Source organism: Nicotiana tomentosiformis, chromosome 1 (genome assembly GCF_000390325.3).
Source record: "Nicotiana tomentosiformis chromosome 1, ASM39032v3, whole genome shotgun sequence".
In the NCBI taxonomy this organism is placed as follows: Eukaryota; Viridiplantae; Streptophyta; class Magnoliopsida; order Solanales; family Solanaceae; genus Nicotiana; species Nicotiana tomentosiformis.
In genome coordinates this window covers 25,888,982-25,961,070 of record NC_090812.1, presented here as the reverse complement: position 1 = coordinate 25,961,070, position 72,089 = coordinate 25,888,982, and the positions used below count along the sequence as shown (strand labels likewise).

General features: G+C 36.4%; 4 protein-coding genes and 1 long non-coding RNA gene across 6 annotated transcripts in view; 1 reads left to right on the top strand and 4 right to left on the bottom strand.

The window, feature by feature from the left end:
• Positions 1-27,497: 27,497 nt before the first annotated feature.
• On the bottom strand, positions 27,498-32,774 carry LOC138904717 (uncharacterized). The gene is made up of 4 exons (XM_070193224.1): positions 32,573-32,774; positions 32,111-32,290; positions 31,662-31,948; positions 27,498-27,563 (listed from the first exon to the last, which is right to left on the bottom strand). The coding sequence occupies exons 1-4, from the start codon at positions 32,772-32,774 to the stop codon at positions 27,498-27,500; spliced, it is 735 nt and encodes a 244-aa protein (XP_070049325.1).
• Positions 32,775-32,846: 72 nt separating this feature from the next.
• Positions 32,847-33,347, bottom strand: LOC138904711 (uncharacterized). The gene has a single exon (XM_070193220.1). The coding sequence runs from the start codon at positions 33,345-33,347 to the stop codon at positions 32,847-32,849; it is 501 nt and encodes a 166-aa protein (XP_070049321.1).
• A 4,562-nt stretch (positions 33,348-37,909) lies between these two features.
• On the top strand, positions 37,910-40,282 carry LOC104113418 (viridiflorene synthase). The gene is made up of 7 exons (XM_070179659.1): positions 37,910-38,041; positions 38,108-38,384; positions 38,467-38,845; positions 38,927-39,145; positions 39,236-39,374; positions 39,484-39,729; positions 39,817-40,282. The coding sequence occupies exons 1-7, from the start codon at positions 37,931-37,933 to the stop codon at positions 40,111-40,113; spliced, it is 1,668 nt and encodes a 555-aa protein (XP_070035760.1). The 5' UTR covers positions 37,910-37,930; the 3' UTR covers positions 40,114-40,282.
• Positions 38,259-42,483, bottom strand: LOC138894930 (uncharacterized). The gene is made up of 2 exons (XR_011409123.1): positions 42,293-42,483; positions 38,259-38,693 (listed from the first exon to the last, which is right to left on the bottom strand). It is a non-coding gene; the product is annotated as an uncharacterized lncRNA (long non-coding RNA).
• A 24,212-nt stretch (positions 42,484-66,695) lies between these two features.
• LOC104095672 (uncharacterized) overlaps positions 66,696-72,089 on the bottom strand; it is a 6,795-nt gene continuing 1,401 nt past the window's right edge. Inside the window, exons 3-4 of one of the 2 annotated variants that reach the window (XM_009601846.3) lie at positions 70,108-72,088; positions 66,696-66,959 (exon numbers count right to left, since the gene is read on the bottom strand). In XM_009601846.3, the coding sequence (XP_009600141.1) occupies positions 70,117-72,088 (1,972 nt within the window). In that variant the 3' untranslated portion in view covers positions 66,696-66,959; positions 70,108-70,116. Of the gene's footprint in view, positions 69,436-70,107; position 72,089 lie in introns of both variants that reach the window. The other variant, XM_009601847.4, reaches the window with a different exon arrangement.

Genomic DNA, 72,089 nt, shown 5'->3' with positions numbered 1-72,089 from the left:
TGTCATGCATAGCGTATCAGTGGTGACAAGTCTATGAAGAAGGTAGACCAGCCGATGCAACACCACCAACTTGGGCTCAATTTTTGGAAATGTTTTTGAAAGAGTTTGATTTCCCCAGACTCTCCAAGATGTGTGGCGCACAGAGTTAGAACGGTTGGGTCAGGGCACTATGACAGTGTTAGAATATGCTATCAAGTTTAGTGAGTTAGCTCGTCATGCACCGATCTTGGTTCCTACAATCAGAGAGGGGGTCCGCATATTCATTGAGGGGCTCGATTATGATATTAAAATATGCATGGCTCGAGAATTACAAACTGATACTCCATTTCAACAAGTAGTGGAGATTCCAAGGAAGATTGAGGGTGTTTTAGGCGAGGAAAGGGAGTCTAAGGAGGCCAAAAGGTCTCGAAGATGTGGAGGGTTCAGTGGATTTTACTCTTCAGCTAGGACCCATTATAGCGGAGGCTCGAGCAGTCGGTCAGCTCAGTCTGCATATCAGATTACTCGGGGTACTCCAGTTTATAGTGCACCACCGACTCTAGATTATTACAGTAGTTATTCCGGTTATTCCGATTATCCGGCACAGACTCAGTACGAGCAGTCGCGACCTCAGAGGGGTTGTTATGAGTGCGGTGATACTAGGCATATCATGAGAGATTGTCCCAGACTTGGGAGGGGTGGATTTCATCAGAACACTCAAGCTACAAGCTTTAATCCAGTTAACACTCCAGGTGCACATTCAGCTAGAGGTTGAGGACAGGAGGGTAGTGGGCGCTTAAGAGGTGGAGTCCCGACCCGTTGATATAATCGCTATGATTTGGCTGAGGCCGATACACTAGATGGTGTCGTTACAAGTACGATCCCGATTTGTTATAAAAATAATATTTCCCCGTAGTTGGGTTCGGATCTGATTATTAAGGTGAGTCCTCCTATTATGCTCTGCTTATGGGCGAGCTTCGTAAGTTTGTGAACCACTTATATGTTTATCCCCGTTGGGAGATTTAAAGATGTGAGTCAGTATCTGTCATTTTATTTCGTACACCATTGAGGACTATAAGTCCAAAAGTAATGTTTATTATTCACTACAGTGGGTTTAATGCGTTTCGGAATAATTGATTCCAATGTTTATGAATTATATGCCCTACCGGTATGAGGGTTCAGTATGTGTTATGAAAAATGTTTACGAAATTTATTGAAAAGAAGAAAGAAAGGAAATTGAAATTTCAGTTGGCACAATGTGCAACATACTTGTGATTCGGAGTTGAGGACGAGATCCTCGCTTTTTTATATGATGTAAAATATTTAAATCGGGCTGCAAGCCGCGTTGGAGGTTATGAAAGGACGAGGTCCTTATGGTAAAATATTTATGAGTTTAAATTCTCCCTTTGTGAAATTTAATTTGTACAATAATATTAATAGGGAGTCATGCCTGTTAGGCTTATTTGATAATTCTTGTATATTTTCTGTGCATATTCAGCCATTTTCGTGCTGTAAACATTGAGTTTTAGCCTATGAGATGAGTGCCCAGGTGGCGTTAAATGTGACTCATTAATCTGAGTAAGTAATCATGAGGTCTGTATGCCTCACATTCTATTGTCAGTGTTGTGCAAATTCGAAATAAGAAGGTGGTTAATATGAGATTAATTGATGATGTTGGAATTAATTATGAACAACTTTTAAGACTAAAGTTGTGGTGATGAGCATACATATGATGTACTTCATGTTCTGATATCATTGTGATAATGCTGGGCTTGTAATGCTGAGATTTGTGTTATTGATATATACATTGTGGATGTATTGTTAGGAGTTATTTTGGTGTTACTCTGACAGGTGGATAGGTCCAATTACATGGGAAACTCTGCCGAAATTTCTGAAAAATTTGGGAGTTAGAAATATTTGGGAGATTACAACGTGCAAAAGAAGAGATGTGTTATGTTATGTGGTTGAGGGCGAATGATCATAAGCGGGGAAGAATGTAACACCCCAGAAAAATTTTGAAGTACTTCGACATTATCAAGAAAGTTGATATGTGCATAGGCATGATTTTCTATAGCCGGTTGAGACTAACATCGTGTCTTGATGTAGGGAATTTGAAATTTAATTGGAGTATAAGGAATTGGCTTAAAGGCTTATAAGTGTGAATAAAATAAATAATCTCAAATGTGATGGTGTTGTCGGGCTTATCTCAATTGCGGTAGCATGGAATCAACCGTGAGTATATGTGTAAAAGTAAAATCATCAATTTGGTAACCTCAGAACAATTCTTAGAACATTCGAGGACGAACGTTTGTTTAAGAGGTGGAGAATGTAACGACCCGACTTGTCGTTTTAAGAATTAACGCCCCGTTCAGTGGTTTCAGTTCTCGAACAGCTTCATAATATGTCTAATGACCCGCGGGTGTGGTCGAGTTTGATTTAATGAAGATTCGGAATTTAGTTAAAAGAACAATTCTTATTTAGAAGCTTAAATGGAAAGAGTTGACTGGAGAGATTACTTTTGAGCAAACGACCCCGAAATAGAATTTCAAGGATGGCAATAGCTTTGTATGATGAATTCGTACTTAGGAGTGTGTTCGGATTTGAATTTGGAAGTCCGTAGGGAAATTCGACACATTTTGGCGAAAGTTGGAAAATATAAGATTTTGGAAAAATCCAAAAGAAGGGTGAAATTTTTATAACGAGGTCAGATTTCGATTCTGGAAATGGGAATAGATCCATTAAGTCATTTATGACTTGTGTGCAAAATTTAAAGTCATTCCGGATTGATTTGATACGTTTCGATGCAAAACATAGAAGTTGAGAGATTTGTAAAGTTAAGGAAATTGGGAGTTTGGTCACGGTCAATATCGGGTTAAGACGACCTTTTTTCACTGTTTTGAGTGCGCAAGCAGGTCCGTAGCGTATTTTATGATTGAAATTCATATATGGTTTGTGTCTGAAAGGTTCCGGATGAGTTTTGAGCGAGTCAGGGTATTTCAGCACTCTAATACTGTTCTGGCACTTTCAAGGATGCTATCAGCCGCAGAATTTTGCGGCCGCACTCAAATTTTTGCGTACCGCGCAATTCTGTCCGCGGCCGCGCTCCAGGAAGTTCTACAGTCCGTTGGTCCGACTTCGGAAGCCTATATCTTTTGACCCACAAGGAAGTTTGTGATGATTCAGAAATGAACATTGTATCTCTTCGTGTCTAGTTTCCAAAAAGGTAAAGATATCATCATTTGGACATCTGTAGAGAATGTTATGGCCAAAATACTAAAGTCTGGCAGTGCAGCCCCAAGAATTTCGCGGACCGCACCAAAATTTCGCGACCGCGGGACCTAGGGTGCGGCTGTGATGATCCAAAATGTCATCTTTAAATTTAATAATTAATTTTGTGTTCTAAGAACTCCAAAATAACTATTTATCATTCCTCGACTTGTGTGCGCACTTAGTAAAATTTTCCGAAAAGTTTTCAGATGAAAAATGGATTAAAATGTGAATTAGAGCTATAAAACTCAACTAACTTGACTTTGATCAACATTTTGAGCAAAAAGATTTAGATCAGTGTTTTGACAGCTCCAGTAGGTCCGTATCGTGATTTGGGACTTAGGTGTGTGCCCGGAATCAAATTCTGAGGTCCCTAGCCCTAGATATGGAATTTTGATGAAAAATTAAAAGTTTAAGTTCAAATAGTGGTCGGATGTCAAATTATGTGCAAACGACCCCGGAATAGAATTATGATGATTTCAACAGCTCTGTATGGTGATTTTGGACTTAAGAACGTGATCGGAATTTTATTTGGATGTTCGTGGTGGAATTAGGCTTGAAATGCCAAAAGTTAAATTTTTGGAAAGCTTGACCGAGGGTTGACTTTTTGATATCGAGGTCGGAATCCGATTCTGGAAATTGGAATAGGTCTGTTATGCCATTTATTACTTGTGTGCAAAATTTGAAGTCACTACGAATTGATTTGATGTGTTTCGGCACAAGATATAAAATTTGAAAGTTCAAAGTTCATAGATTTTGATTTGAGGTGCGATTCGTCGTTTTGATGTTGTTTGATGTGGTTTGAAGCCACGACTAAGTTCGTATTGTATTTTGGGACATGTTGGAATAATTGGTTAAGGTCCCGAGGGTCTCGGGTGGATTTCGGAAGGTAAACGGAATGGATTTCGGACAAAGAGGGTTGCTGGAAATTTCTGGTGCGTGGAGCCAACTTTGGAAGCTTATATCTCGCAATTCATGAGGAATCAGAAAATTTTCAAAACATGAAAGTTGTATTCGTTTGATTCTAGTTTCCAGAAGGTTAAACCATTCATTATTCTGACATTTATACCGAAAGTTATGATGGATTGAATGAAAGCTGGTAGAGCCGTTTCGCCAGAAATGTCTGATGCATGAAGCCTACTTTGGAAGCTTATATCTCGTAATTCATAAGGAATTGGAAAATTTTTAAAACATGAAAGTTGTAGTCGTTTGATTCTAGTTTCCAGAAAGTTAAACCATTCATCATTTGGATATTTGTACATAACGTTATGATTGATTGAAGGAAGGCTGGTACAAGCAAGTTCTGGTGGACTTTTAGTGACGGAAAATAGACTTTTAGTGACGGATGAGTAGAAACTTAAGGACCAAAAATGATCATTTCCTTCATTTCGTTTTGGATTTTTGGAGCACGGTTCTTGAGCGATTTTTATGGGAAAACATTGGGGGTAAGTGTTCCTTATCCTATATTGATTATATTTCATGATTCCATACTCATTTACATCATGAATCCGTGAATTTATTGAAGAAAAATCAAGATTTTTGCAAAATCCTCCAAATACGAAAATTTAGGAGTTGGAGGTCGAGTTGTTATCGGAATTTGGTAAAATTGGTATGGGTGGACTCGTAATTGAATGGGTTGTCGGATTTTGTAAGGTTCGCCGGATTCCGAGATGTGGGACCCACGTGCAAATTTTGAGCTAATTTCGGATTTTATTGAAAAATATAATTATTTTTTATGAAATTGATTACTATAATTTTTGTTGACTATATCGAATTAATTATGACTAGATACGAGTCGATCGAAGTCGAAAAATCGAGGATAAAGCATAATACTTGGTTAAATTAGAGAAAGTCGAGATAAGTGACTTATCTAACCTTGTGTGGGGGAAATCCCCCATAGTATTGATAATTGTAATGTGTGGAAAGTCGTGTACACGAGGTGACGAGTGTGTACACAGGGTAAATGTGAAAGATTATGTTTTTAATTGTGTAGATCATTGTTTGCATTAATTTAATTATTTCATTTTGTTATATTCTTCATTATTGATTTAATGTTTATATTTTAAATTTTCTTGACCTTTTCCTACTAATTGTTTTATCTATTTAGTTGGAACTTGGATTCTTTTATTCTGTGCATTATTTGAAGGTTGATTTTCTTTAAATTAAATATTATTAATATGAAGTATTTGACATTTTTAAACTTGATATTGAAGCAACGTATTAAAGATTTGGAAATATTATTTTCCTGAATTATTTACTCCTGAATATTTTTGTAAGATTTTTGTACTCATTGTGATAGAGCAGTGAGCTCTTTATTGTGAAAAAATATTATTGTTAAATTATTTTGACATGAGCCGTGAGCTCTTTATTGTGAAAAAATATTATTGTTGAATTATTTTGACATGAGCCGTGAGCTCTTTATTGTGGAAAAATATTATTGTTGAATTATTTTGTCATGAGCCGTGACCTCTTTATTGTAGAAAATTATTGTTGTTGAATTATTTTGGCAAGTTCAATTATTTGAGCACCTGAGGTGCAAATTGCGATATATTGTGATATTGATACGCATGCGGTGGTATAAGGTCTGGGTATTGAAACGCATGCGGTGAGATAAGGGTGGCTTGATATGCGTGGCTAGTAGGGGAACTACTAGAAGTCATGCGGTGTGATAAGGATGGCTAAAACGCGGGATGCTATTTCGGAAAACATATTTTCTTTAAAATAAATTGTGAAGACTCCCGCAGTGAGATAAGGAAATGAGATATTGTGAATTTGTTTATGATTTGAGACTACGAGGAGGTATTTCGGGAGTGCCCTTGTTGATATTGATTTATGGCCGCAGTTGCCTTTGATTATTGTTATGATTTTCTTAAAGTTGAAAAGAATTTTGTTTTGTTTCCACAAGGTATTTATTTGCCATTATTTGATGTAATTAAATGTGACATACTACTTGATTCATTTTCATTGTCATTTTATCTTATAATATTGTTTAAACATTTTACCATGCCATTATTTATTCTCCAGTAGGGCCTAACCTGATCTCGTCACTACTCTACTGAGGTTAGGCTTGGCACTTACTGGGTACCGCTGTGGTGTACTCATACTACGCTTCTGCACATCTTTTTGTATAGATCCAGGTACATCTTATCAGGCCACGCATCAGTAAACTGGTTGTACAAGGAGATTTCGAGGTATATCTGACAGCGTCCGCAGACCCCGGAGTCCCCTTCTATCTTATTATGTTGTCTTCCTTATTTGCTTTAGACTATGATGTATAGAGACATAGAGAATAATTCTTAGAAGCTTGGAACTTATTTCTACCGGGTTTTTGGAGTTGAAATTATTTGAATTGTAGTTTATTTATTTCAAATATTTATTATTATTCCGCATTGATAGGCTTACCTAGTCTTAGAGACTAAGTGCCATCACGACATCCTACAGAGAGAATTTGGGGTCGTGACAAGTTGGTATCAGAGCACTGGGTTCATAGGTGTCATGAGTCACAAGCAGGTTTAGTAGAGTCTTACGGATCGGTATGAAGACATTTGTACTTATCTTCGAGAGGCTATGGAACTGTTAGGAAATATTCACTTCTTTGATTCCTTATCGTGCGTCATTGATTTAGCTTGAAACATATATCTTATATTCTTTTGTTTCCACGCGTGTATGACATTGTGCACTAGGTATCAGTTGTGCGTCAACGGTTCGTGATGCCGCAGATGGACTACGAGGGAGCCAGAGATGCTCAAACATTGCCTTAACGTGTGGTTCTGACTGAAGATGCAGACGTATTGACAGATCACCTAGTGAATCATGTGGGTAACGGACGTTGGCATCTGGTTGATTTATACGAGTTGTGAAGGGTATTATTGTGGATCATTGGACGTTGTGACCTATGACTTCGTGCCGAGTGGGGGGAGTCCACTATCAATGGGTGGATTGCGGGGTCATGTGTTATATAAGTTTTGGCCTGAAATGTATATATGTGGTACTGTAAGGTTCCCTAAAATTTACACATGTTTAAGGCCTGAGATTTTGTTGAGGATAAGGTTGGGACTTGCGGTATAGAAACAACTCTAAATTACAGAAGGTCTACTCAGCGTGGACGTTATGATTGCGGATTTTGGGGTACTTCGGATGAAGTACAGTTGTTGACGAGATTCTGGACTATGTGGTTCGTGCCAAGATTTGTCAGTATGGAGCTCTACATTTGTGATTGTTGTGTATAAATAGGGGTAAGGGTTACCCCAAAGAAGAATCTAAAAGTATGTTAATAAATGGGTCAGCTCAACAGTGTTGAGTCAGCATAACAAATGAAGAAATTGGCCTTAGGAGAGATAATTCTCCACTGGTGTTCATGGTAAGCCTATTAAGAGGGCAGACCAGCCAATGCAACACCGCCCACTTGGCTCAGTTCTCAGAAACGCTTTTGAAAGAGTTTGTTTCCCGGACTCTCCGTAATGCGTGGCACATAGGGTGTGAACGGTTGCGTCAGGTCACCATGACTATGTCATAATATGCCATCGGGTTCAATAAGTTAGTCCGTCATATTCCTACTTTGCTTCCTACAACCAGAGAGCGAGTCCACAGACTCATTAAAGGACCCAATTATAATCGTAAAATTTTATATGACTTGGGAGATATAGGTTGATACTTCATTTCCGCTAGTAGTAGAAATTGCCAAGATATTAAAACGTGTTCGGGGTGAGGAAAAAGGAAACAAAGGAGACCAAGACATCTCGAGGTTCTGGGGATTCAATGGATTCTACTCTGCAAGTATAAATCATTATGGCGGGGGCTCCGGCAGTCGGCTAGCCCAGTTCGCACATCGGATTACTCGTTGTGCTCCAGTAAGTTTGTTTAATGCACCACTGACATGAGTTTCCTACAATGGTTATTCCAGTTATCTAGCACAGACTCAATATAAGAAGCCAAACCCGCAAAGGGGTTGTTATGAATACGGTGATATTAGTCACATCATGAGAAAATTGTCCCAAACTTGGGAGAGACATATTTCATCAAAGCACTCAGGCTACGTGCCCCATTGCAGTTACTACACCACCCACACGACTAGTTAGGGGTGGAGGACATGCGGGTAGAAGGCGTCCTAGAGGTGGAGACCCAGTCGTTGATATATTTGATTTACGGTATGTCGGAGGTCGCTTCATCAGATGGTGTTGTTACAGGTACGAACTCGATTTAATATAAAGGAATAATTTCCTTAATTTGATTTGGTTCTCAGTATCGAAACGAGTCCTCCTATGGTGCTCCACTTATGAGTGAGCTTCGTAATTCTATAATCTACTTATGTGGTTACTCCTGTTGGGAGATTCCATGGAGATAACTACGCCTATCATTCCATATTGGTCACTAATAAGACATGTGAGGCTAAATGTGGCTTTCTGTTACTCATTTCGGTAAGTTTTGATGTAATTTATGGATAATTAATTACAAATTGTGAATTATATGCCCTACCGGTGTGGTGTTCATTATGTGTTGTGATTTTGTTTAACGGAAATTATTTAGAAGGAGCAAATGAAAAGTTTCGATTTGCACGATGTGCATAATACTTGTGATTCAGAACCGAGGACGAGATCCTCGCATTTTAATATAAACTGATATGTTTAAACCGGGCTACGAGCTGCGGTGGAAGTTATATAAAGACGCGATCCTTGTGAGGAAAATTCTTGTGTTTAAGTTCTCCCTTGTAAATTTTAATTTGTACTATAGTACTAATAGCGAGTCATGCCTGTTAGGCTTATTTGAAAATTCTATATGAAATTCTCTGTGCATACTTGCCAATTTTATGTTGTAATTATTGAGTTTTAACCTACGAGGTAGGTTCCCGACCAGGTGACGTTAAATGTGACTCATTAATTAGGGTAAATAATTATGAGGTCTTCATGCCTCGTATCTCGTTATCAGTATTGTGAAGGTTTGAAACGAGATTTTTGTTAACATGAAGTTAATTGACGATTTTGTAATTGATTATGACGAACTATTAAGACCAGATTGACCCAGAAGGGTGCTCTGTTCATATGTACCGAGGAATGTGAGGAGAGCTTCCAAAAGCTCAAGACATCTTTGACTACAGCCCCAATGTTGGTATTACCTACAGGTTCAGGGTCTCTTATAGCATCGCGTATTGACCTCGGCGTAGTGTTGATGCAAGATGGTAGGGTGATTGCCTACGCGTCCAGACAGTTAAAGGTGCATGAGAAGAATTATCTTGTACACAACCTTGAGTTAGCAGCTATTGTTCATGCCTTAAAGATTTGGCGGCATTATTTGTACTGTGTCCATTGCGAGGTCTACACCGATCACCGAAGTCTACAACATCAGTTTAAACAGAAGGATCTTAATTTGCGGTAGCGTATATGGTTGGAGTTGCTTAAGGATTACGATATCACTATTCTCTATCATCCTGGGAAGGCCAATGTAGTGGTTGATGCCTTGAGTCGTAAGGCGGAGGGTTTGGGCAGCTTAGCATATTTACCAGTAGCAGAGAGGCCTTTAGCCTTAGATGTGCAGGCCTTGGCCAACCAGTTTGTTAGACAGGACGTTTCCAAGCCGAGCCGAGTTTTGGCTTGTGTGATTTCTCAGTTTTCTCTTTATGACCGTATCAGGGAATGTCAGTATGATGACCCTCATTTGCTTGTCCTTAAGGACAGAGTTCAGCACGGCGATGCCAAGGAAGTCACTATTGGAGATGAAGATGTATTACGGATGCAGGGCAGGCTATGTGTGCCAAATGTAGATGGTTTGCGCCACTTGATTTTCCAGGAGGCTCACAATTCGCTATACTCCATTCATCCGAGTGCTGCAAAGATGTATCAAGACTTGAGACAGCACTATTGGTGGAGGCGAATGAAGAAATACATAGTGGAATATGTAGCTCGGTGCCTAAATTGTCAGCAGGTGAAATAAGAGCATCAACGACCGAGTGGATTGCTTCAGAAGTTGGAAATTCAAGAATGGAAATGGGAGCGGATCACTATGGATTTCGTTGTTGGGCTCCCACGGACTCGGAGGAAGTTCGATGTAGTTTGGGTAATTGCGGATAGATTGACCAAGTCAGCTCATTTCATTCCTATGATTACTACTTACTCTTCAGAGCAGCTGGCTCAGGTATATATTCACGAGATTGTCAGACTTCACGGTGTACCGGTATCTATCATCTCAGATCGGGGTACACAGTTTACCTCACGGTTTTAGAGGGTTGTACATCGAGAGTTGGGTACTCATGTGGAGTTGAGTACAACATTTCACCCTCAGACGGACGGGGCAGTCTGAACGCACTATTCAGATACTAGAGGATATGCTTCGTGCGTGTGTGATAGATTTTGGGGGTGCTTGGGATCAGTTCTTACCACTTGCGGAGTTTGCTTACAACAACAGTTGCTAGTCAAACATTCAGATGGCTCCGTATGAGGCCTTGTATGGTAGGCGGTGCCCGTCCCCAGTGGGTTAGTTCGAACCGGGTGAGGCTAGGCTATTGGGTACAGACTTGGTTCAGGATGCCTTGGAAAAGGTTAAGTTGATTCAGGATTGACTTCATACAACTCAATCTAGATAGAAGAGTTATGCAAATCGGAAGGTTCGTGATGTTGCATTTAAGGTTGGTGAGCGGGTATTGCTACGGGTTTCTCCTACGAAGGGTGTGATGAGGTTCGGGAAGAAGGGCAACTTGAGCCCTAGGTATATTGGGCCTTTTGAGATTCTTGAGAGAGTTGGAGAGGTGGCTTACAAACTTGTACTACCACCTAGTCTCTCTGCGGTTCATCCGGTATTCCATATTTCCATGCTTCAAAAATATCATGGCGATCCGTCTCATGTGTTAGACTTCAGTTCGGTTCAGTTGGACAAGGATTTATCTTATGTTGAGGAACCAGTGGCTATTTTGGATAGGCAGGTTCGAAAGCTGAGGTCAAAGAACATTGCTTCCGTTAAGGTTCAGTGGAGGGGTCATCCAGTCGAAGAGGCGACTTGGGAGACCGAGCATGATATGCACAACTGTTATCCACACTTATTCACCAAGCTCAGGTACTTTTTCTAACTCCGTTCGAGGACGAACATTTGTTTTAGAGGTGGAGAATGTGATGACCCAAAATGTCATCTTTAAATTTAACAATTAGTTTTTTGTTCTAAGACCTCAAAAAGCACTATTTATCATTCCTTGACTTGCGTGCGCACTTCATAAAATTTTCCGGAAAGTTTTAGGTGAAAAATGGATTAAAATGTGAATTAGAGCTTTAAAACTCAACTGAGTTGACTTTGGTCAACATTTTGAGCAAACAGACTCAGATCAGTGTTTTGACAGTTCCGGTAGGTCCGTATCGTGATTTGGGACTTAGGCGTATGCCCGGAATCAAATTCCAGGTCCCTAGCCCGAGATATAGAATTTTGATGAAACATTAAAAGTTTAAGTTCAAATAGTGGCCGGATATCAAATTATGTGCAAACGACCCCGGAATAGAATTTTGATGATTCCAACAGCTCTGTATGGTGACTTTGGACTTAGGAGCATGATCGGAATTTTATTTGGATGTTCGTAGTGGAATTAGGCTTAAAATGCAAAAAGTTGAATTTTTGGGAAGTTTGAACGGAGGGTTAATTTTTTGATATCGAGGTCAGAATCTGATTCTGGAAATTGAAATAGGTCTGTTATGTCATTTATGACTTGTGTGCAAAATTTGAAGTCATCCCGAATTGATTTGATGTGTTTCGGCACAAGATATAGAATTTGAAAGTTCAAAGTTCATAGATTTTGATTTGAGGTGCGATTCGTCGTTTTGATGTTGTTTGATGTGGTTTGAAGCCACGACTAAGTTCCTATTGTATTTTGGGACATGTTGGAATAATTGGTTAAGGTCCCGAGGGTCTCGGGTGGATTTCGGAAGGTAAGCGGAATGGATTTCGGACAAAGAGGAGAAATTTCTGGTGCATGGAGCTAACTTTGGAAGCTTATATCTCGCAATTCATAAGGAATCGGAAAATTTTCCAAACATGAAAGTTGTAGTCATTTGATTCTAGTTTCCAGAAGGTTAAAATATTCACTATTTGGACATTTGTACAGAAAGTTATGATAGATTGAATGAAGGCTGGTAGAGCGGTTTCGCCAGAAATTTCTGACGTGTGGAGTCGACTTTGGAAGCTTATATCTCGTAATTCCTAAGGAATTGGAAAATGTTCAAAACATGAAATTTGTAGTCGTTTGATTCAAGTTTCCAGAAAATTAATCCATTCATCATTTGGACATTTGTACATAACGTTATGATCGATTGAAAGAAGGTTGGTACAAGCAAGTTCTGGTGGACTTTTAGTGACGGAAAATGGAGTTTTAGTAATGGATGGGCAGAAACTTAAGGACCAAAAATGGTCATTTCCTTCACTTCGTTTTGGATTTTTGGAGCACGGTTCTTGGGTGATATTTGGGCGATTTTCACGGGAAAACATTGGGGTAAATGCTCCTTATCCTATATAGATTATATTTCATGATTTCATACTCATTTACATCATGAATCCGTGAATTTATGGAAGAAAAATCAAGATTTTTGCAAAATCTTCCAAAAACGAAAATTTAAGATTTGGAGGTCGAGTTGCTATCGGAATTTGGTAAATTTGGTATGGGTGGACTTGTAATTGAATGAGTTGTCAGATTTTGTAAGTTTTGCCGAATTCCGATATGTGGGCCCCGCAGGTAAATTTTGAGCTAATTTCGGATTTTATTGAAAAATGTAATATTTTGTTTTTATGAAATTGATTACTATAATTTTTGTTGACTGTATAGAAATAATTATGACTAGATACGAGTCGATCGTAGTCGGAAAATCGAGGAAAAAGCATATTATTTGGTTAAATTGGAGCAAGTCGAGGTAAGTGACTTGTCTAACCTTGTGTGGGGGAAATTCCCCCTAAGATTGATAATTGTAATGTGTGGAAAGTCATGTACACGAGGTGACTACACAATTCCACGAAAATAATTATGTCACAATTTCTATGGTGGACGCCCACACGCCCGTCATCTAGCATGTGCGTCACCTCCCAACAATTCACACAATACATATATTCATGGTTCATATTGTCACGACCCAATTTTCCCTTTGTTTGGTATCGTGATGGTAGTCTTATGGACTAGGTAAGCCTAACATTATTTGAAATAACAACATTATTTATATAACATCTAACATTCTTTGAAATGGAAACCTCCAAAATAATATTTTTTTAATTCCCAAAACCTGTAGTACAAGTCATAAGCTCTACAGAGTTTGCTACAAATTTCTAAATACAACTGTTTGGAAGCAGGTAAAACAGTGTGAATACAAAATACGAAAGTGACTCCAAAGCATGTGAATGCTGCAGCAGGTTTACCTTGAGTCTCCACAGCAACAGTCCACACAGCTAGCTAACGAACAAGTACCCGGATCTGCACAAAAATGTGCAGAAGTGTAGAATGAGCACGCCATAGCGGTGCCCAGTAAGTATCAAGACTAACCTCGGTGGAGTAGTGATGAGGAACAGTCAAGACACCCACTGGTCTAATAAACTGAACAAGTATAAGTTTAGGAAACAGCATAAATATGATATCTACATGAAGACTACGCAATATGGCTAACAATACAGTAATTTGAATATGAAAGGAAACAAGTATCAGCGGAATACTATAAAAATGACACAGAAAAGTGAATGGAACACAACCTAAATCTGGAATCACAAATACAGCAAGGATAAGTAATAACTCAGCAACTACAACCGCTTTTACATCAGGTGTTAGTCAACAAACTCCATGAGGTACCGAACCTCGGACAAATCACAACTCACGGGTCTCAATACCTGAGCCCTAACACTTGGCATCATGTGCCCTTATAACACCTCATAACTGCATTGACGACTCAACTCACGTTCCAAAAGAGCCATTCTCACATAGAAGGCAAGTAAGCAAGGGTGAGCATATACGCTCAACAATATCAAGAACACCTCTTATCCGATAAGAGTGCTTAACTACGTGTATGCTTGTGCAAGTGTCCTAACATAGTCCATACCAGCAAATAAGCATAAGGAAAAAGAACGGACATCACGTAGAATATTTTTCTCACAACTTTCACAAGATAAAGCTCACACGGGTAAGTATACCACTACACAAATATCAACAAACAAGAATTCCCCCAAGCCATCACAAATCAATCCCTGACACAGCCCACCTTATCTCGCCACGTGTGCAATAATAAAGTAAGTGCCCTCCTTGTCTCGCCACATGTGCATAACAATGTTCCCACCTTGTCTCGCCACATGCTCAACCCACATATATGTATCTCGCCTTGTCACGCCGTATGTGCAAATATCAATAGTAACAATAGCACGACAGAAACCTCGTGCAACCCCATAACCACAACCGCACGGCAGAAACCTCGTGCATCACAATAACCACAACCGCATGGCAGAAACCTCATGCATCACCACAACAAGTACACCAGCAATAATGGAAATAATACAAAGTACGACAAGTAAATGAACTCAAGAACTTTAAATCACAAGAAACGGTAGAACCAATTCACAAGGAATAACCACAGTAAAGAATGCTAGGCGTAAATAGATCAGCTCAACAAGGGAAAACTAATATGTAGCAGCGATCCCACAATATACATTTCAACAACAGGGAAGCTAACACGAGTCAAATAATTTCAAATAAAACAAGTCGATTAAGATATAGGATATCTAAACTTCTTTTAAGGTTGAGAAATTATGAAGGATATTCAACAATTCAATTAAGGATAAGCAGCGTAAAGATAATCATAACCTCAATTAAGACTGAACAATTATAGGATGAGATAATAATGATTCCAAATAAAGATAAGCAGATATGAAATGATAGCATGACAATAGAAGAGGTAAAATCCTCAGTTAAGTCAAATAAGATTGAATCCTGAAGCAATTAATTCTAATTAAAGTAGGTGAAACTAGTAAATAGGAACTTAATCATATCAAGAACATCTTCATACTCGATGAATATAAGGACCTGAGAATCCTAAAATGCCAACTTTCCACAAATAAGTCTGAGCACGCACTCGTCACCTCGCGTACATGGACTACAATCAACATAGAAGACTCAAATCCTAAGGGAAAAATCCCCCACACAAGGTTAGGCAAGATACTTACCTCGAACCAAGCTCAATCAATCGGTCACAATGTCTTTCCCACGAATATCCGACTCCGAATGGCCAAAATCTAGCCAAAATAATTACATATCATAAATACAACTATAATAGGCTAATCTAATTAATGAAATCAAGATTTTAATAAAAATTCTAAAATCCATCCTAAAACATAGACACGGGCCCACATCTCAGAATCGGGTAAAAATCACAAAATACGAACACCCATTTACTCACGAGTTCACTCGTACCAAAATTATCCAAATCCGATGTCTAAATCCCAATCAAAACTCAGAAATTCGGTTAGGGAACCTTTCCCCCATTTTCCCAACTTTTAAATTCCAAATCTGAAATTAAATGGAGGAAACAACAATATATTAATGGAATACAACCAAAAACGAGTTAGGAATCGTTAACCCAATCTCTCTCTGAAAATCCTTTGAAAAATCGCCAATTCCCGAGCTCCCAAGTCCAAAAATAAAGAAATGAATCAACCTCTCGATTTGGAAAAACTTATATTCTGCCCAGGCTTGAAAGCATCGCGATCGCGGAAGAGGAGTTGCGATCGCGAAGAGGAAATGGCTACTGCCCAGAATGCATTACGCGATCGCGTAACGAACAGTGCGATCGCGAAGAGGGAAAAAATAATGGCCAGGGAACTTGTCTACGCAAATGCGTGAAATGGCACGCGAACGCGAAGGAGGAGGAAGGCAGGCTTCCGCGATCGCGGAAGGAGTTGTGCGAACGTGAAGAGTAACGACCTCCAGTTCTTAGGGCCTGGTTTCTACTATGTGAACGTGAAGGTTGAGTTGCGAACACGAAGAAGAGAAGGGCAGACTTACGCTAATCGCGGATAGAAGCTCACGAACGTGAAGAAGAAATATTCCTCCTCCAAAATTACTCTACGCGAACGCGAAGGAAGGGATGCGAACGCGTTTAAGGAAACCACATGACAGAAAACATCTGTTCAAAAATAGAAGGAAATGGCCCGTAGCCCATCCGAAACACACCTGAGGCCCTCGGGACCCCGTCCAAACATACTAACAAGTTCCATAACCTAACACGGACTCGCTCAAGGTCTCAAATCACATCAAATAACGCCAAAAATACAAATCACACCACGAATCGAACTTATAAGCTTCCAAAACATCGAACTTCTAAAGCTCAAGCCAAAACCTATCAAACCAACCCGGAATGACGTCAAATTTTGCAGGCAAGTCCCAAATAACATAACTGAGTTGTTCCAACTCTCAGAATCGCACTCCGACCTCGATATCAAAAAGTCCACTTTCGGTCAAAATCTCCAAAAAATTGACTTTCGCCATTTCAAGCCTAAATCAGCTACAGACTTCAGATTTGCAGTCCGGACATGCTCCTAAGCCCAAAATCACCCAACGGAGCTAATGGAACCGACGGAACACCATTCTGGAGTCCTCTTCACACAGTTCCAACTACAGTCAAAATCGTACGACTTAAACTTCTATTTTAGGGACTAAGTGTCTGAAATCACACTGAATTACCCGGTAATTGAATTCAACCACGCACGCAAGTCAATACATATAATACAAAGTTGCTCAGGGACTTATGCCATTGAACAGGACTTAAATTCTCAAAACGACCGGACGGGTCGTTACACATATCCTCAGCTCCAAGATTAGAAGATTTACTTACCTTGAACAAGACGAATCCAATGTCGAGCAAGCTAAACAATGCTCCAGAAATTCCATTATGCGCGTATCAACTTCCGAACAGCTCGAATCTAGCCACAATTAATTTGATTCAGTCCACAAAATTATAGAAATTAATTCCATATCAAAATACTAATATTTTCCACAAAATCCGAAATTATACCCCAAAAATCACCCGTGGGGACCATGTCTTGGAACCCGACAAAAGGTACAAAATTCGATAACCCATTCAACCATGAGTCTAGCCATACCAATTTTACCAAAATCCGACCTCAACTCGACCCTCAAATTTTCAAGTTCCGAAAATACTACAATGTTACAATTGATTAAAATGTCCAAATATCACCCACAATTCAATACCTACCATTAGATATCCCAACTACATCAAAATAAATATGAAAAGATTCATAAATATCCATTTAGTCTTCATAATTCGGCAACAAGCCTTCAACCATCCCAAATTATCCAATAAGCTCATCTTTTAGCCTATTCAATTACATTATTATCATTTAATACTCAATTGGAGTCATTAATAATACTATGTTAATTATCCAACATCATTAAGTCACTATTCATTGTCTTCTCCAACAAAACCCTATGTTCAAGAACACTCATTTCAAGAACTAGTGTTGTATCTTGTCAAAATTGTGATTCCCTGTTCAATTGGTTCATCAATTAAGTTATCAAGTCTATTGGAATCATTAGAGACTCAAAACAATTCCTTTTATATCAATTCATTACTATTCATCTTCTTCTTTGCCCAAAATATCATTTTCAAGACCCTCCCTTGGGGTTCATACAATATCTCATTACAACTTTAAATAAAACTCATAAACATGCTACCCATACTCCAATATGACATATATATGAAGCTCAAGTGAAGGGATTACCTCTTGGTGGAAGAATCTAACTTTTTTCTTTTTGGTGTTCTTGAAGATTCAACTCATTTCCTATGGATTTGATCCATAATAATGTTAGTATTATCACTAAATGATGTTATATAATCATCCTTGTACCAAAATAACTTACCTTGAAGTGTATCCATAGTGGAATAGCTCCTCCTCTCTAGAAATCCATTCCAAGATGAAGAACTAACTCATTCTCTCTCTAAACCCACATTTTTCAGCTCTTAAAATGACCCTTGAAGCTACTGGATTTGCCTACGCAATGGTGCGTAGGCTGCGCTGCTATGTTGCGTAGGCTACGCAAGACTCGCGTAGCTGTTCTGCCACCCTTTAGTACAAAGGTCATCACTTCTTGTAGGAATCTCCAAATGACAAACGGTTTGAAGCATTAGAAATTAGACACATATACCTTTATTTTGATAGGTTATACACCATATAAATCTTCATATCTTGATAGTTATGCTCGTTTGAAGTTAGGTCCTATGCGAACTCACATGAAACTTTAACCCATCATATAATTTTCAACTTGACTTAGCCTTAGGGCTCTTTTTAGACCATAAACCGTTCTTAATGCACCTCATACATATATTATCAGTATCAATTGATATCATTCAAATTATTAGTCTTGTTCATACCCGAATTAATATAATTAGCACCCGCCAAACTCCTTAATGGTCTTAAAACTCTTCGAAATTTTCCGGGGTGTTACATTCTCCCCCACTTAAGAACATTCTCCAAAATTTGGCTAACTCTCTAAATTCTTAAAATTTTCGGCAGAGTATCCCTTGCAATTGAAATTATCCCAAAACTTCAACCTGTCCAGAACAAGCCCCCACATGGGCACTAATTTCAACATAATTCAACAACCAAATATCTTTACATAATATGATCTCTAGGCCCCACACGAACGTACATATATGCTCAATGTACAACAACAAACTATTTAGGACCCGCACGGCCACACATACGTCATCAACGTATAACAACAAAATTTATAAGTCTCACATGGATGCGCACATACCAAAATTGCATCAAATAATTCTTTATTATTTTAAACAGTTGCACATCTATACCTCGCTCATTCCAACACCGGTTACTCTATATTGCAACACATATTACTATCATGCATATATGTATTCTCTTTCTATTATGTATACACCAAGTCGCACGTGAAAGAGCATTTCTTGCATACATTAAAATTTTATTTCTTCCATTCGAACACTTTCTCATTAATATAAAATTACTTCTAAGCATAGTTTGTCCTCATGGGACCCTTGATTCTCTAGTTTCCAACTCCTTCCATAATACTTCCTTTTATCAACAATTATCTGAATACCAACAAGATATTTTTCTTGCTTAGGTCCATCCATCACGTGGGTGATTTATGCCTCCACATACATTTGTAACTTTTGAGTTTCCTTTAGATCTCTAATTGTTTGATATGGTTGCTAACAATTCCGCTATATGAGAAATGTTCAATCCACTTCCTTCCCTTTCATGGCACAAGTTTCCATTCATTCTCGAGCATCACTGTATATATTTTTATTTTCTTAACATTAACCAACTCATAGATACCACCATTTCCTTTATGATATTTCTCTTCCATAGATTCATATTGTATTTTTTATTATGCCTACCATAGGATTATTACCATGGATTATAGGCTTCCAACTCCCAAGTGACAATGCTATTAGGATAATACTTGTACCATTTAGTCCCTTTTTCTTTTCTGACCCTGTGCTTCTTACTGGAGCACATTATTTTGGTTTGCAAAAGTATTTAGTATTTGTACGCATAATATAATCTTTTCTTGCCTCATTTCATGCCAATTGTTCATATACTTTATCCTCATTTATAACCTTCATTTGTTCTACTAAGTCAAACATATGACCAAAGTACTTCCTTATTTTCGCCCTTGCTTGAATTTAATTCAAATGACAGATGCTCCAAAGTTATAAGAATCTACTCAAATAGACCATTAAATATTTGACTATTAGATAACACATTTTAATAAACCCAATATTGAACACTGTAACTATTACTCGTGATAAGCATGTGATCCCTCTACCAGCATTGTATGACAATTGTACTCATTTCATCAGGAATCTTATCGAAGATGTGTCCTTGATCTTTATTTTATGAATAAAACTTTTCTCTATTTTTTTTTCCAACCATCACCATTAAGGTGACTTTAACTTGCTCTGATGCTCCCCCCACTTAGGCGCAAAACCCAAATCTAAAGCTCGAACCTGATACTCGAAGATTTTAATAAATTTGCACCATGTCCATCTGATTATACACACGCCCATATACTATACAAGTCATTTATTTCCCCAACTCGAAATCATAATTCACCATTTCAAATATTCATGAAGCCTTGACATTTTCTTTTTTTTTTTTGCAATTACACTTAGTAGTACCTACTATCCTGACAATAGAAGAAAAATGGTTATGCTCATCAAGGATTTCTTTACCCCTTCCCGTATCCAAGTATCATGGCACTTCTAGCTGCAACTCATGTTGCAAAGTATCATCCTTTCATGTCCTTACAACAACAATAAATTTAGCATATCCCTTTTTGTGCCGATTTTACTTTAAGAAATCTTTTTCTAGCATCTTGCCCTTCAGTCCATGCTCAATTACATTTCTAGTAAATACAAATGCCTCAGGCTATACCCGTATAACTTTCATATAACTTTCCAAAACATACACTATTTTCATAATGCTAGATGTAAGAACGTGCAATCAATCTTCATGTCCTCATCATAACATAAATTTTTGTGACTCTCGATGTCAACCTCTGCAAGTCATAACTAATCCACAAGTATGCCTCGAACCAAAACTATTATTTAACATATAACCATGAAAATGAATTGTCAATAGCAGGCTCCCCCACTTAGCTCAAAGCCATAGATTAAAACACTCGATTACTCATACCCACACCGTATTACTGTCATGATACTGTAGTCAGTTCAACGAAAATTCTTCTCAAGCTCATACAACGCCAACCATAAAATACCCCAAATCATCCGCTAAGCTCGCATTCATTCTCTTGACGCTCAAGTTGACTTTATCAGCCAGATTCAAATTCAAATCTCACACATACGCCCCGCTTACAGAAAAGAAACTCTCCCCTCACATTAAAAGTAACACACCTACGTAGATTACTCAACAGGGGATAACCCACCTGCTTAGCCTCAAATTGGTATCTTGTTATACCCTTTTGCAGTTACAATTACTATGAAATCACTTAATCTTTCTGAGTCCAAACACATTAACCAGACATGAGAATTTAATTTGTCCCAAAATTTAACGTGGAAGATCCTTCAAAACATTCACACCCGAGACTGTATGTCACATCAAAATGCAAATCAAGCACCCAATGACTTTTTTTTTCTTTACATTTCAAGAAAACACTTCTCGTCATATTCAAATCATCTTAACACATCCCGCAGTTACATCATACTCATCACAAAGCCATTCCACCACTCATCGAGCCACAAACTCCACTTGTAGGGACATTACCGGACATATGAGTCCAAATGTACAGGTTACAACTGAAGCTACCGAGCCTAAGATGCGGTCTAAACCTTACCTCAAGTCCTCTAGACTGGCCCATCACCAGATCACGGAATACACATCTCAAACATCGTTCATGGAATCACAAGCCGGCGGTACTCATCTAATACCGAGCGCTCATGTTCGCATACGAATGCGTGGAAGGAATTCAAAGAGTTATGTTTCAAGCTGAATCAATTCTGCTTGATAGAATACGAGAAGGGAAATTTTTCCTAAGGGTTCGGCAGCCCCTCGAAGATAAGTACAGACGTCTCTGTACCGATCCGCAAGACTCTACTAAATTTGCTCATGACTCGTGAGACCTATGTAACCTAGGCTCTGATACCAACTTGTCACGACCCAAAATCTCACCCGTCGTGATGACGCCTATCTCAATACTAGGCAAGCCGACAATCTCAATAAAATACCATATCTTTTAAGTTTGAAAATATAATATCTAAATTTAGCTGAAGAAAAACTCACAAATACATATATAAACACTCCCAAAACCCGGTGTCACTGAGTACATGACCATCTAATATGAATACAAGTCTGGAAAATATGGTCCATAATAGTCTGAGACCAAATGTAGTAAATAAGGAGATAGGGAAGGAGAGGCAAGGTCTGCGAAACACGGCAACTACCTCTGAATCTCCAGAATATCAACTATGCGAAAGAAATCAACACCCGCTATGGCCGGGAACACCTGAATCTGCACACGAAGTGCAGGGTGTAGTATGAGTATAACCAACTCAGTAAGTAACAATAATAAATAAAGAACTGAAGATAGTGACGAGCTACACAGTTATAGTTCACTTTTAGTAATTCCAGCAAATAATAGACATGCTTTCAAATCCAACAGTTTAAGTCAAGTCACTTTTATACAGTTCAATTTCATGTAATCGAGATATAAAATCTTTCAGAGAATTTTACAACAATGACAGATAGCAACTAAGTGCAACAGCAAATGAAAGCAAGTATAGCCTCTCAGGGCAACAATCACTCAACTCGTCATAACAGCTCAACCACTCGGCTCTCAGCCCTCAACATTCACACTCAATGGGTACCCACGCTCACTGGAGGTGTATAGACTCTGGAGGGGCTTCTACAGCCCAAGCGCTATAATCTACACGGATAACTCACGTGTTGCACGGACAACTCATGTGCTATAGTATCAATATCTGGATCCGAACGGACAACTCACGTGTTGCACGGACAACTCACGTGCTATAGTATAATATCTAGATCCGCACGGACAACGCACATGCTATAGTATAATATCTGGATCTGCACGGATAACTCACCAGCTATAGTATAATATCTCATAAATCTCCCCAGTCTCTCGGGCTCTCATCAATCATGAAATCAGCCCAAACAACAATGATATGATGCATCAATAATGAACAAAAGAGACGGGGATAAAACAATCAAGTAAACTGTGACTGAGTACAAAACAACAATTAAGCAAATAGTTTAACATGTACACGACCTTTGCGGGTACCAACATATAGCCTAAACATAGTTTCTAACACGACTTACAGTCAAATTTCCATGATACAAAGAGAGCACATAGCTAACAACAAGTTATTCAACTTTACAGTTTTCACGGGATGGACCAAGTCACAATCCCCTCGGTTCATGCCTACACGCCCGTCACCTAGCATGTGCGTCACCTCCAAAGTAATCACATGATACCAAAATCCAGGGTTTCATACCCTCAGGACAAGATTTATAACTGTTACTTACCTCAAACCGTGAAATTCTTATTCCACTAAGCCTTTGTCTCATGAATTGGCCTCCAAATGCCTCAAATCTAGCCACAAATAATTCGATTCGATCAATAAAATTTATTGGAATTAATTCCATAAGAAAATGCTAATTTTCCTAAAAAATCCGAAATTTTGCTCAAAAATCGCTCGTGGGACCTGCGTCTCAGAACCCGACAAAATTTAAAAATCCGAACACCCATTCCAATATGAGTTCAACCATACCAATTTTATCAGATTCCGATAACAACTCGACCTCCAAATCTTAAATTTTCGTTTTAGGAAGTTTTTGCAAAAATCTTGATTTCTTCCATTTAAATCCGAAATAAATGATGAATATAACCATAGAATCATGAAGTATAATCACTTTCGGATATAGATTACTTACCCCAATCCATATGGTGAAAATCGCCTCAAAAATCGCTTTAATCTGAGCTCCATAGCTCCAAATATGTTAAAAATGGCTGAAACCTCGAAATATAGCTATTGCTCAGGTATTTGCTCTTTGTGATCGTGGAAAATGCTTCGCGATCACGAAGCACAAACGTTTTCAGCCCCAAAATTGCTCTTCGCAATCGTGGAAAACCAATCGCGAAGAACAAACTCCCCAACTCTTCCAGACAACCTCTAGTATAATGGTCATAACATTTTGTACAAAACTCCAAATTGCAAATGGTTTAACTTTATAGAAACTATACACCAAGGGATATAACTTTCATGTGTTTATCATCTCCCAATTCCTTATAGATTTCTATATATAAGCTTCCAAAGTCAGCCATGTGCAATAGAGATTTCCAAACTCTTCCCAGATAGCCTATAGTGTATGTACCATAACATTTTGTACACAACTCTAAATGGCAAATGGTTTATTTTTCTATAAACTAGACATCAAGGGCTACAACTTTTATTTTTGGATCATCTCCAAATGCCTTATAGATTACGAGATATAAGCTTCCAAAGTCGGGTCAGTGCATCAGAGAGTTTGTTCAAAGCGATCGCGAAAGAGCTTCCGCGATCGCGATTCACAAGACCCCAAACTACTGTTTGCTCTTCGCGAACGCGACCAATTGTTCGCGATCGCGATGCACACCTCTGTAGGCAAAAACCAGTAATTAAAAATGGCCTAGAGATGGTCTGAAACCACCCCGATACTCACCCGAGCCCCTCGGGACCTCAACCAAATATACCAACAAGTCCTAAAATATCATACGAACTTAGTCGAAGCCTCAAATCACATCAAACAACGCTAAACCCACGAATCGCACCTAAATTCAAGCCTAATGAACTTTGAACTTTCAAATTATATATCTTGTGCCGAAATACATCAAATCAATCCGGAATGACTTTAAATTTTGCACACAAGTCATAAATGACATAACGAAGCTATTCCAATGTCCAGAATCAGATTCCGACCTCGATATTAAAAAGTCAACCCCCTGGTCAAACTTTCCAAAATTCAACTTTCGGCATTTCAAGCCTAATTCCACTACGGACCTCCAAATAATTTTTCGGACACGCTCCTAAGTACAAAATCACCATACGGAGCTATTGGAATAATCATAATTAAATTTCGAGGTCGTTTACACATAAGTCAATATTCGGTCAACTATTTCAACTTAAACTTCCAACATGAAAATTTATTTTTTCAAGCTAACTTTGAAATACCTTAAAACCAAAACCGACAATTCACACAAGTCATAATACCTCGTAGGAAGTTATTCAAGACTTCAAATAGTTGAAAGGAGCGTAAATGCTCAAAATAATCGGTCGAGTCGTTACACAATAGTTCATAACAACTTACACAAGTAATACGAGAAGTAACTCAACAATCAAATGCTCAGCAAAAACATGATTTCTGAAAATAGTTCTGCCTTTAAAGTACATCAATGAAAACTCAAATCGTTTACCGGAGATTCCAAAAATATGAATAAGTTTGAAAACAATAATTTTCCCAAAATCCTTTCAATAATAAATAAGATATTTTATTTTTCTTTCCAGATAAGGTTATGTGTAAAACAAATGCATCATTGTGCCCATCTGCAACATGTGTGAGAAATCATGAATGATGTAATATCGTACAACATGAGGAAAAATACATCTCTATGCATGTGTGTCATGTATGCATGTCAATGCAATATATCTCAGAGATGAACTCATATGAATACTCTCAGAGTATCAATTCATTCGGTCCTCCCCATCATTCAATCCTTACAGTCACTCAATCCTCCTAATCACTCGCCAATCGCACCCAGTAGGCACCTGTGCTCACTGGGGGTATGTACAGACTCCAGAGGGGCTCCTTCAGCCCAAGCGCTATAATTTGCTCGGACAACTCACGTGTTACACGGACAACTCGCGTGTTATAGTATCAATATCTGGATCTACACTAACAACTCACGGGTTGCACGGACAAATCACGTGCTATAGTATCAATATCTTGGATCCGCACGGACAACTCACGTGCTATAATAAGCCAATCTGGCCTGCTGCCTCACTCAGCCATCAATCTCTCCAGTCTCTCGGGCTCACAATGTCATGAAAATAGCCTGAAAATGATGATATGATGTATCAATAAATCACAACAGAGACTGAGATATGATATAATGACATGAATATGACTAAGTATGAGTTTTCAATTTAAAATAAATAATTCACAAAAATATGACCTCTGTGGGTCCCAATAATACTGGCACATAGCCTCAACATAAATTTTAATATGATTCCCAGCTCAATTTCTTTAGCACATAAAACTATATAGAAAATGCCAAGATTATTTGACTACAAAATTTCACGGAAACAATTATGTCACAATTTCTATGGTGCACGCCTGCATGCCCGTCACCTAGCATGTGCGTCACCTCATAACAATTTACATAATACATATATCTAGGGTTCATGCCCTCAGCTCCAAGATTAGAAGAGTTACTTAGCTTGAACAAGATGAATCCAATGTCGAGCAAGCTAAACAATGCTCCAGAAATTCCATTTTGCGCGTATCAACTTTCCGAACGGCTCGAATCTAGACACAATTAATTTGATTCAGTCCACAAAATTATAGGAATTAATTACATATCAAAATACTAATATTTTTCACAAAATCTGAAATTATACCCCCAAAAATCACCCCTGGGGCCCATGTCTCGGAACCCGACAAAAGTTATAAAATCTGATAGCCCATTCAACCACGAGTCTAGCCATATTAATTTTACCAAAATCCGACCTTAACTCGACCCTCAAATCTTCAAGCTCCGAAAATACTACAATGCTCCAATTGATTAAATGTCCAAATATCACCCACAATTCAATACCTACCATTAGATATCTCAACTACATCAAAATAAATATGAAAAGATTCATAAATATCCATTTAGGATTCATAATTCGGCAACAAGCCTTCAACCATCCCAAATTATCCAATAGGCTCATCTATTAGCCTATTCAATTCCATTCTTATCATTTAATACTCAATTGGAGTCATTAATAATACTATGTTAATTATCCAACAGCATTAAGTCACTATTCATTGTCTTCTCCAACAAAATCCTATGTTCAAGAACACTCATTTCAAGAAGTAGTGTTGTATCTTGTCAAAATGGTGATTCCCGATTCAATTCGTTCATCAATTAAGTTATCAAGTATATTGGAATCATTAGAAACTCAAAACAATTCCTTTTATATCAATTCATCACTATTCATCTTCTTATTTGTCCAAAATATCATTTTCAAGACCCTCCTTTAGGGTTCATACAGTATCCCATTACAACTTTAAATAAAACTCATAAACATGCTGCCCATACTCCAATATGATATATATATATATATACTCCAATATGATATATATATATGAAGCTCAAGTGAAGGGATTACCTCTTGGTGGAAGAATCTAACTTTTTCTCTTTTTGGTGTTCTTGAAGATTCAACCCATTTTCTATGAATTTGATCCATAATAATATTAGTATTATCACTAAATGATGTTATATAATCATTCTTGTACCAAAATAACTTACCTTGAAGTGTATCCATGGTGGAAGAGCTCCTTCTTCTCTCTAGAAATTCATTCCAAGATGAAGAAATAACTCATTCTCTCTCTAAACCCACATTTTTCAGATCTTAAAATGACCCTTGAAGCTACTGAATTTGCATGCGCAATGGTGCGTAGGCTACGCTGCTATGTTGTGTAGGCTACGCAAGACTGGCATAGCTGTTCTGCCACCCTTTAGTAAAATGGTCACTATTTCTTGTAGCAATCTGCAAATGCCAAAAGGTGTAAAGCCTTAGAAACTAGACACGTAGACCTTTCTTTTGATAGGTTATACACCATATAAATCTTCATATCTTGAGAGTTATGCTTGTTTGAAGTTAGGTCTTGTGCGAACTCACTTGAAACTTTAACCCATCATATAATTTTCAATTTGACTTAGCCTTAGGGCTCTTTTTAGACCATAAACCGTTCTTTATGCACCTCATACAAATATTATTATTATCGATTGATATCATTCAAATTATCAGTCTTGTTCATACCTGAGTTAATATAATTAGTACCCGCCAATCTCCTTAATGGTGTTAAAACTCTTCAAAACTTTTCGGGGTGTTACAATAGGGAACGTTGAATTTATATTGAGCTTATAAGTTTTTTGACACTGTCATATTAAGTTGATTAACTTTTTATAACAAGCCTCAATCGACATGAAAAATAGAGTAATAACTTGAACCAATAGTATAAATTGTTTGTTTACACTGATAGTGTATATAACTTAATCAAAGGTATTGTATAACATGTACTTTTGATTGCATGAGCGGATGCACACTTAACGAAGTGGTGTCATGTGACACCGCTTCGTGGAAATTCTTTACTAAATATACATATTAATATTGTGAAAAAATAGATAAGAAGGAAAAAATATATTAATTTTGTTTGAACACCATTTGATGTTCAAACCTTAACTAGTACTACTTTTTTTGCAAATATTTGAGAGAGCCGTTGTGGTTAAAAATTGTGATAAAGTAGAATTGAACTCAAGACCTTTTCTAACTTAAGAGTCAACAAAGAGAAAGTTTCTTCAAGTGAAATTGGTATTTGAAAATTAGAGTTATGTTTGGATATGAACATAATTTTGAATTATTTTTGAATTTTTGTGAATTATTTAAAGTGAACTTTTTTCTGAAAAATAGCTTTTTGGAGTTTTGGGTTGGTCAAAATGAGATGAGTCAATAAATAAGTGGGTCAATGACCCGCTCAAAAAAACTTAAGCTGATATTGGTTGGGTCAAGTTGGACTAAAAATTTGGGTCATTGCAAAACTCGCTCAACTCTAACCAAGCTTTAAATTCACGTGCATTGTTTTCTTATGTACAATAACCCTCTCAAAAGAAACTTGAGCTGAGATTGGATGGTGAAGATGGACTAAAAAGTTGGGTCATTTCTCAACCCGCTTAACTCTTACTAAGCTTTAAATTAATGTGAATTGTTTTCTTAGAAATTATTTAATTATCAAATAAAACTTTTTTTTTCTTTTGTTATGGTCATATATAACTTATCAAACAAAAGAAAATATTTTAATGATATTTTAGCAAAGTTACTCAAGGATTAATTTGGACTAAAAAATAAGTCCAACTTTAGATGGACTGAAATGAGGGTGAAGATTAGCTAAGTTCAACAAATGAGCGAGTCAATGACAAGTCCAACCTTGGACGGATTGGGCGGGAGAAATGGATTTGGGCTCAAATTGCCACATATATGCACAAATCAAGCTATACTGTGATGGTAGAGAGATATTCTCCCCCTCAATATTTTTGTAACTACATCCATTTGACCATAAAATATATTTTTTTCTTTCGAAATCAGTATTTGTGCATGAAAATTTTAAATTTCTATTGAAATTGAATTTCGAATTTTTTTGCAAATTTAAAAAACTCCAAAAAACTATTTTTCAAAATTTTTACTTCAAAACTCACAAAAATTCAAATACAATTCAAAGTTGTATTCATATCCAAACACAACTCTAATTTTCAATTACTATTTTTTCTTGAATGTTTTTTTACTTCTTTTCGAAATTTCACAATTCTTATGTCCAAGCGCCCACTTAATTTAGTGATCTTCCTACAATCACTAGAGACTTAGATGAGCAGACATAATATATGTTACTTCAATGTATATACTAGTCTTAAGGTACGCGCGTTGTGCGTGTAATTATATTAATAAGAACAAATTTTTTGAAAACAACATAAATAATATTCAAAAAACATTTTGAACTGTAAAATGAAATTAACAAAACAAAGTTCCTAAAAAATAAATATTGGTCATATTTATATTGGGAGAAATTCAAAAATAGCCAGATTTACAAGTTGTAATTGAAAAATAGCCACAGTTTCAAAAGTAATCGAAATTTAGCCACTTTTCAAGTAAAGATAAATCTGAATGAAAACACTGTTCAAAATCCGAAATATATTCCAGCATAATATACTGGAGTTCCAGTATAATATACCGGTCCAACATATTATGCTGCAAGTTCATACACAGATGTTTTAATTATCAGTCCGAAAACTGGCTTGCCCGTGCTATTTTTATATTTATATTTAGGGCTTTGGATCAAATACAAACTTCGACTTTAAATTAATTTTTTAAAGAGAAGTCTCTTATATAATCACTCTATTAAAAACAATTCTTACCATTATCCTTTCAAATAAAGCCTTGCGAGGAATTTCAGTACATCAATTGGTTGGCTACTTGAACTTTCACCTTATTGGTGAGGATTTGATTTTCCTCTTTATAATCTACTTCCCATTTCCCTTCTCCTACCCCAATGTAATAAAAAATAAAAAAATGAAGCCTAAAATCTTGATTTTAAAACCCAAAATATCAAAACTTCCCAACATCCTAAATATTACAGCATAGGGTTCATGCTTTTGTCACTGGAAGTTAGAAACCAATCCGAACTAAGGTGGAGGAAAATAACTATGCTCCCAAAGAATGAACCCAATAACTTAAAGTTTTGGGAAATTTAACCTTGCAAGTAGGGGTTGGACTCCTCAATGATAAAAGTGGATATCAACATAATGAAGTATTTAAAATTAATAAGATAGTACAACAACAACAACCCAGTGAAATTTTACTAGTGGGGTCTGGGGAGGGTAGTGTGTATGCAGACCTTACCCCTACCCCGAAGAGGTAGAGAGGCTGTTTCCGAAAGACCCTATGCTTAAGAGGACAAAAAGACAAAATGATACAATCTCAGTATCACCACAGAAATCATAGGAAAAACAGGAATAACATGAAATCCAGAAGAAAGATGCAAAGCAAAAACGATACCTAGTAAATAAGTCCGGCACTGAAACGCAAAATAGTAAGACACGACATTGACACTAGCTAGCTTAGACAAAAACACTACCAGACTAGTCTCACAATGGTACGAAGTAAGGAAAGACTCAACTACCTCCTAACCTACAACCCTAATCCTCGACCTCCACATCTTCCTATTAAGTGCCATGTCCTCGGAAATCTGAAGTCTCGCCAAGTCTTTCCTAGTCACCTCTCCCCAATACTTCATCGGCTGCCCTCTACCTCTTCTTGTGCCCTCCACAACCAGGCACTCACACCTCCTTACCGGGGCATCGGGGCTCCTCCTCTATATATTCCCTAACCATCTGAGCCTCGCTTCCCGCATCTTGTCATCAATGGGATCCACGCGTACCTTCTCTCGAATATCATCATTCTTGATCTTATCCATCCTAGTGTGCCCGCACATCCACCTCAACATCGTCATTTCTGCTACTTTCATCTTCTGGATATGTGAGTTCTTAACAGCCCAACACTTAGTCTCGTACATCATGGACGGTCTATCTACCGCTTTATAGAACTTACCTTTGAGTATCGATGGTACTCTCTTGTCACACAGGACTCCATATGCTAACCTTCACTTCATCCATCCTACCCTAATACGGTGTGTGACGTCCTCGTCGATCTCCCATCCCCCCTGGATAATCGACCCAAGGTACTTGAAGTTGCCTCTACTTGGGATGACCTGTGAGTCAAGCCTCACATCCACGCCTACTTCCCCCAGCTCAGTTCTGAACTTACACTCCAAGTATTTCGTCTTCGTCCTACTCAGCTTGAAACTCTTAGACTCAAGAGCATGTCTCCAAACCTCGAGCCTCTCGTTAACACCAGCTCGCATTTCATCAATCAGAACTATGTCATTGGCGAATAGCATGCACCATGGCACCTCCCCTTGAATATGGTGTGTTAACGCATCCAACACCATGGCGAATAGGAACGGACTGAGCGCAGAGCCTTGGTGTAGCCCCATAACAACCGGAAATGCTCAGAGTCGCCTCCTACTGTCCTTACTTGTGTCTTAGCCCCATCATACATGTCCTTAATCACCATAATGGAAGGAACCGACACATCTTTTGCCTCCAAGCATCTCCAGAGAACTTCTCTAGGAACCTTGTCATATGCTTTCTTTAGGTCAATAAAAACCATGTGCAGGTCCTTATTCCTATCTCTGTACTGTTCTGCCAACTGCCTAACAAGGTGTATAGATTCTGTTGTAGAACGACCCGGCATGAACCCGAACTGGTTGTCGAAAACAGACACTGACATCCTCACCCTCGCTTCAACCACCCTCTCCCACACTTTCATGGTATGACTCAGTAATTTGATACACATATAATTGTTACAACTCTGAATATCACCTTTGTTCTTATACAATGGAACCACCGTACTCCACCTCTACTCATTTGGCATCCTCTTCGCCTTAAAATTAATATTGAACAACCCGGTCAACCACTCCAAACCTGCTTTCCCCAAACACTTCCAAATTTCCACCAGAATCTCGTCAGGCCCTGTCGCTCTACCCCTACTCATCTTACTCATAGCTCCCATGACCTCCTCAACCTTGATGCGCCTGCAGTACCCAAAGTCACGGTGACTCTCGGAATGTTCCAATTCACCTAGCACAATATCCCGATCTCTTTCTTCATTCAGAAGTTTATGAAAGTAAGTCTATCATCTCTTCTTAATTTAAGAATCTTCCATCAATACTCTACCATCGTCATCCTTGATGCAACTCACTTGGTCCAAATCCTGAGCCTTTCTCTCTCTCAACTTGGCCAGCCGGAATAGCTTCTTCTACTCGCCTTTTTCCCCCCATTTTCTTGTACATACGACAATAAATTGTAGTCTTAGCCTCTGTGACCGCCAGCTTAGCTTCCTACCTACCTTATACCTCTCCATGCACGCACGCCTCTCCTCCTTACCTATGCTCCCCACTAACTTCTGATACGCTGCTTTCTTGGCTTTCACTTTATCCTGGACCACTTCATTCCACCACCAGTCTCCTTTGTGCTCGCCAGCGACGCCGGTCGAGACCCCTAACACCTCTCTCGCAGCCTCTCTTATACAGTCTGTTGTCGTTGACCATATAGTGCTCGCGTCACCACTGCTCCTCCAATCTCTCATAGCCAACAATCTCCCCTTTAACTCTTGGGCTTTATTCTTAGTTAAGGCTCCCCATCTGATTCTCGGTCTTCCTCAAGCAGGCCTTTTCCTCCTCTTCAACATAATACCAACGTCCATCACCAAGAGCACATGTTGTGTCGCGAGTATCTCACCTGGAATCATCTTGCAATCTTTGCACAACACTCTGTCACACCTCCTGAGGAGGAGATAGTCAATCTGAGTCTTCGCCACCGCATTTTGAAAAGTAACCAAAAGCTCCTCCCTCTTCGGAAAGGTAGAGTTCGCAATCACCAACCCAAAAGCCTTAGCGAAGTCCAACAACGAGGTACCTCCTCTGTTCCTCTCCCCAAAATCGAAGCCTCCATGCACCTCGCCATAACCACCTGTAGTCGACCCAATATGACCATTGAAATCCCCTCCTATGAATAGCTTCTCAGCAGGAGGAATCTGGCGCACAATATCATCTAAACCCTCCCAGAAGCGCCGTTTAACCTCCTCGTCTAGGCTCGTATGCGGCGCATAGGCACTAACGGCATTTAGAGTGCACTCTCTAACCACCAACTTAATAATCATCAATCTATCATTCACTCGTCTAACCTCAACCACAGACTCTCTAAGTTCCCTATCCACCAAGATACCTACTCCATTCTTACCCTTCTGGAATCCTGAGTACGAAAGTTTATACCCGTTTGTGTCCCTCGCCCTCGACCCTACCCACCTTGTCTCTTGGACGCACGCTATATTGACCCTCCTCTTCTGGAGGATCTTTGCCAACTCTATAGAGTTACCCGTCAATGTACCTACATTCCATGACCCAATTCTCAACCAGTGGACACCCTTGTTCCTTTTACCTCCCTAGCCTCCCGACCCGCCCCCCAACACTTGCCCTACCTCCCGCTCCCCCCGAGGACATGACCTCACTCGACCATCCCAGACCACAGCCACTATACCTACGGCAGACTAAAGGGAATCACTAAGACACACAAGGCAACAACCCAAAAACTAGAAGAAGACAAGTTGCAACTACAGGCACACTAATACGGTGAATAAACAAATATGGACTAAGACGACAATAATTTAACTAATTATAAATTAAAGACACAAGATCAGCAAGATATGTGCAACTAAATACCCTAGACAGTGCTAATAGGGCCGAGAGCAAATACAAAGGATCTAAACAGTACAGGTGAGTTAAACAATTAAATGATCTGAGCAAATAAACCACGGCTATAACACAATACTATTATAGAACACACTACGAACAATGAAACAAATTTAAACAAAGTGTATCTACGACAAAGTGTAATGAGACAGGAACGTAGAACCTGGTATCGTCGACGGAGACGGTGGGGCCGATGGTGGTAGTCGAAGAACTGGCCGATGGTTGTAGTCGAATTAGAAACAACAAACTTTATGTCTTCATAATTTGTGTAGTCAATCAAACCACATGTTTCTGATATGAAAATAAAATTTAAAACTATACACATAAGCACAGTCAAAGACAAGTGATTACGTTCCTTGCATATTAGTTTTTATGGAATAATAGGGTGGAGTTATTTGTATTGCTAGAATTAATTTCTTAGAATTTATAATAAAGAACAAAGACGCCAAAACTTAAAGGAATTCTAGGTTCGAAAGTTTCTACTTTGATTTTTTTTAGTGTTACTTCTCTTTACAAATATGTTATATCACATAGTGCAAATAAAGGAAAATTTAACATATAAAATCTTATTAATTTCAAAGACCTCATAATTAAATGACTATTTTCAAATATTAAGAAAATAATCAAATGACTATTTTATCCAATGTGAACTCTATTTTAAAAGGATAAAAAAGGCGAAAGACATTTCGCTAAAGATTTTCGTGCTTGTAATATAATATATATATATATATATATATATATATATATATATATATATATATATATATATATATATATATGAGAGAGAGAGAGAGAGAGAGAGAGAGTCTCCTGATACTGATATCTCAATTTCTCAAAATACTTCAATTGGTACACGCAAGAAATAGGCTTATTCAGCACCCTTTTGTTCAATTTCTCGTGGGATCAAATTCTCATTAGTACGAGTCAAGGGAGTGGACCTCTGGCCTCGGATGTCTATATAAAGAACACGACTAGCATAAATACCTCTTTAACTTCTATTCTAACTGACCGAATATCTTCTATAAAGAATTGGAGGAATATACGACGATTTTTTTCCGAAAATTAATCCCAAACGGAAAATACAGACTATTTCTTCTCCTTTATATTGAATGGGTCATAATCATTACCTACATTCCAAGGAATTATGCACCACAAATAAGAGCTAATAAAGATACCCGCAAGATCGATCTATATCAAGCAGACTTGTTTCCAGCCATCAAAGTAGACTGGTTATCGACAGTTCAAATCCACATGCTATACAAGCAAGAAGTTAGAGAACAAAATAGTGCACACATCAATTTCATAGTACTAAGTTTCTTTTTAAGTTGAAAGTGGAAAAGTTGGCTAATTAAGGAAGCATTGGACCAAGACAGACGCCACTGAAAGAAAGAAAGCGGCAATAGGGATAAAAAAGGAATAGGGCACGTTGCATTTATATTATGAGCTTATAAGTTTTTTGACACCATCATATTAATTTGATTAATAACTTTTTATAACAAGCCTCATCGACATGAAAAATAGAGTAATAAATTGAACCAATAGTATAACTGTTTGTTTACACTGATAGTGTATATAACTTAATCAAAGGTATTGTATAACATGTACCTTTGATAGTAGGGGCGGATGCACGCTTAATGAAGCGGTGTCACGCGACACCGCTTCGTGAAAATCTTTTACTAAATATATGTATTAATATTGTGAGAAAACAGATAAGTAGGAAACAATGATACCATTTGACATAAATTGTGTTTTGGTGTGTTGGTTATGTGCTTGATTTTGCTCTAAGAGGTTAGATGTTCAAACCTTAACTAGTAATGTTTTTTGCAAATATTTGAGAGAGTCGTTGTGGTTAAAAATTATGATTAAGTAGAATTGAACTCAAGACTTTTTCTAACTTAAGACACAACAAAATCAATAGACTAGAGTTATTTTTAGTCCAAAAGTATGATAATTAAAGTTATTATTCGAGTTCTTCCATAAACTTTAAACTTTGGCACCGCTTACAAAATTCCCTGCGTATTCCCCTGTCTGATTGTGCTTTCACCATGTTATTGATCTTAGGTACTCTATAGTAGCTATTTTCTTTTGGAGGTTTAGGTTTTATGTCCCCCGGTGTATTATTTGAGTGATATCAATATACAAGATCAAGGGCGGATTTACGTATAAGGGACGGGGTGGTATACGCCACCCGCAAGCTTTGGCCGAATCTATGCAATAGTATGTATACATTCATGTATATATAGAAGGAATGTATACAAATACTTTAAGTGGCACCCTCAGTAACAAAAAGGCTCAAGGTACCACTGGCAAGACAGCGCCACTTTCACCCAAATGGTTGGGGTTCGAATCTAAGCTCACTTTTTTAAAAGCTTTTGTTTGGTGCATTTAAGACAATTACAGGGGGATCTTTGATAAAGAAAAATTAATTATTTTCTACGGGACCACAACTCTGAAAATTTATTTGTAGAAACTAAAAAAAGAATTCTTGAATAAGTTTTTGTTTTAATCAATGATGAAAGTTTATATTTTTGTCAGATTGCTCTAAAGTAGGACAATTGTATATAATATCGAGTGAGTTAATTTTTATGAAAAATATAAATTGAAAAATATCCATAAACTTACTTAATATTTAGAGTGCTTAGTATAAGTTTTTGCCTTAAGTATCTAAATATAAAGTGATAACGAGTCATTTTTCTTGTACAAAATGCATAATCCAGTTGAATTTTTATATTTTTTTCCCAAGTTATCATAATTATTACGTAATCTTTTTGCTCGATCTATTTGTTTATATTAACTCCAAAGACGAATAACCCGAACGAAACCCAAATAGACCAAATCGATTAAATTTATAACCTATTAGATAATGTAAATTATAATATGACTACGTTCAAAATTTTTGGTACCCGTAGCCTCTAAATCCTGGAACTGTTTCTGACAAGATAGGAGGTTTTTGCCAAATACCCTACCACCTCGGGAGGTGAAAGCTCCGGTGGATGGATTTAATTTTTATAAACAAATATTATTTACTCTCCCATGACTAGTAAAAAAGAAGTTTACAAGTGCTTTACAGTCAAGTAAGGCAACAGCTGCAACAAGAATTTCAAAAGAAATAATTAATTAAGTCAAGCAAGGTTATTTTTCGTCCAAAAGTATGATAATTAAAATTATTATTCCAGTTCTTCTATAAATTTTGACACCGTTTAAAAAAATTTTCGCATATACCCTATTTGATTGTTATGTCCCTCGGTATATTATTTGAGTGATATCAATATACGGGTCTTTGCCAAACCCCCCACCACCACCTCGGCAGGTGAAAGCCCCGGTGGATGGATTTAATTTTAAAAGAAATATTATTTACTCTCCCATGACTAGTAAAAAAGAAGTTTACAAGTGCTTTATAGTCAAGTAAGGCAACAACTGCAACAAGAATTTCAAAAGAGAAATAATTAATTAAGTCAAGTAAGGTTATTTTTCATCCAAAAGTATGATAATTAAAATTATTATTCCAGTTCTTCTATAAATTTTGACATCGCTTACAAAATTTTTCGCATATACCCTGTTTGATTGTTATGTCCCTCGGTATATTATTTGAGTGATATCAATATACAAGATCGGGGGTCTTTGCCAAACCCCCCACCACCACCTCGGCAGGTGAAAGCCCCGGTGGATGGATTTAATTTTAAAAAAAAATACTGTATTATTTACTCTCCCATGACTAGTAAAAAAGTTTACAAGTGCTTTATAGTCAAGTAAGGCAACCTGTTGCAACAAGAATTTCAAAAGAGAAATAATTAGTTAAGGTTGTTTGCATACTACTGAGAAAGACTCTCATCATAGCTATAAATACCCATACATTCTTTTCCATTTCGATCATCACTTAGCTTGTTCAGTTCTCTGCACCAAGAAATAAAAGATAAAAGCAAAACAAAGGAAAAAAAAAAAACCTCTTTAACTTGCTTTTAATTTCCACTAGCTTATATCCAGTTTTCTAGAAATGGCCCAAGCTGCCCTCATTAACAACGATGAGAAGATTGTTCGTCCAGTTGCCAATTTCTCTCCAAGTCTTTGGGGTGACAGTTTCCATTCATTCTCTGTTGACAATCAGGTATTTATATATTATGCATAGTCATTTTAAGTTGAAGTTACATGAACTTAATAAATACATTCACAGGTGGCAGAAAAATATGGTCAAGAGATTGAAACATTGAAGGAGGAAACAAGGAGTATGTTGGGAGCAGCTTGTGAAAGATCATTGGCTGAAAAGCTGAATCTGATAGACACTGTTGAGCGCCTTGGCTTAGCTTATCATTTTGAGAAACAAATAGAAGACATGTTGGATGAGATTTATAAAGAAGATCCAAACTTTGAAGGTCATGAGTACAATGATTTGTACACTTGTGCCCTTCAATTTCGAATGTTGAGACAACATGGTTACAATATCTCCCCAAGTAGGTCCATTATATATTCTTACACCAATTTTTCAACTTTTGCTGCATGAAAACTAATCTTTTGTTTTTATTCATGATCCAGAAATTTTCAGCAGATTCCAAGACGCAAACGGAAAATTCAAGGAGTCTCTTAGTCTTAGTAATGATGCAAAGGGTCTATTGAGCTTATACGAAGCTTCACATGTAAGGACTCATGGAGAGGATATTTTGGAAGAGGCACTTGCTTTTGCCACTGCTCATCTTGAATTTGTAGCTCCACCTTTGAAGTCACCTCTGAGTAAGCAAGTGACGCATGCCCTTGACCAATCTCTGCATAAAAGCATTCCAAGAGTGGAGACGCGTTACTTCATCTCTATCTACGAAGAGGAGGAACTGAAAAATGATGTGCTACTTCGATTTGCTAAATTAGATTACAACTTACTTCAGATTTTGCATAAACAAGAACTCAGCCAAGTATCAAGGTACAATGATATGTTTTACGTAAAAAAACATATAAATTATTTGTTCATAATAATTTCTCATATTCTAAGGTTATTTTGTAGGTGGTGGAAAGATTTGGATTTTGTGACAACACTTCCATATGCTAGGGATAGAGCTGTTGAATGCTACTTTTGGACGATGGGGGTGTATGCTGAACCTCAATATTCTCAGGCTCGTGTCATGCTTGCTAAGACTATAGCAATGATTTCGATAGTAGATGACACATTCGATGCTTATGGCATTGTAAAAGAACTTGAGGTCTACACTGATGCCATACAGAGGTATAAACTCGTGTTTCCACAGTTTATGAATTTATTAGATGGTTTCTTAAATGGGAAACTTACTATATGTTAAATTTTTTTATGTATTAGGTGGGATATTAGTCAAATTGATCGACTCCCAGACTACATGAAAATCAGTTTTAAGGCTCTTATAGACCTTTATGAAGATTATGAAAAGGAATTGTCAACGGATGGCAGATCCTATGTTGTCCACTATGCGAAAGAAAGAGTATGACTCACTGATTTATATATAACGTTTTATATCTATCTTATTTTTCTTTATAATCAGATTTATTGTTGGAATATTATATTGATTAATTTTTGTTTGTGTTAAATAGATGAAGGAAATTGTGAGAAATTATTTTGTCGAAGCAAAGTGGTTCATTGAGGGATATATGCCACCTGTTTCTGAGTATCTTAACAATGCATTAGCTACTAGCACATATTACTTGCTAACTACAACATCCTACTTGGGAATGAAATCAGCTGCCAGGGAAGATTTTGAGTGGTTGGCTACCAACCCTAAAATTTTGGAAGCCAATGTAACATTATGTCGAGTTGTAGATGACATTGCCACATATGAGGTACACATCGATCGCATTACATTAAATTAAAGCATCTTATATGATTGTTGCGGTTAAAAATATATATAATTGTAATTGCTATTTTAGGTTGAGAAGGGTAGGGGCCAAATTGCAACAGGAATTGAGTGTTATATGAGGGATTATGGCGTATCAACAGAAGTAGCAATGGAAAAATTCCAAGAAATGGCTGAGATAGCATGGAAGGATGTGAATGAAGGAATTCTTCGACCAACTCCTGTTTCTACAGAAATTCTCACTCGTATTCTCAATCTCGCTCGTATTATAGATGTCACTTACAAGCAGAATCAAGATGGATACACTCATCCAGAAAAGGTTCTAAAACCTCACATCATCGCTTTACTGGTGGACTCCATTGAAATCTAAACCATTGAGTGCTTTTTTCATCTCGGTGATCGTTTTATTTTTATTTTTAAATAAAGGATCAGAACTGTGTTTCTGTGTTCCTCTCTATATAAGCAAGTTGAGTTTCCTACTTCTGTTCAAACCCTGTGTTTGTTCTTGGCGTCTGAATAATATAATTTTGTTTGCCTAACTTTCTTCTTCTTGTTTGTTAAATTAACTGTTGGTTGCTGCTGAAAAAAATAAACGTAAAATATGTGACACAATACTTAAGCGCCACATATAATTAGCTCGTGTATCAGCAGAAAAAGAAAACCAGGATAATTTGTGAGTATTTTGTAAGTGGAGGAGAACTCTGAGAATTTGCAAATGTTTTGGGAGTGAAAGAATGTCACTTCTTAGAAAAACACACTTAAACCACTTCTTCAACAAATAGCTTTAAAAAATAAAAACTTTTTGCAAAAATTTCTTGAGGAAACTTAAACAAACACATTTTTAGAAACCACTAATTGTCACATAATGTACTACTTTTCCTATCCTGATTATTTTTTTGGTTTATTTAGCTTCCTAGGCCTATCCGTTTGATCAGTTTTGAAAGTGAAACAAAGAAAGGATATTAGTTCATCTTTTGAAGAAAACAATTCCAAGACTTGAATCCAGTATAATGCATAAGTAAGATTAAAAGGAAAAAGCTATCTCGATTTTGAATTCTGAAATTCATTTCTGTATAGTTCTCAGACAGAGGACAGAAGTTTCTATTAAGATCATAGCACAATAATTAACATTATATTTAAAGATTCTAACTATCTTTACCAAATGTGGAAGTTCAGAAAAAGCCTTTCTGCGTCATGTTTACACTCAAAAGTAAGGCTAGTAGTAAGCAAGGTATTTTCTCGATAGGCGCAAAGAACTGTTTCCTATTTGTTCTGTTATCTTTCAGCAACAAGGTTAAAAATAGTAAATGACGATCATTTTGGGTATCTTACCTTAAAAGAAATTAATTTTGTTATCTTTCGTAGATCGGAAAATGTAATTTTACTGGAATGTTGCGGTGAAAGTGAATCTGTAGCTTATAGATAAAGTATTAGTTGTCAATTGTGGTGTCATATGATGTATATAGTACTTGTGTTCATACTCAATGATGTTTGAGAGTTTGAGAGCATATCAGAAATAGAACATAACAGGGATAACTTGCGTCATATACATAGGTTGCTGATGTATGTATCCACAATTTCAGAGGTTGAAACCTAAAGAAACAACAATAGGAGAATACTATATAAGAGTACGAAAAAGTTAAAGCTAAGGTCTTAAAAGCTTTTACATTTGGCTGCAGTGAGCAAAGATTATTTTTTCTAATCTTTTTGTTCTAGTTAAGTTAGACAAGAGGGGTTGCTCTGATGGCAAGCAACCTCTACTTTCAACCAAGAGGTTGTGAGTTCGAGTCACCCAAGAGCAAGGTGGAGAGTTTTTGGAGGGAAGGATGCCGAGGGTCTATTGGAAACAGCCTCTCTACCTCATGGTAGGGGTAAGGTCTGCGTACACACTACCCTCCCCAGACCCACTAGTGAAATTATACTGGGTTGTTGTTGTTGTTGTTGATATGTTGGTTGTAGTAACCAATTTTTGTTAAAGAAAATAGAAACAAAGGGAGAAAATTACATGTTACAGAGAAAAAAGTGTTCATTTCCCCCCTTTAGCAATTTTCACTTTGGCGAACCTGTTCAGGCATTCAGAAATGTGTGACCATCATATTCCAACAAAATGGATAAAAAGAAATTCAGCAATGCCATGTATCATCACTTATGAATCCTTTTGTTTAAATAGGCATTCTAAAAAAAGAACATTCCTTTGGTCACAAATTCAATTCAAAGACCGAAGAGTAAAGCATAAAGCGATCGTTCATTGAAAAATCTGTGTTCAATTTTATCGTTAAATTAGTCTTCTAATGGAAAACATGTGCTCCTAGAGTGAGAATAAAAGATAGCTGCATAACTTAAGTTAAGGGCAGACCTTAATTCCAGGGTACTTTATTTTGACCATAAGATATAATACTTTCACTGATTCTCTTCTCTTTAGATTATGGAATGAACAAGCACATAGAAGAGAAAGTTAAAATGAATAATAACAACAATAATTTGCAGCATGAAATCGACAAAATTTGAAAAGAAGTAGAAGAAGATAAAATCAAAAATTGAGGGTTTACCTAAAATTGCTGAGAAGATGAATGGATCTATTAAGAGAGTAGTCCTTCAGAAAGCTACCGAGATTCTAGAGTTTGTATCAGATATTTTGCAAAAGAAATAAAGGCACGCAGTTTCACACATAAAAATTTAAAGGGCTCAGATTTCGCGGTGGTTGGAGATTGAGACCCAGATCTTCACATAAATCTGTTGCTTTTAGCCTTCATAGTTGTTTAACAGGGAGATACATGTAAATTATCGTAGAAATGGGAGAGTTGTCTTTCACGTGTGAAATGACGATTTTACCCTTGGTCGTCCAACAAAGCTTCACTTATTATTATTATATAGCTAAAAAAAATAAAAGTAGCGACTCTAAAAATACAAGTATTTGATAAATGTTATAAAATAAAAATAATTTAGTAAAACATGAACAAGAAATTGAGATAGAGAGAAGGAAGAGATTTTCTTATTCAATTGTGTGTATTTTCTTATCTATTACAAGACTTTTATATAGACATGAAAAGTGAAGAAAAATATGTCATTGAATATGTCATTAAGCATAGAAAATATGTTATTGAATATGTCATTAAGCATTTGAGAAGATCATGGAGGAAGAGTAGACATCCACCATAATTTAATTTTTCTTATAACAGTAAATCACTTGGATGTCCATAGATAATGTGTCTCGTTAAAATCTTATTAGGAAAAAACCTTATGGGAAAAAATCCTAGTGAAGGAAAAAGAGTACACATGTTTAGAAATACGCCTTTTGATTGCCTCGTTAAAAACCTTGCAAGGAAAACCCAGTGGGGCAAAACCTTGTAAGGGAAAAATAGTACAATGCGTATTAACTCCCCCTGATGGGAGCATCAATTCACATCCTTGAGCCTTCGCATCCCAATCTTGTACACTAGTTTCTTGAAGGTTGACGTCGGTAGAGATTTGGTGAACAGATCAGCCCATATTATCACTTGAACGGATCTGTTGCACATTGATATCACCATTCTTTTGACGATCATGTGTGAAAAATAGCTTTGGTGAAATTTGTTTTGTCATGTCCCCTTTATGAATCCTCCCTTCAACTGGGCTATGCATGTTGCATTGTCTTCATATAAAATTGTGGGTAGTTTGTCATACTTCAAACCACATTTGTCTCGAATAAGGTGTATTATATACCTCAACCATACACATTCTCGACTTGCTTCATGAATAGCAATTATCTAAGCATGATTAGATGAAGTAGCCACGATTGATTGCTTAGTCGATCGCCAAGATATGGCAGCGCCTCCATATGTAAACACATAGCCTGTTTGAGATCGAGCCTTATGTGGGTCATATAAATACCCAGCATCGACATAACCAACAAGATCAGGACCGCAATCATTGCCATAAAATAATCCCATATCGGTAGTCCCTTTTAGATACCGCAATATGTGTTTGATTCCATTCCAATGTCTCCTTGTAGGAGCAGAGTTATATCTTATTAAGATATTCACTGAAAAAGTTATGACATACCTTGTAATGTTAGAAAGATACATTAGTGCACCAATTGCACTAAGATATGGTACTTCGGGACCAAGAAGCTCTTCATTATTTTCATGAAGTCGGAATGAATGTGCTTTATCCATATATAATCGCTTTAAAATCATTTTAGTGTATGTTGATTGATGGACAAAAATTCCATCTTTCATATACTCAATTTGTAGACCAAGACAAAATTTTGTCTTTCCAAGATCTTTCATTTCAAATTCTTTCTTTAAATAGTCTACTGCTTTAGGAAGCTCCCTAGGAGTTCCAATGATATTTAAATCATCAACATACACGGTGATTATAACAAATTTAGATCCAGATCTGTGATGACCCAAAATGTCATCTTTAAATTTAATAATTAATTCTGTGTTCTAAGACCTCAAAAATTACTATTTATCCTTCTTCGACTTGCGTGCACAGTCCATAAAATTTTCCGAAAAGTTTTCAGGTGAAAAATGGATTAAAATGTGAATTAGAGCTTTAAAACTCAACTGAATTGACTTTGGTCAATATTTTGAGCAAACGGACTCGGATAAGTATTTTAACAGTTTCGGTAGGTCCGTATCGTTATTTGGGACTTAGGCGTATGCCCGGAATCAAATTCCGAGGTCCCTAGCCCGAGATATGGAATTTTGATGAAAAATTTAAAGTTTAAGTTTAAATAGTGAACGGATGTCGAATTATGTACAAATGACCCCGGAATAGAATTTTGATGATTCCAACAGCTCCGTATGGTGATTTTGGACTTAGGAGCGTGATCGGAATTTTATTTGAAAGTCCGTAGTAAAATTAGATTTGAAATGGCTAAAATAGGAATTTAAAGTTTGGAAGTTTGACCGGGGAGTTGACTTTTTAATATCGGGCTCGGAATTCAATTATAAAAATTTTTACAGCTCCGTTATGTCAAAAATCGGGCTGCTCAAAATCAAGGTCCCTATCAAAATCGAGGTCCCTGTCAAAATCGAGGTCCCTGTCAAAATCGAGGTCCCTGACAAAATCGAGGTCCCTGACAAAATCGAGGTCCCTAACAAATCGAGGTACATGACAAATCGAGGTCCATAACAAATCGAGGTCCATAACAAATCGAGATCTCTTACAAATCGAGGTCTATAACAAATCGAGGTCCATGACAAATCGAGGTCCCTCACAAATCGAGGTCCCTAAGAAATCGAGGTCCCTTACAAATCGAGGTCCCTAAGAAATTGAGGTCCCTTACAAATCAAGGTCCCTTACAAATCGAGGTCCATGACAAATCGAGGTCCCTTACAAATCGAGGTCCCTGACAAAATCGAGGTCCCTTACAAATCGAGGTCCCTGACAAAATCGAGGTCCCTTACAAATTGAGGTCCATAACAAATCGAGGTCCCTTACAAATCGAGGTCCATAACAAATCGAGGTCCTTACAAATCGAGATCCATAACAATCGAGGTCCCTTACAAAATCGAGGTCCCTAACAAATCGAGGTCCCTTACAAATCGAGGCAGCCCATGATCGGACTCCATGATCGGACTCCCTATGATCGGACTCCCCATGATCGGACTCCATGATCGGACCCCATGATCGAGGTCACCCTGGACAGATCTGTAAGTTATAAAAACAGGGAGGCTTCATCCATTTCGCCATTTTTAACAACTTGGAGCTTGAGCAGAAGCGATATTTGATATATTTTCAAGAAAAAACATTGGGGTAAGTGATTCTAACTCGGATTTGGTCAATATACACGAATATATCATTATTTTCACCATTTAATTAGTGTTTTGAGATTGAAATTTGGAAAATTTTAGAAAATCTCATAGAAACGAAAATTTAAGATTTGGAGGTCGAGTTGTTATCGGATTTTGGTAAAATTGGTATGGGTGGACTCGTAATTGAATGGGTTATCGGATTTTGTAAGTTTCGCCGGATTCCGAGATGTGGGCCCCACAGGCAAATTTTGAGCTAATTTCGGATTTTAATGAAAACGTAATATTTTCTTATGAAATTGGTTACTATAATTTTTGTTGACTGTATCGAATTAATTATGACTAGATACAAGTCGATCGGAGCCAGAAATTCGAGGAAAAAGCATAATACTTAGTTAAATTGGAGCAAGTCGAGGTAAGTGACTTGTCTAACTTTGTGTGGGGGAAATTTCCCCTAGAATTAATATGAATGTGATTATTAAAATGTGTTGAAAGTCGTGTACATGAGGTGACGAGTGTGTACACGGGCTAAATGTGAAAGATTATATTTTTAAATTGTGTAGATCGCTATTGCGCATTTATTAAATTATTTTATCTTGTTATATTCTTCATCAATGATATGATATATATACTTCAAATTTGTTTGACCTTTTCCTACTAATTGTTTGACCTGTTTAGTTGAAACTTGGTTTCTTTAAATCTGTGCATTATTTGAAGGTTGATTTTCTTTAGATTAAATATTATTAATATGAAGTATTTGACATTTTTAAACTTGATATTGAAGCAACGTATTAAAGATTTTGAAATATTATTTTCCTGAATTATTTACTCCTGAATATTTTTGTACTCATTGTGATGGAGCAGTGAGCTCTTTATTGTGGAAAAATATTATTGTTGGATTATTTTGGCATGAGCCGTGAGCTCTTTATTATTGAAAAATATTGTTGTCGATTTATTTTTGGAAAAATTGAAATATTGGGCACTTGAGGTGCAAATTGTGATATATTGTGATATTGATACGCATGCGGTGGTATAAGGTCTGGGTGTTGAAACGCATGCGGTGAGATAAGGGTGGCTTGATACGCGTGGCTAGTAGGGGAACTACTAGAAGTCATCGGTATGATAAGGGTGGCTAAAACGCGGGATGCTATTTCGGGAAAAATATTTTTTTTAAAATAAATTGTGAAGGCTCCCGCGGTGATATAAGGAAATGAGATATTGTGAATTTATTTATGATTTGGGACTACGAGGCGGTACCTCGTGAGTGCCCTTGTTGATATTGATTTATGGCCATAGTTGCTTTCGATTAATTGTTGTGATTTTCATAAAGTTGAAGGAAATTCTGTTTTGATTCCACGAGATATTATTTGTAATTATTTGATGTCATTAAATGTGACATACTATTTGATTCATTTCCAATGTCATTTTATTTTACTACATTGATAAATATTTTACCATGCCATTATTATATTCCAGTAGGGCCTCACCTGACCTCGTCACTACTCTACCGAGGTTAGGCTTGGCACTTACTGGGTACCACTGTGGTGTACTCATACTACGCTTCTGCACATCTTTTTATGCAGATCCAGGTACATTTTACCAGCCTAGACGTCAGTGAGTTACTTGCGCATGGAGACTTCGAGGTATATCTGCCAGCGTCCGCAGACTCCGGAGTCCCCTTCTATTATTTTATGTTGCTTCCTTATATTTTATTTAGACCTTGACATATAGAGACATTGAGAATAAATTCTTAGAAGCTTGTGACTTATTTCTACCGGGTTTTAGGAGTTGAAATTGTTTGAATTGTAGTTTATTTATTTCAGATATTTATTATTATTTCGCATTGATAGGCTTACCTAGTCTTAGAGACTAGGTGCCATCACGACATCCTACGGAGGGAATTTGGGGTTGTGACAAGTTGGTATCAGAGCACTAGGTTCATAGGTATTATGAGTCACAAGCAGGTTTAGTAGAGTCTTGTGGATCGGTACGGAGACATCTGCACTTATCTTCGAGAGGCTATGGAACTGTTAGGAAATATTCATTTCTTTGATTCCTTATCGTGCGACATTGATTTAGCTTGAAACATATATCTTATATTCCTTTGTATCTACTCGTGTATGACATTGCGCACTCAATATCAGTTGTGCGTCGACGGTTCGTGATGCCGCAGATGGACTACGAGGGAGCCAGAAATGCTCAAACATTGCCTTAACGTGTGGTTGCGACTGAAGATGTGGGCGTATTGAGAGATCACCTAGTGAATCATGTGCGGGGTGCAACGGACATTGGCGTCTGGTTGATTTATACGAGCTGTGAAGGTTATTATTGTGGATCATCGGATGTTGTGACCTATGACTTCACACCGTCCACTATCAATAGGTGGATTGTGGGGTCATGTATTATATCGGTTTTGGGCCTGAAATGTATATATGTGGTACTGAAAGGTTCCCTAAAATTTACACATGTTTAAGGCCTGAGATTTCGTAGAGGATAAGGTTGGGACTTGCGGTATGTACGCCTCCTTAATAATCCTATACTTCAATATCAAAGGAGTTATAGAAACAACTCTAAATTTGTAGAAGGTCTACTCAGCGTGGAATTCATTGTTGCGGATTTGGGGGTGCTTTGGAGGAAGTACAGTTGTTGACGAGATTCTGGACTATGTGGTTCGTGCCAAGATTTGTTTGTATGGAGCTCTACTTTTGTGATCTTTGTGATCAAAGAGTATGTTAAGAAATGGGTCAGCTCAACAGTGTTGAGTCAACATAACAAAAGAAGAAATTTTCCTTGGGAGAGATAATTCTCCACCGGTGTTCGTGGCAAGCCTATGAAGAGGGCAGACCAACCAATGCAACACCGCCCACTTGGCTCAGTTCTCAGAAATGCTTTTTAAAGAGTTTATTTCCCAGACTCTCCGTAATGCATGGCGCATAGGGTTTGAACGGTTGCGCCAGGTCACCATTGACGGTGTCAGTAAATGCCATCAAGTTCAATAAGTTATCCCGTCATACTCCTACTTTGCTTCCTACAGCCAGAGGGCGAGTTTACAGACTCATTAAAGGACTCAATTATGATCGTAAAATTTTGTATGACTCGGAAGCTATAAGCTGATACTTCATTGCTGCTAGTTGTACAAATTACCAAGATATTAGAATGTGTTCGGGGTGAGGAAAAAAAAACAAAAAAAAAAAGGAAACTAAGGAGACCAAGACGTCTCGAGGTTCTAGGGGATTAAGTGGATTCTACTCTGCAAGTATAAATCATTATGGAGGGGGCTCAGGCAGTCGGCCAGCCCAGTCCGCACATCAGATTACTCGGGGTGCTCCAGTAAGTTCTTTTAATGCACCACCGACATGAGTTCCTACAATGGTTATTCCAGTTATCTTGCACAGACTCAATATGAGCATCCAAACCTGCAAAGGGGTTGTTATGAATACGGTGATACTAGGCACATCATGAGAAAAATTGTCAAAAACTTGGGAGAGACTTATTTCATCAAAGCACTCAGGCTATGTGCCCCATTGCAGTTACTACACTACCCACACGACCAGTTAGGGGTGGAGGACAGACGGGTAGAAGGTGTCCTAGAGGTGGAGACCCAACCATTGATATATTTGTTTTATGGTATGGCGGAGGTCGCTAAATCATTTGGTGTCGTTACATGTACGACCTTGATACAATATAAAGGAATAAATTCCTTAACTTGATTCGGTTCTGAGTATCGAGACGAGTCCTCCTATTGTGCTCCACTTATGAGTGAGTTTCATAATTCTACAATCTACTTATGTGTTTACTCTTGTTGGGAGATTCCATGGAGATAACTACGCCTATCATTCCATGTTGGTCACTAATAAGACCTGTGAGGCTAAATGTGGTTTTCTGTTACTCATTTCGGTAAGTTTTTATGTAATTTACGGATAATTAATTACAAATTGTGAATTATATGCCTTACCGGTATGGGGTTCATTATGTGTTGTGATTTGGTGTAACCGAAATTATTTAAAAGGAGAAAATGGAAATTTTCAATTGGCACAATGTGCATATTACTTGTGATTCAGAACCGAGGACGAGATCCTCGCATTTTAATATAAACTGATATGTTTAAATCGGGCTACGAGCTGCGGTGGAAGTTATATAAGGACGAGATCCTTGTGAGGAAAATTCTTGTGTTTAAGTTCTCCCTTGTGAATTTTATCTTGTACTATAGTACTAATAGGGAGTCATGCCTGTTAGGCTTATTTGAAAATTCTATATGAAATTCTCGGTGCATACTTGCCAATTTTGTGTTGTAATTATTGAGTTTTAACCTACGAGGTAGGTTCCCTCCTAGGTGACGTTAAAGGTGACTCGTTAATTCGGGTAAATAATTATGAGGTCTTCATATCTCGTATCTCGTTATCAGTATTGTGAAGGTTTAAAACGAGATTTTTGTTAACATAAAGTTAATTGACGTTTTTGTAATTGATTATGAACAACTATTAAGACCAGATTGACCTAGAAGGGTGCTCCGTTCATATGGGCCGAGGAATGTAAGGAGAGGTTCCAAAAGTTTAAGACAACTTTGACTACAACCCCAATGTTGGTATTACCTACAGGTTCAGGATCTTATATTGTGTATTGTGATGCGTCGCGTATTGACCTCGGCGCAGTGTTGATGCAAGACGGTAGGGTGATTGCCTACGCATCCAGAGAGTTAAAAGTGCATGAGAAGAATTATCTTGTACACAACCTTGAGTTAGCAGCTATTGTTCATGCCTTAAAGATTTGGCGGCATTATTTGTACGGTGTCCATTACGAGGTCTACACCGATCACCGAAGTTTACAAAATTTGTTTAAACAGAAGGATCTTAATTTGCGGCAGCGGAGATGGTTGGAGTTGCTTAAGGATTATGCTATCACCATTCTCTATCATCTTGGGAAGGCCAATGTAGTGGCCAATGCCTTGAGTCGTAAGGCGGAGAGTTTGGGCAGCATAGCATATTTACCGGAAGTAGAGAGGCCTTTGGCCTTGGATGTTCAGGCCTTGGCCAACCAGTTTGTCAGATTGGATATTTTCGATCCGAGTCGAGTTTTGGCTTGAGTGGTTTCTCAGTCTTCTCTTTATGATCGTATCAGGGAACGTCAGTATGATGACCCCCATCTACTTATCCTTAAGGACACAGTTCAGCATGGCGATACCAAGGAAGTCACTATTAGAGATGAAGATGTATTACAGATGTAGGGCAGGCTATGTGTGCCAAATATAAATGGTTTTCGTGAATTGATTCTCCAAGAGGCTCACAGTTTGCGGTACTCCATACATTCGGGTGCTGCGAAGATGTAGCAAGACTTGAGACAAAACTATTGGTGGAGGCGGATGAAGAAAGACATAGTGGAATATGTAGCTCGGTGCCTAAATTGTCAGCAGGTGAAATATGAGCATCAACGACCGGGGGGATTACTTCAGAAGTTGGAAATTCCAGAATGGAAATGGGGGCGGATCACTATGGATTTCATTGTTGGGCTCCCACAGACTCGGAGGAAGTTCGATGTAGTTTGGGTGATTGTGGATAGATTGACCAAGTCAGCTAATTTTATTCCTCTGATTACTACATACTCTTTAGAGCAGCTGGCTCCGGTATATATTCGCGAGATTGTCAGACATCACAGTGTACCGGTATCTATCATCTCTGACCGGGGTACATAGTTTACCTTACGGTTTTAGAGGGCTGTACATCGAGAGTTGGGTTCTCGTGTGGAGTTGAGTATAAAATTTCACCCTCAGACGGACAGTCAGTCCGAACGCACTATTCAGATACTGGAGGATATGCTTCGTGCGTGTGTAATAGATTTTGGGGGTGCTTGGGATCAGTTCTTACCACTTACGGAGTTTGCTTACAACAACAGTTACTAGTCAAAGATTCAGACGGCTCTGTATAAGGCCTTGCATGGCAGGCGGTGCCGGTCCCCAGTGGGTTGGTTCGAACCAGGCGAGGCTAGACTTTTGGGTACAGACTTGGTTCAGGATGCCCTGGAAAAGGTTAAGTTGATTCAGGATTGACTTCGTACAGTCCAATCTTGACAGAAGAGTTATGCGGATCGGAAGGTTTGTGATATTGCATTCATGGTTGGTGAGCGGGTATTGCTCCGGGTTTCGCCTATGAAGGGTGTGATGAAGTTCGGGAATAAGGGCAAGTTGAGCCCTAGGTATATTGGGCCATTCGAGATTCTTGAGAGAGTTGGAGAGGTGGATTACAAGTTTGTACTACCACCTAGTCTCTCTGGGGTTCATCCGGTATTCCATGTTTCCATGTTTCGGAAATATCATGGCGATCCGTCTCATGTGTTGGACTTCAGTTCGGTTCAGTTGGACAAGGATCTATCTAATGTTGAGGAACCAGTGACTATTTTGGATAGGCAGGATCAAAAGCTGAGGTCAAAGAACATTGCTTCCGTGAAGGTTTAGTGGACGGGTCATCCGGTCAAAGAGGCGACTTGGGAGACCGAGCCTGATATGTGCAACTGTTATCCACATTTATTCACCAGCTTAGGTACTTTTTCTAACTCCGTTCGAGGACGAACGTTTGTTTTAGAGGTGGAGAATGTGATGACCCAAAATATCATCTTTAAATTTAATAATTAATTCTGTGTTCTAAGACCTCGAAAAGCACTATTTATCCTTCCTCGACTTGTGTGCGCAGTCCATAAAATTTTCCGAAAAGTTTTCAGGTGAAAAATGGATTAAAATATGAATTAGAGCTTTAAAACTCAATTGAATTGACTTTGGTCAATATTTTGAGCAAACGGACTCGGATAAGTATTTTGACAGTTCTGGTAGGTCCGTATCGTTATTTAGGACTTAGGCGTATGCCCGGAATCAAATTCCGAGGTCCCTAGCCCGAGATATGGAATTTTGATGAAATATTTAAAGTTTAAGTTTAAATAGTGAACGGATGTCGAATTATGTGCAAATGACCCCGGAATAGAATTTTGATGATTCCAACAGCTCCGTATGGTGATTTTGGACTTAGGAGCGTGATCGAAATTTTATTTGGAAGTCCGTAGTAAAATTAGGTTTGAAGTGGCTAAAATAGGAATTTAAAGTTTGGAAGTTTGACCGGGGAGTTGACTTTTTTATATCGGGCTCGGAATTCAGTTCTGAAAATTTTTACAGCTCCGTTATGTCATTTATGACTTGTGTGCAAAATTTGAAGTCATTCGGACTTGATTTGATAGGTTTCGACATCGAATGTAGAAGTTGGAAATTCTAAGTTTCATTAAGATTGAATTGGAGCATGATTCGTGATTTTTTAGCGTTGTTTGATATGATTTGAGGTTTCAAATAAATTCGTATGATGTTTTAGGATTTGTTGGTATTTTGGGTTGAGGTCCCGAGGGCCTCGGGTGAGTTTCGGATGGTTAACGAATCAAAAGTGGGACTTAGCTGCTGCAATTTTTCTGCTGGAAATGCTGTCAAAAATCGGGCTGCTGTCAAAATCGAGGTCCCTGACAAAATCAAGGTCCCTAACAAATCGAGGTACATGACAAATCGAGGTCCATAACAAATCGAGGTCCATAACAAATCGAGGTCTCTTACAAATCGAGGTCTATAACAAATCGAGGTCCATGACAAATCGAGGTCCCTCACAAATCGAGGTCCCTAAGAAATCGAGGTCCCTTACAAATCGAGGTCCCTTACAAATTGAGGTCCCTAAGAAATTGAGGTCCCTTACAAATCAAGGTCCCTTACAAATCGAGGTCCATGACAAATCGAGGTCCCTTACAAATCGAGGTCCCTGACAAAATCGAGGTCCCTTACAAATCGAGGTCCCTGACAAAATCGAGGTCCCTTACAAATTGAGGTCCATAACAAATCGAGGTCCCTTACAAATCGAGGTCCCTTACAAATCGAGGTCCCTTACAAATCGAGATCCATAACAATCGAGGTCCCTTACAAAATCGAGGTCCCTAACAAATCGAGGTCCCTTACAAATCGAGGCAGCCCATGATCGAGGCAGCCCATGATCGGACTCCATGATCGGACTCCCTATGATCGGACTCCCCATGATCGGACTCCATGATCGAACTCCATGATCGGACCCCATGATCGAGGTCACCCTGGACAGATCTGTAAGTTATAAAAACAGGGAGGCTTCGTCCATTTCGCCATTTTTAACAACTTGGAGCTTGAGCAGAAGCGATATTTGATATATTTTCAAGGAAAAATATTGGGGTAAGTGATTCTAACTCGGATTTGGTCAATATACACGAATATATCATTGTTTTCACCATTTAATTAGTGTTTTGAGATTGAAATTTGGAAAATTTTAGAAAATCTCATAGAAACGAAAATTTAAGATTTGGAGGTCGAGTTGTTATCGGATTTTGGTAAAATTATTATGGGTGGACTCGTAATTGAATGGGTTGTCGGATTTTGTAAGTTTCGCCGGATTCCGAGATGTGGGCCCCACAGGCAAATTTTGAGCTAATTTCGGATTTTAATGAAAACGTAATATTTTCTTATGAAATTGGTTACTATAATTTTTGTTGACTGTATCGAATTAATTATGACTAGATACAAGTCGATCGGAGTCAGAAATTCGAGGAAAAAGCATAATACTTAGTTAAATTGGAGCAAGTCGAGGTAAGTGACTTGTCTAACTTTGTGTGGGAGAAATTTTTCCTAGAATTAATATGAATGTGATTATTGAAATGTGTTGAAAGTCGTGTACACGAGGTGACGAGTATGTACACGGGCTAAATGTGAAAGATTATATTTTTAAATTGTGTAGATCGCTATTGCGCATTTATTAAATTATTTTATCTTGTTATATTCTTCATCAATGATATGAGATATATACTTCAAATTTGTTTGACCTTTTCCTACTAATTGTTTGACCTGTTTAGTTGAAACTTGGTTTCTTTAATTCTGTGCATTATTTAAAGGTTGATTTTCTTTAGATTAAATATTATTAATATGAAGTATTTGACATTTTTAAACTTGATATTGAAGCAACGTATTAAAGATTTTGAAATATTATTTTCCTGAATTATTTACTCCTGAATATTTTTGTACTCATTGTGATGGAGCAGTGAGCTCTTTATTGTGAAAAAATATTATTGTTGGATTATTTTGGCATGAGCCGTGAGCTCTTTATTATTGAAAAATATTGTTGTCGATTTATTTTTGGAAAAATTGAAATATTGGGCACTTGAGGTGCAAATTGTGATATATTGTGATATTGATACGCATGCGGTGGTATAAGGTCTGGGTGTTGAAACGCATACGGTGAGATAAGGGTGGCTTGATACGCGTGGCTAGTAGGGGAACTACTAGAAGTCATGCGGTGTGATAAGGGTAGCTAAAACGCGGGATGCTATTTCGAAAAAAATATTTTTTTTAAAATAAATTGTGAAGGCTCCCGCGGTGATATAAGAAAATGAGATATTGTGAATTTATTTATGATTTGGGACTACGAGGCGGTACCTCGTGAGTACCCTTGTTGATATTGATTTATGGCCATAGTTGCTTTCGATTAATTGTTGTGATTTTCATAAAGTTGAAGGAAATTCTGTTTTGATTCCACGAGATATTATTTGTAATTATTTGATGTCATTAAATGTGACATACTATTTGATTCATTTTCAATGTCATTTTATTTTTCTACATTGATAAATATTTTACCATGCCATTATTATATTCCAGTAGGGCTTCACCTGACCTCGTCACTATTCTACCGAGGTTAGGCTTGGCACTTACTGGGTACCGCTGTGGTGTACTCATACTACGCTTCTGCACATCTTTTTGTGCAGATCCAGGTACATTTTACCAGCCTAGACGTCAGTGAATTACTTACGCACGGAGACTTCGAGGTATATCTGCCAGCGTTCGCAGACTCCGGAGTCCCCTTCTATCATTTTATGTTGCTTCCTTATATTTTATTTAGACCTTGACATATAGAGACATTGAGAATAAATTCTTAGAAGCTTGTGACTTATTTCTACCGGGTTTTAGGAGTTGAAATTATTTGAATTGTAGTTTATTTATTTCAGATATTTATTATTATTCCGCATTGATAGGCTTACCTAGTCTTAGAGACTAGGTGCCATCACGACATCCTACGGAGGGAATTTGGGGTTGTGACAAGATCTTTTTATAAAAACACAAGGACAAATTGAATCATTCTTGTACCATTCTTTCAACAGGTACTCACTCAAGCGATTATACCACATGCGCCCTGATTGTTTCAATCCGTATAAGGATTTTTGAAGATTTATTTAATAAATTTCTTGGAAACCTTAATATGCTTTAGAAAAATTTAAATCCTTCAATGATTTCCATTATACGCATATCACGTTTTTCTTGTATTGCCAGATTAAAACCTGAAATGGCGACATCCACCATATGAGAACATGTATAATCAATGCCAGGATATTTACAAATTTTCTTGTGACACAAGTCGTCATTATGTTTATCGACTTGACTTTTTTTTCCGCACAAGAACACATTTATATCTCCACTGGCTTTATACTTTTAGGTGTTGAGACTATCCGTCCAACTTCATATTTTCAGGAGAAATCAATTTTCATTGCGTATTTTTCATTTGGCCAATCATTTATCTGTCCAAATTTTATGACAGATTTGAGCTCAAGATCCTCGTCAATATTAATGATATTGAGCGCTACATTATATTAACAATATTGTCAACGATCATTTTATATCAGTTCTATTATTACCCAATAAAGTCATACCTTATTGAGATCTCTTTATCTTATTATTTTCAGGTACCTGAGCCTCTCTCATGAGGTCTTATGAAGTGTTATGTCGTGGTGCTCTTCTAGAGAACTTGCCTCTTTATTATGACCATCTTGAACATTTACTCCTTTCATTCTTCAATGAGTTTTATCTTTGGAACCGATTAGTCTATTATGCTTCATGCATGCCATAGACTCTATGCATTATGAATTTTATTTTATTTGGGGCATATTCAGCTCAATATGACATTTAGTTTTGAGTCAGCAAATACGCCTCGCAATATTTTATAAATGAATTATCACTTGAACTTCACGTTCACATTTTCTCATACGAGGATCTAGATGTAACCTTTCATATTTACCCGGTATGATTATAGTAATATAAAGATATTCAATCTTCTTTTTCATTTATAGTCTCAATATGCCAACCACTTTGGCTAAGATATTTGTAAATCAAAATATTTTTTTTGAGACTTACTACAATATTAATATCATGAACAATTTTATTCATCCGGGTAGTAACAAATTAGTTCTTTCAGAGCTCTTAACTACTTTTGTACTACAAGATCTTTTGTCACGCCATCCATATAATGAATGTCTCCTTCATGTTCAAAATCATCATAAGCAAAATAATTTCTTACTTTAATTTTGCTTTTAATAACTTTCATAAGGCTTGACAAAATATTTGGCGTATCACATGTATGCGACCAATGCTATATTCATGTAACTACACAATAATATTCATTATCTTTCTTTGTCTCAAACCTCCCTTAGAGGTTAGTTGTAGTATTTATCAAATCATGCACAAGTACATTATTATGCATAATCTTTATCACATATATATTTTCACATTCACTTTCAGGAATGCGTATGCATTCTCAATATTTATCACAAGTCACATTTTCTTCAAAGAATGGAGTATAATCATACAATGTGATTTATTTTTTTTATACCAATTTGATGGTAAACATTGTCTTGTTCTCCCTTTTTATAATTACCATAGTGATAATTATTATTATTTTGGCCTTTCGTACGCCCACATTCATTGGTCAACCACTTGTCTTTATTTAGACTTATCATGCACTGCTATCACATTCACTTCAAGAATGGAGCAAATCAAGTGGAACAAGCTTCATGTTTTTTCATGAAAAATATATTATTTTTTCTTTAGTTATTATTATTATTATTATTATTATTATTATTATTATTATTATTATTATTATTATTATTATTATTATTATTATTATTATTATTATTATTATTATTATTATTATTATTATTATTATTATTATTATTATTATTATTATTATCGATATGGTGCATTAGGACTCCAACCCAATGTCTTACCCATATAAAGGCATGCTAGGCCATAATGCGTTGGAATTTGAATCGAACGTCTTTTCATCTACATAATAGTGCGTTGGGACTCGAACTCATCGTCTTACCCTCAATCTTTGTCATAATAGGCCAAAATTCACTAGGACTCGCACTCGAGCCTTTAAAATATTATTACTTCATAATTATAGGCATAAATAAATAAATTTTCAAAAAGACATATATAACTATTTCAATCTTGAACCAGTTCCTCTACAACAAAAATGCTAGTTAGGATATATGCCATTTTTTTTAAAATGATACAATCACTTTTATATTTTAATAAATTAATTAGAAAAAAGTTGCAGATAACCTATAACCACTTATATTTCTAAGACTATAAGAACTTCACCAAAAAAATTCAATACGAAGGAATGAGCCTTATGTTTCCAGCAAAAATATTTAAGGCTTAATGCATAACCGTGACTATTATAAATTATAACTATAATGAGTCTATATTGATTGTATATTCGAATGCCAAAGTTGTAAGATACTTTAAAATCGCCAACATATTTGATAATTTTACTTTCAATGAAATACATCATGTGATGGTAAAAATATTATTACTAAATTACCTTAATAATTATTTATCATAGTATGTAAAAGGTCAGAATATATATATATTAGAATATTATCTTTTTCCTATAAGAGATGTAGCAAATAAAGACATACCTTTCCAGTTCTTTATTTCAGTGGATACAATTGAAAAAAATATTTTAACTAAATACTGCACATAAAGTTAATACAAATATATGAAAGTATGAACAGGGTTTAGATTGATGTAAAACTTATCTTTGTATTATCATCCAAGACGTTTTTCATTGTACTTGATCTCATTGTCTGCTTATAATTTACATAGTCTTGACGTAGAAGATCATGAAATGAGCAATTCGTGCTGATAACGTGTTATAAAATAAAAGCAATATAGTAAAACATGAACAAGACATGTTGTTATGAAATAAAAGCAATTTAGTAAAACATGAACAAGAAATTGAGATAGAGAGAAGGAAGAGATTTTCTTATTCAATTGTGTGTATTTTCTTATCTATTACAAGGCCTTTATATAGACATGAAAAGTGAAGAAAAATATGTCATTGAATATGTCATTAAGCATAGAAATATATTATTAAATATGTCATTAAACACTTGAGAAGACCATGGAGTAAGAGTAGACATCCACCATAATTTGATTTTTCTTATAACAATAAACCACTTTTAGTACATTACTTTACTACTATATAGAAGAGGGAATAAGCAGATACCAGGTCAACATACTTGCCTGGCATTGTAAGGGCATTTCGGTAACTTCATCAAATAGAGCACTATCATTGGTTAAGAAGTACAGTTATCATGCATTTTTTATGTGGCTTGACCAATTCGCCCTCCAATCTTTGTTGCAAAGTGTGGGTCCAACTTTCATTCCACGTGCTACGTTTATCCTTTATGAAACAGCCACTTAACTAACTATGTGGGCCCACAAGGATTTTACATTTCACACCTAGCTCTCCATTCTCATCCAGGGATCGCTAAAACTCTTAATAAGAGTAAAAATATAGACACAAGTATACATTTCCATACAAGTAAGCATTAAGTCTGAAGCCAAAACAATAATTCTACCAGTTTTTACACTGAATAATTACGCCGAAAAATAACATGCCTAAATATTACTCCCTCCGGTCCGCTTAATTAATTTTTTGGTTATTTTTACACATATTAAGAAATTTATTTTTAAGCATTAATTAATAATAAAATTGACCGTATTAACCTTAATTTGTTCATTAGAAGTATAACAAAATACTACTAATCTCTTTACTCCAAGGGCAACCTTCAAAAAAGGCCAAAAGAGTTTGGACCAAATTTAACGCATGTTTAACTTTTGCTACGTTATAGTTCAACTTTAGCCATTGTTTATTTTATTTCTAATTATTTTAGCGGTCATTTGAATAATTTGATTTGACTGAAGTTAAAAGGAAAAAAGTTCTTGAAGTTGTATTTCATCTATATTTTACTTTAATAAAATTGAAGATTATAATTATTTTATTTGATACATTCTAAGAAGTATTTAAATATTTCACCTTATAAATTTTGGTAATAAAAGTTCAGTGTTGAATATTGGTGGTTATGTATTTTCAAACATTGGATTTTAGTATTCAAATATTATTTATGGATGAGTGTAGATTAGTATTCTACTTCTAATATTAAGAAAGTTTTCTATTATTATTTATGGTAAGATTAGTATTCTACTTCTAAATCTAATACAGTAGAATGCACATACAAATTGTGAGACCCACTTTTCCTTAAAAGTTGCATGTTTCATACTTGCACAAAATACAAATACTTTTTGGTAGCTAATTCATTCCAACCATAGAAACTGAAAATGAAATTCTATTAGAATTCAATTAAATATTTAAATTTTATGCCATCAGGAACTAATAAATTTTTGAGTATGAATAGAAAATATGTTAAATCAATTGTTCAATATAAAAAATTGACAAGTTAAAGCGTAACAGAATTAATTCACTAAATAAAAAATAATATTTGCATAGAAATAGATTATATATGCTAAGCTGAAGTTTAACTGTACCAGCAAGTAAATAATTAATATTCATATTCATCTAAATTTTTAAACATTATGAATTCATGAAGAAAGTAAATACGATATAATAATTTACAATTTAATTAGTTGCTGATGCTTTCAAACATTAAAAGTATTTTGTACGACAACTCTTTCATTTGAAGGCATGTGCATACCTTTTTCTTCTAACAAAAGTATGATTAACTAAATAGAAGTTACTCTGAGATTTTATATTAATTTACAACTTTAAATTAGTTTTTAATTTAACTTTTATGATATTATGTCTAACATATTAAACCTTATACTATCATGAATTTATTTATTTAAAATGCAAATATTTGAATTAATTACTAATTTAGTTATTAATTTATTTTATATTTGCTATTCATCCTAAATTCAATGGATCGGATCACTAGAATATTTGTGTTATGAAAAAAACGATAATTAATAATATTTTAAGTTAGTTACTTTTTGAATTGCAATTGATATGTCTATTTTTATTACTAGCACTTGAAACTGATTTGATTATTCTACGAAAATAAAAAATGATGCAAATTTGTGTTGATATTCCCTCAAAAAATATATCTTACACACAATTATTATTTATAACTATCTTTAACATTATGCTCAAATTTTAAATATAATAACTTTATCTAAAATTTTAGCTAAAATTATTCAATCCCCAATTAGTATATACGTAATGTTTAATCTAGAGAAAGTTGAGACATAAAGAATATTTTAAGGAGTAATTATTCATTAGCTAATATAGGCAAAGCACACCTAAGCAGTTAAAGATTTTATAAGGGTTTTCTTTGATACTTGAGAACATTGATTAAAAAAGTTTTTAAAAAATATGCGGCTAGATAAAATTGTATAATATTAAATTCTTTTTCTTTTATCACAGTTTTAATTGTAATATTGGGCCCGTGCGCAACACGGACTTTATTTCACTAGTATTGAAGAAGATCCATACAAGTGTTGAGCCAAGCAAATGTCAATCTCATGCATTTTTTCAGGGAGGCAGACCATCTTGCCAAATTAGCCACCACCAAATCTGATGGCTCTGAGGGGCCAAGGGACCTTTTCAATTTGAGAAATGGCAAATGCCAAGTATTAGAAATATGATAATGATAAAAAAAAATATTTAAGCTGGCTACTTGTACATCACGTGGAGGGGTGGTGGATGGTATAGTTGATCCCAATTCCCTCAAGGTAATGGTTTGTGATTTTTTACAAACTTATTTTTAGTTTTAGGTAAATTTCATAGGCGGTCCCTTAAACTTACAACAACAACAACAACTCAGTATAATCTCATTAGTGTGGTGTGGGGAGGGTAGTGTGTACGCAGACCTTACCCCTACCATGAGGTAGAGAGGCTGTTTCCAATAGACCCTCGGCATCCTTCTCTCCAAGAACTCTCCACCTTGCTCTTGGGGTGACTCGAACTCACAACCTCTTGGTTGGAAGTGGAGGTTACTTACCTCGGTCCCTTAAACTTGGCAATATTTTTTATTTGAACACCTATACTAGGGATAATACCAATTGAACACTTGAAGTGAACACAAATTATGTCAATTAGGCACAAAATTTGCAGCTCCAACTAGTGGTGGCAAATGGACAGATTGGGTCGGATTTGGACGGGTTAAAAATGGGTTCGGTCTCAACCCGCTCATATTTTATGCGGGTCAAAAATGGGTTGGATGTCAAATAGACAGGTTGAGTATGGATTAACCCATATTATATAAGTGTAATATTTTTTCAAGTGCAATTTATAATTTTTCTTTGTTCAAATTATTTAGTGACATAAGTTTAACTGGAATAATATATACTTTTCATCATTAAATTTATTCAAATTTGACTATCATATTGTAAACTTAAGTTACTCTTCCACAAAATATGACAACTATTATTTTAGAAAGAAAATATGCTTAATGCACTTCACGCAATATCACTAATAATATATGACTTTGTGTATTTTCACCTTTTTCATATATTGTCTACAATCTAATAGATAATTAAATAAATTTAAAATATATATAATTATAATAATGATAATAGTAATAATAATAAAAAGGAAAAAAGAAAAAAAATACAAATTCTTAATGTACTCTTGTGTATCTCTTTAAATGATGTAGTACAGGTGGGAAAAAATATTCTCTTTCTTAACAATGTACTCTTCAAGAACAAATGGAAAACTATACAAATCTGCTTCTGCTTCTGCTTCATAAATTATATTTGGTATTCGAGTATGCACCTAAAAAGAACAAGATATTTCTAAAAAACGCTTAACATATAGTAAACGGTACTTACAATATTTAAAAGGGAAAAAAGTACTCACATAGTCGATTATAGTGAGAAAATATTATTCATGATCTCCAGCTCTTTCCCACCAGCTCGTTCTTATCTAGGCATCTAGGCGAACCCATCGGGTTAATTAACTCAACGTAAAGAAAGCTCATTAGGTCAAAACTAGGGGAGTGCTTACTAATAGCGAAAGGTTAACGTCTCCCCGCCCTTATTAGTAGCGAACATCAGGTAATTTCGTGCTGTAAAACGACAATGGGACGACCCAGGATGTAGAAGATCATAACATGAGTGATTCGACAGATTTGGATTCATATATATATCCACCCATGTGGTACTTCATTCTACGATATATATAAGATCCAAAAAAACATACGAGGAAGAGGGGTTGGAATACCTTTATAGTATTTTCCATTTCAAAAATGATATCATGTATTTTGATTGAGCAAAAGTTAAAAAATAACCTATTAGGCTAACTCATATTTTACCCATATTTTACCCATAAATATTCGAATTTCTACGGATTAAATATGAATTGAAGCCCAAATTTTACCTTACTTAAAATTAGAAGGGTATATAAAATATGGTCTCATTTTGACAGCACTACTCCCAACAAACAAAATGGTGGGTAAATCACTTGCTCTTGACGTGGCAAGTAAACCAATGAGAAGAGAACACGTAAAGAGAAATGTTGAGGGGAAATCAGACCCCTTTTCCTCTCTTAAACCCATTCTTCCCCCACTTTTTCAGAACACGTAACGAGAATACTTTTCTTTGCTTTTTTCATTGACAAGATTGATTAGTAATACGAGTGTATACAAATTCAAGCATAAAAAAGAGATTATTTGAAACCATCAATTTTTTTAAAGGGAATTGTTCACCATCAGGACCTCATAGGAACAAAGACCCAAAGCTCAAATTTTCAGTGAGAACCCATCTCCTTATTTTTGCTTCTTTTTTTTTTTCAAATCTAATAATACGATATTTATTTGTGGTGGCCGGTTATTTGAGACCGTGTGATGATTTTTGTAAGTGAAATCCATGGCCGTGCATGGAGACTAAGTGGGCGTTTGGACATAAAAATGGTAAAATTCCAAAAAAAATGTGAATTTTTTTTTAATTGAAAATGATATTTGAAAATTAGAGTTGTATTTAGACATGAATATAATTTTGGGTTATTTTTGAAATTTTGTGAATGATTTGAGCGAAAAGCCAAAAATTTTGAAAAATAATTTTTTGACCAAAATTTATTTTCAGGTGAAAATTAAAAATTTTATGGCCAAACACTAATTTCGAAAAATATGAAATTTTTTCGGAAAAAATTAAAAAAATTCTTATGTCCAAACATGCTCTAAGATGTGAAAGAGTGAAATTAAATTTGGGCTTGGTGTTCGCGGTTGTGTAGGGATGGCGATGCGGTAGAGTATGGGAGGAGTTGGGACGGAGAGTAATAGAGTAAGATAAAAGTAATTATGTGGTACCCTCTTTCTGTTGAATTTAAGTGATTTTATAAATAAAAAAATTAGTCTTGGCTGTAAATGTTTTGGTCACATTGAATTTGAAAGGTAGAATGGTCAAATATATCCCTCTACTTTCGGATATTATTTATATTTAACTTTCGGTATAATATCCAGTAAAATTTGCCCTTAGCGTTATACTATAAAGCTAAATTTACACCTACCACCGGCGAACCTTTAAAAATAGAAAGATAATGCCTCTCCCACGCCTCAATAGTGGTGTGTTACATACACCATGCCATGTCACCAGTTTGTGTACACAATTTATGGTTCGCTTCAAGCGTTCAATAGGTACTTTCATTAGTTTAAGAGCTCGTTTGGACATAATTTATTTTTCTTTTTTTCAAAATAAATTTATTTTTTTTCGAAATCAACGTTTGTTCATAAAATTTCTAATTTTCAGATGCATTTTGGAAAATTTAAAAAATTTTAAAAAGCTGTTTTTCAAATTTTTTTCACTCACAAAATTTTAAAAACAACCCAAAATTATATTCATGTCCAAACACAAACCCTAAATTTTAAATATCATTTTTATTTAAAAAAAATAAAATTCTCCTATTTTGAAATTTTACAATTTTTATGTCTAAACGCCCACTAAGTGTTCAACTAAAAAGTATTGACAAATTTAAGGGGATGTTTATGTATTATGCCTTAATTTTATGACCATATCATTTTTTTTACACATAAGAGATATTAAAGTATATTTCCTTACCGAGAAGCCCATTTCCTCCTTAAAAATATGAGAACTTTACATAACTGTCACAATTTAAAAGAAATATAATAAATTCGTAGCATGAAATCTAACATTACAGTTGTGACAGGAAAATATTTATATTTGTAGCACACAATTCCATTAAAATAGGAATATTAATTATTAATCTCTAAACATAAGCAATTTGAATGGGAAGTCAATAATTATTTGTATAAAAATCATGCCTTTTTTTCTCTCTTTATCTATTAGCTTTCCTTCTTTTTCTTCCTCTTCTTAATTTTATTTTCTGCTGAAGCCAATATATTTTCTAAATTTGTTCCATTCGTTTTCTTTTTAATTATTTTTCTTAAGTTTTTCTCTTCCTTCTTTCTTCCCTTTTAACATAAAGATCTTACTTTGATAATAATATATGCTAATATATACAAAACGTATATAAAAAAATATATATTGAATTAACACATAAAATATACAAAAAATATACATAAAAAATACATCTTCAATTAAGATGACACTTGAACATGTGAAATATACATAAAATATATATATATATATATATATATATAAAACATCCTGAATTAAAATGACACTTGACATATAAAATATATTTAAAATATACATTAAAAATACATCTTAAAATAAGATGTCACTTCACAAATAAATATACAAAAATTATATACATAAAAATATATTTTGAATTAAAGTAATAATTGATATACAAAATATAAAAGACGTATAAATCAATACATCTTGAATTTAGGTGGCATTCACATATGCATCAGATTTTAAAAAATGGAGTGAAGAAGATGAATGTTGGGCTTTATTTTTGTAATATGCTAATAATGAAAAAAAAAGTACTATTTATGGAATGAAGAATAAATGATGCTATTTTTTTAAATAATAGTTAAAAATGATCAAGTGTGTAAAAAACTCTAAAAAGAATACAAAGTAATTTCAAACATGGAGTAATTATGACAAGTACTATTTACAAGATGAATTATGACAATACATCAATATTGCTTGTACATAATCTTGCACATGTCACAGCGAACAAATTAAATATCTTGTGATCATTTCATAATTTTAGCAATTACCAGTTATCTGTTTTTTTCTAGTTCTTGGGCATTATAGTCAGAAATAAAACGGAAGAAAAAGAGGGTTGTCGAGGGAGGAGAGCCAGGGAAGAGGCAGTGCATAGAATGGGCAAGCAAAAATTGCACATCTCATGCTCTACCTCGTCCCTGTCTATCCTCTCCATCTTCGTTATTCCACACCATATTTTACCTCAAAATAGAGACTCCCTTTGCCAGTGCCCTTTACCTCAATAGAGACTCTCTTTGCCAGTGCTTTTCATAGTAGAACAAATGGTTAATGCAATGGCTGCTTTATTAAGGAGTAAAGAAAGGCAAGATATAGTCATAGTACAAGTGTTAGTACTACTAAGGAGTACAGACATACGACTTCTCTGTTTCTAAGTTTCAATTATATGCCTCATTGTACTGCAGATTTCGGGTTGTAGTACAAAAAGCAAAGTTTGCCTAAAACTAAAAGCTACTTCTAGATAAAAGGTCCTTTAAAATAATACATAGTTTATTACGATTACAACTCAAGAAAACAATGCAGAAAATCTTCTTTTTTTGATAAAAAAGACGTGAAGGTAATCTACCAAGAGAATGAACAGAAATTAGTTTTTTTAATAGGGTCATGGGATATCTCGATCATTTTCCCTTCCTTTCTTTGCGTCATTGATAAGGAACCTTTACGTAAGACAAGCTACTTTATCTATTTATCAACTAGCATGGTTGGACCAACCTCTAGTCCAGAACAAGTAGCAACTGAATTTTTGGTAACTAACAACTTAGAAATCATGTCAAATCCGATGATCACTTTTGTTGTTCCGATACCGCAAAGGTATTTGATGATGACACAGCAAAATGCCTATATATTTCGGGTTCGCTTATTGAACAAGTACCACAAACAGAAAATCAGTTGAAGGACTGCTCTTTAAGTTTCACGACCAGAAGTCGCGTTTTTCATCACTAAAAAGGTGACAACCTGAATGTAGAATTCACCACATTTACATTAGAAGTATAGAACAGAGGGAGACTAACAAGAGAATCAAATATCCTCGTTTATGAGTCACTAACATTATTCTCAAATAACTAAGTAACTACCAAGAACCTTAAGTTAGAAGTACAGATTGGAAGAATGATCAAGAAAAGGTATCTTCCTCCCAAAGCTGGACCACTTTTGTCCATTGACCTGACAGCAGAAGGAAAAGAAGTTCATTGAGAAGCATAATCAATCTTGCCACTCCCAAATGAGACTTTTCCGCACAGATATACTATAGAAAAGCCAAATGAAGAACCACAATTTTCAATTGCTAAGCATCTGAGATATACAACCAAAAACAAGTCCAAAATGACATCCCAATACTGGAAGCACAAGGATATACAAGAAACAGCTACCAAACGACTGCAATGCACTACTATGTTACACAGTTATACTGTATGGTTTACCCAGGTCTGGAGATATGGTTTCGTTTGACTTCCATATCAAACTTATAGTGCAAGGAAAAGACATTAAATTAATTGTGAAAGCTACTATAAAAAATGCTTGATAGAGGAAAACGTCACATTCCATTCTATCAACTCGTGATTTATTAGAAAGTCAAATCAGAAACTCTTAAACAAACTTTCAAGTTCATGAGATTAGTTGAGTGGTCCCAGTTGGAGATGGGTAACAATTTATCCTAAAATGTTGAATGCGGGTCTAAATTACAAAGCATCCTAAAATGGAAAAGGCACTCAATGGATATGTGATGGATTTACCTTGGGGGCTGGGGGCAATAAATCCTAATAATTTTGAACTATCTTACCACACTAGTACTTTCACACATTGAGAACCTTCTTCATTAACTTACTGAAAACACATTATATGTGCTTTACCATAAGCAAGTTCATAATTACTCATGCTAGCTTATTCAGTGAATGAACAAAAACGAAAGACTTTAACTCTCAGATCAGCTTCCTAATCAAAGTAATATCACCTCATGCCTCTCCAGAATCAGTTTCCTTACTGAAGAAAGTCATCTTCCATCTGAATCTTTTCATTGCCGGCAGCTAGTCACTACTATCTCAGGCTTTACACAAGAACTAACAAAACAATTTGAACACGCTGTTGCAGATAAACTTCACCTAACATTCAACATTGAATAGCTTTTTTCTTTTTAAGATACATTATCTGTTTAGCTGTTCCTTCAATTTTCACCCTAACTTCGCTCATCTTTGCTGTTGCCAATGGACTACTTCAATTATGCTGATAAATTTTTTCCTTTTGACAATAAATTTCAATTTATTTATCGACTATATAGGAAAGGTGATGTGATCATAAAAGGAAAAACCTTCTTAGTTCTTAAAGTTTTCAGCACCCACCCCCACCCCCCCAAATCCAGCAAACCCCAAAGGGTGATGGTCATGTGTCTTAATAACAGATGACCCAAACAAGAAATAACTCACATTTGAGGCACATGCATATTTTTAAATCAAAGTTTACTAGTTAGATATTTGACCAATATACAATTTTTTTAAAAAAGAATAAAATATGAGATAAAGACTGTTTTTAAATGGAAAAAGTGCAAAAAAGCGAAAAGGCCCATAGGGCTATTTCGACATCCAATTTACAATAATGCTGATACAATTCCAACTCCTTCCTTCCCGCCTGAGTCAAGGGTCTATCGACAACAACCTATTTACCCTCCCAAGGTAGGGGAGTAAGGTCTGCATACACACTACCCTCCCCAGACCCCACTTGTGGGACTTCACTGGGTTGATGTTGTTGTTACAATTCCAACTCCTCAAAGTTGAGATTCAAAAAATAAATTGTTTCTCATTGGAATCACCTTGTAAGTCATTCTTAGAATGTACATTTATCTTAAGTGCATGGCTTCGCCCACAAAGCGATGACCCCTTGCTTTTCGTCGTTTTATCGCTTTAAGCAACAAAGCAATGGCCTTTAATAACACAGGATAATAGAATAATAATAAGGTTAGTAGAGAGTTCCTTCGGCATTTTTTTAAGTTAGGAATGAAAATATCAAAATATAGCGGCAAAGTCGGGTTTAGACTTCTATAAGACTGACCACATAGTTTCGCCCATGCAGCGATGACCCCTCGCTTTTCATCGTTTCTATTGCTTTAAGCAACAAAGCAATGGCCTTAATAACACTGGATAGTGGAATAAATAATGAGGTTAGAAGAGAGTTCCGATGGAAGTTAGGCAAAATCGGGTTTAGACTTCTATAAGACTGACCACATAGTTACTCTATGGTGTTTGAGCTTTATTAGTAGTGGTACAATAATCGTAGATATCGTTCGCAAGCAAGCCACCTACCCATTCCTCAGGTGCCTCTCTCTCTCTCTCTCTCTCTCTATATATATATATATATATATATATATATATATATATATATATGTAGATATCACAAGCAAGCAAGTAAGCCACCTACCCATTCCTCACGTGCCTCTCTCTCTCTCTCTATATATTTATTTAATTATAAATTCAAATTTTCCCCAATGCATCTCAATCTCCTATTTATCTTGTCCAAATGCTTATATTTTCATTGGACGCCATTTCTTCCAATTTGTTCACTTCTTAACAGCAAGATGTCTCAACAATTTGAGACCATCTGAATGCAAGTGATGTAACTGTTGTGAAGGGCACAGTATACGAGGATCAGCCTGGTAAAATTTATCCATGAGATCCAACATAAAAAATAAACAAATACTACAATTTCAAGGTTAATTCATACTCAATCATCAAGGTCACCCACAAATAATCTTTTTAGGTATATTGTCAAGCTAACTACAAGTACTTAATCTCATATATTGCGGCGACAAAAGATACATAATGACTGTATATATGCTCCAAGTTGTTCAGACTTCAGAGAAAATAAGATATTTTCTTGGGGAGAAAATGCAATGCCAGAGCTCTACCATTTGGTCTTTCATTCAATTATATAAGTTATTGTATTGACTTAAGCCATTTTCCAAATCATTTACATACTGGATTGTCGAACCGAACCAAAATTCTAACCTATTGCATTGGCAACTTGTTAGGCAGCTTACGCAAAAAATACATGCGAATAGCAAATTAAAAAAAATTGTATACATGTATAAATAGATAACAGCACCAACTAACCCCCCACCCCACACACACACAACGACGCACAAGACAGAGGAAAAATAATAACAAAAAATATACGCAAATAATACAAGCGAATAGCAAATTAAAAAAAAAAATTATACATGTATAGATAACAGCACCAATTACCCCCCCCCCCCCCCCACACACACACACACAACAACAACCCACAAGACAGGAAAAATAATAACAAAAAATAAAGTATATACCTATAGAGCTTAGCTTTCCAATAACACCTCTTTGCAAGTTGACTTATTGTGGCCTGTACCCTTGCATCTACTGCATTGGAGTTGACGCCTAGTTACTTCATGGGAACCCACCTTCTTAGTAGTTGGCCGCCCTGGTGGACGACGGGTGGGAGGAGGGTTTACTGTTACAGCAGCTTGAGAAGCATCCTTTTTTTTGGGCCTTTCTAAGCTTGGAATTGGATGTATTGACTCTGAATATGTTGATCTATAACTATCAGCAGTAAAGTATCTGGCACAATAGTCGTATGGATCACGGCCAAGGCAAACCATGACAGCTATTGCATGGCAACAAGGTAAACCAGTTAGCTGCCACCCTCTGCAACTACAATCGCAATGGTCAACATCAACAAATTCTATGGTATCCCCTCGTACCTCAAATTTGGTACCACTAGATGTCAACACTTGAAGAGAACTAATATTTAGGCTTTCCTTCTCTAGCCTTTCCTCCATAGATGGAGTTAGCCTTGTCACCCACTGATTGGACTCAGTCCGCCGGGTATAAATGAGCTCCATAATCTTACCTCTTATTGCATCAACCATCTGAGTGATTGGCAAGTCATGAGCATCTGATACCCAACCATAGAAAAGCTCTCCAAAGTTTGATGTCATGTGGTTATATCGCATCCCACGGAAGAAAGCATTTGCCCAATTATTAGGCTCACTTTGCATTACCCAGTTGTAAGCATCTACTGAAATACTTTTTATGCTATCAGCACACCTATGGAAGCCTTCAGGCTTTGATGCATAAGCTGCACCATAAAAATCCTCAACCAAAAGGCGTTTGACTTCATGAGAAAATTGGCCTCTCACATCTCTGATAAGTTGTTCAGAAAGATAGCGTAGACAGTAGCCATGAAAGACGTCCTCGCCCTGAAATATTTCAGCAATTGATTCTCTAAGCCCCTTCTCTCTATCTGCCACAAAAGTAATACCACGACACATTGACAATGCAGTTCTAAGCTGTAATAGGAACCAACTCCAGTTATCATCAGATTCTGCGTCTACTATGGCAAAAGCAACAGGAAAAACACCATCATTCCCATCAGCAGCTGTTGCTGCTAACAGAGTGCCTTGGTATTTAGACTTTAAGAATATACTATCAAGGAAAATCAGGGGCCTGCAGCCTTGTTCGAAGCCATAGAGTGAAGCATGAAATGATACAAATAGCCTATGAAAGCTTGAGTCATCCTTTGTAGTGAAAGTAGCAAGACTTCCAGGATTTGTCTCCATCACCTTTTCACAAAAAAATGGCAGCTGACTATATGCCTCCTTATACGAACCTTGAAGCTGCTCTTTAGCAATCTCTTTTCCACGCCATGCCTGGAAATAATTTAACTGGATGCCGTATTCCTTTTGTATGTCATTGACAATGTCCTTTGGCTTGTAATTCGGGAAAACTTTCAACTTCTCCTTTATAATACTAGCCACCCAACTCCTCGTTGCCTGATATCCATTAGTAACAACAGCCCCTTCACATGTATGTGTAGGATTCATTTTTTTAATGCAAATCAATTGGGTGGTTGACAATCTTGATGCATGAATTCTCCATGGACAGCCCTCTGCTTTGCATTTTACAGTAACTCGATGACTATCATTCTTCTTGTACTTGAAAGCAAATTGATTTGCAATAGCATATTTTCGCAATGTCTCACGAAATTCATGTACGCTATTAAACCTTTGACCCACACCAGTTATATCATTCTGCCACTGCTGAGCAGCTTTAGCATTCTTTTCGTCATAATTAGTGGCAACAAATGAAACAGGAACAGGCATTTCAGCTTCTATCCCAATTGAGTCGTCAATGTTGTTTGTATCACTTACAACATCAAAATTGGCATCAAGCAAGAGGCCAGGCTCGTTGGGGTCATCCACGATATCCTCCACGACACTCAGAGGAGCGTCAACAGGTATTGCCATTTCTGATAAAGTCGTTCGGCTTGACC

Excerpts from the sequence above, each read along its gene's own strand:
- LOC138904717 (XM_070193224.1), bottom strand. The coding sequence starts at position 32,774 with ATGAGAGATTGGAGGAGCAGTGGTGACGCGAGCACTATATGGTCAACG. Across the intron at positions 32,291-32,572 it reads GAAGTTAGTGGGGAGCATAG|AAAGAGATCGGGATATTGTG; the intron begins GTAAGGAGGAGA and ends TTCTGAATGAAG. Across the intron at positions 31,949-32,110 it reads GAAGTGTTTGGGGAAAGCAG|TGTGGGAGAGGGTGGTTGAA; the intron begins GTTTGGAGTGGT and ends ATACCATGAAAG.
- LOC138904711 (XM_070193220.1), bottom strand. The coding sequence starts at position 33,347 with ATGATTATTAAGTTGGTGGTTAGAGAGTGCACTCTAAATGCCGTTAGT.
- LOC104113418 (XM_070179659.1), top strand. The coding sequence starts at position 37,931 with ATGGCCCAAGCTGCCCTCATTAACAACGATGAGAAGATTGTTCGTCCA. Across the intron at positions 38,042-38,107 it reads CATTCTCTGTTGACAATCAG|GTGGCAGAAAAATATGGTCA; the intron begins GTATTTATATAT and ends ATACATTCACAG. Across the intron at positions 38,846-38,926 it reads GAACTCAGCCAAGTATCAAG|GTGGTGGAAAGATTTGGATT; the intron begins GTACAATGATAT and ends GTTATTTTGTAG.